This window comes from Pseudophryne corroboree, chromosome 3 (genome assembly GCF_028390025.1).
Source record: "Pseudophryne corroboree isolate aPseCor3 chromosome 3, aPseCor3.hap2, whole genome shotgun sequence".
Taxonomy (NCBI): Eukaryota; Metazoa; Chordata; class Amphibia; order Anura; family Myobatrachidae; genus Pseudophryne; species Pseudophryne corroboree.
In genome coordinates this window covers 265924564-265996652 of record NC_086446.1, presented here as the reverse complement: position 1 = coordinate 265996652, position 72089 = coordinate 265924564, and the positions used below count along the sequence as shown (strand labels likewise).

At 45.4% G+C, this 72089-nt stretch overlaps 1 protein-coding gene across 1 annotated transcript; it reads left to right on the top strand.

The window, feature by feature from the left end:
* The first annotated feature begins 15505 nt into the window (after positions 1-15505).
* Positions 15506-42302, top strand: KCNK1 (potassium two pore domain channel subfamily K member 1). The gene is made up of 3 exons (XM_063959046.1): positions 15506-16231; positions 33853-34248; positions 37838-42302. Exons 1-3 carry the CDS (start codon positions 15877-15879, stop codon positions 38107-38109), a joined length of 1023 nt encoding a protein of 340 aa, XP_063815116.1. The 5' UTR covers positions 15506-15876; the 3' UTR covers positions 38110-42302.
* The last annotated feature ends 29787 nt before the right edge of the window (positions 42303-72089 follow it).

Here is a 72089-nt window from a genome sequence, read left to right as displayed (position 1 = left end):
ACACAGTACAGTGCGGTAGTTCACGGCTGTGGCTACCTCTGTGTCGGCACTCGGCAGCCCGTCCATAATTGTATATACCAGTGACCTAACCGTGGTTTTTTTTTCTTTCTTTATACATACATACTAGTTACGAGTATACTATCTCTTTATCAACCAGTCTATATATTAGCAGCAGACACAGTACAGTGCGGTAGTTCACGGCTGTGGCTACCTCTGTGTCGGCACTCGGCAGCCCGTCCATAATTGTATATACCACCTAACCGTGGTTTTTTTTTCTTTCTTTATACATACATACTAGTTACGAGTATACTATCTCTTTATCAACCAGTCTATATATTAGCAGCAGACACAGTACAGTGCGGTAGTTCACGGCTGTGGCTACCTCTGTGTCGGCACTCGGCAGCCCGTCCATAATTGTATATACCACCTAACCGTGGTTTTTTTTTCTTTCTTTATACATACATACTAGTTACGAGTATACTATCTCTTTATCAACCAGTCTATATATTAGCAGCAGACACAGTACAGTGCGGTAGTTCACGGCTGTGGCTACCTCTGTGTCGGCACTCGGCAGCCCGTCCATAATTGTATATACCACCTAACCGTGGTTTTTTTTTCTTTCTTTATACATACATACTAGTTACGAGTATACTATCTCTTTATCAACCAGTCTATATATTAGCAGCAGACACAGTACAGTGCGGTAGTTCACGGCTGTGGCTACCTCTGTGTCGGCACTCGGCAGCCCGTCCATAATTGTATATACCACCTAACCGTGGTTTTTTTTTCTTTCTTTATACATACATACTAGTTACGAGTATACTATCTCTTTATCAACCAGTCTATATATTAGCAGCAGACACAGTACAGTGCGGTAGTTCACGGCTGTGGCTACCTCTGTGTCGGCACTCGGCAGCCCGTCCATAATTGTATATACCACCTAACCGTGGTTTTTTTTTCTTTCTTTATACATACATACTAGTTACGAGTATACTATCTCTTTATCAACCAGTCTATATATTAGCAGCAGACACAGTACAGTGCGGTAGTTCACGGCTGTGGCTACCTCTGTGTCGGCACTCGGCAGCCCGTCCATAATTGTATATACCACCTAACCGTGGTTTTTTTTTCTTTCTTTATACATACATACTAGTTACGAGTATACTATCTCTTTATCAACCAGTCTATATATTAGCAGCAGACACAGTACAGTGCGGTAGTTCACGGCTGTGGCTACCTCTGTGTCGGCACTCGGCAGCCCGTCCATAATTGTATATACCACCTAACCGTGGTTTTTTTTTCTTTCTTTATACATACATACTAGTTACGAGTATACTATCTCTTTATCAACCAGTCTATATATTAGCAGCAGACACAGTACAGTGCGGTAGTTCACGGCTGTGGCTACCTCTGTGTCGGCACTCGGCAGCCCGTCCATAATTGTATATACCACCTAACCGTGGTTTTTTTTTCTTTCTTTATACATACATACTAGTTACGAGTATACTATCTCTTTATCAACCAGTCTATATATTAGCAGCAGACACAGTACAGTGCGGTAGTTCACGGCTGTGGCTACCTCTGTGTCGGCACTCGGCAGCCCGTCCATAATTGTATATACCACCTAACCGTGGTTTTTTTTTCTTTCTTTATACATACATACTAGTTACGAGTATACTATCTCTTTATCAACCAGTCTATATATTAGCAGCAGACACAGTACAGTGCGGTAGTTCACGGCTGTGGCTACCTCTGTGTCGGCACTCGGCAGCCCGTCCATAATTGTATACTAGTATCCAATCCATCCATCTCCATTGTTTACCTGAGGTGCCTTTTAGTTGTGCCTATTAAAATATGGAGAACAAAAATGTTGAGGTTCCAAAATTAGGGAAAGATCAAGATCCACTTCCACCTCGTGCTGAAGCTGCTGCCACTAGTCATGGCCGAGACGATGAAATGCCAGCAACGTCGTCTGCCAAGGCCGATGCCCAATGGCATAGTACAGAGCATGTCAAAACCAAAACACCAAATATCAGTAAAAAAAGGACTCCAAAACCTAAAATAAAATTGTCGGAGGAGAAGCGTAAACTTGCCAATATGCCATTTACCACACGGAGTGGCAAGGAACGGCTGAGGCCCTGGCCTATGTTCATGGCTAGTGGTTCAGCTTCACATGAGGATGGAAGCACTCAGCCTCTCGCTAGAAAACTGAAAAGACTCAAGCTGGCAAAAGCACCGCAAAGAACTGTGCGTTCTTTGAAATCCCAAATCCACAAGGAGAGTCCAATTGTGTCGGTTGCGATGCCTGACCTTCCCAACACTGGACGTGAAGAGCATGCGCCTTCCACCATTTGCACGCCCCCTGCAAGTGCTGGAAGGAGCACCCGCAGTCCAGTTCCTGATAGTCAGATTGAAGATGTCAGTGTTGAAGTACACCAGGATGAGGAGGATATGGGTGTTGCTGGCGCTGGGGAGGAAATTGACCAGGAGGATTCTGATGGTGAGGTGGTTTGTTTAAGTCAGGCACCCGGGGAGACACCTGTTGTCCGTGGGAGGAATATGGCCGTTGACATGCCAGGTGAAAATACCAAAAAAATCAGCTCTTCGGTGTGGAGGTATTTCACCAGAAATGCGGACAACAGGTGTCAAGCCGTGTGTTCCCTTTGTCAAGCTGTAATAAGTAGGGGTAAGGACGTTAACCACCTCGGAACATCCTCCCTTATACGTCACCTGCAGCGCATTCATAATAAGTCAGTGACAAGTTCAAAAACTTTGGGTGACAGCGGAAGCAGTCCACTGACCAGTAAATCCCTTCCTCTTGTAACCAAGCTCACGCAAACCACCCCACCAACTCCCTCAGTGTCAATTTCCTCCTTCCCCAGGAATGCCAATAGTCCTGCAGGCCATGTCACTGGCAATTCTGACGAGTCCTCTCCTGCCTGGGATTCCTCCGATGCATCCTTGCGTGTAACGCCTACTGCTGCTGGCGCTGCTGTTGTTGCCGCTGGGAGTCGATGGTCATCCCAGAGGGGAAGTCGTAAGCCCACTTGTACTACTTCCAGTAAGCAATTGACTGTTCAACAGTCCTTTGCGAGGAAGATGAAATATCACAGCAGTCATCCTACTGCAAAGCGGATAACTGAGTCCTTGACAACTATGTTGGTGTTAGACGTGCGTCCGGTATCCGCCGTTAGTTCACAGGGAACTAGACAATTTATTGAGGCAGTGTGCCCCCGTTACCAAATACCATCTAGGTTCCACTTCTCTAGGCAGGCGATACCGAGAATGTACACGGACGTCAGAAAAAGACTCACCAGTGTCCTAAAAAATGCAGTTGTACCCAATGTCCACTTAACCACGGACATGTGGACAAGTGGAGCAGGGCAGGGTCAGGACTATATGACTGTGACAGCCCACTGGGTAGATGTATGGACTCCCGCCGCAAGAACAGCAGCGGCGGCACCAGTAGCAGCATCTCGCAAACGCCAACTCTTTCCTAGGCAGGCTACGCTTTGTATCACCGCTTTCCAGAATACGCACACAGCTGAAAACCTCTTACGGCAACTGAGGAAGATCATCGCGGAATGGCTTACCCCAATTGGACTCTCCTGTGGATTTGTGGCATCGGACAACGCCAGCAATATTGTGTGTGCATTAAATATGGGCAAATTCCAGCACGTCCCATGTTTTGCACATACCTTGAATTTGGTGGTGCAGAATTTTTTAAAAAACGACAGGGGCGTGCAAGAGATGCTGTCGGTGGCCAGAAAAATTGCGGGACACTTTCGGCGTACAGGCACCACGTACAGAAGACTGGAGCACCACCAAAAACTACTGAACCTGCCCTGCCATCATCTGAAGCAAGAAGTGGTAACGAGGTGGAATTCAACCCTCTATATGCTTCAGAGGTTGGAGGAGCAGCAAAAGGCCATTCAAGCCTATACAATTGAGCACGATATAGGAGGTGGAATGCACCTGTCTCAAGTGCAGTGGAGAATGATTTTAACGTTGTGCAAGGTTCTGATGCCCTTTGAACTTGCCACACGTGAAGTCAGTTCAGACACTGCCAGCCTGAGTCAGGTCATTCCCCTCATCAGGCTTTTGCAGAAGAAGCTGGAGGCATTGAAGAAGGAGCTAAAAGGGAGCGATTCCGCTAGGCATGTGGGACTTGTGGATGCAGCCCTTAATTCGCTTAACAAGGATTCACGGGTGGTCAATCTGTTGAAATCAGAGCACTACATTTTGGCCACCGTGCTCGATCCTAGATTTAAAGCCTACCTTGGATCTCTCTTTCCGGCAGACACAGGTCTGCTGGGGTTGAAAGACCTGCTGGTGACAAAATTGTCAAGTCAAGCGGAACGCGACCTGTCAACATCTCCTCCTTCACATTCTCCCGCAACTGGGGGTGCGAGGAAAAGGCTCAGAATTCCGAGCCCACCCGCTGGCGGTGATGCAGGGCAGTCTGGAGCGACTGCTGATGCTGACATCTGGTCCGGACTGAAGGACCTGACAACGATTACGGACATGTCGTCTACTGTCACTGCATATGATTCTCTCAACATTGATAGAATGGTGGAGGATTATATGAGTGACCGCATCCAAGTAGGCACGTCACACAGTCCGTACTTATACTGGCAGGAAAAAGAGGCAATTTGGAGGCCCTTGCACAAACTGGCTTTATTCTACCTAAGTTGCCCTCCCACAAGTGTGTACTCCGAAAGAGTGTTTAGTGCCGCCGCTCACCTTGTCAGCAATCGGCGTACGAGGTTACATCCAGAAAATGTGGAGAAGATGATGTTCATTAAAATGAATTATAATCAATTCCTCCGCGGAGACATTGACCAGCAGCAATTGCCTCCACAAAGTACACAGGGAGCTGAGATGGTGGATTCCAGTGGGGACGAATTGATAATCTGTGAGGAGGGGGATGTACACGGTGATATATCGGAGGGTGAAGATGAGGTGGACATCTTGCCTCTGTAGAGCCAGTTTGTGCAAGGAGAGATTAATTGCTTCTTTTTTGGGGGGGGTCCAAACCAACCCGTCATATCAGTCACAGTCGTGTGGCAGACCCTGTCACTGAAATGATGGGTTGGTTAAAGTGTGCATGTCCTGTTTTGTTTATACAACATAAGGGTGGGTGGGAGGGCCCAAGGACAATTCCATCTTGCACCTCTTTTTTCTTTGCATCATGTGCTGATTGGGGAGGGTTTTTTGGAAGGGACATCCTGCGTGACACTGCAGTGCCACTCCTAGATGGGCCCGGTGTTTGTGTCGGCCACTAGGGTCGCTAATCTTACTCACACAGTCAGCTACCTCATTGCGCCTCTTTTTTTCTTTGCGTCATGTGCTGTTTGGGGAGGGTTTTTTGGAAGGGACATCCTGCGTGACACTGCAGTGCCACTCCTAGATGGGCCCGGTGTTTGTGTCGGCCACTAGGGTCGCTAATCTTACTCACACAGTCAGCTACCTCATTGCGCCTCTTTTTTTCTTTGCGTCATGTGCTGTTTGGGGAGGGTTTTTTGGAAGGGACATCCTGCGTGACACTGCAGTGCCACTCCTAGATGGGCCCGGTGTTTGTGTCGGCCACTAGGGTCGCTAATCTTACTCACACAGTCAGCTACCTCATTGCGCCTCTTTTTTTCTTTGCGTCATGTGCTGTTTGGGGAGGGTTTTTTGGAAGGGACATCCTGCGTGACACTGCAGTGCCACTCCTAGATGGGCCCGGTGTTTGTGTCGGCCACTAGGGTCGCTAATCTTACTCACACAGTCAGCTACCTCATTGCGCCTCTTTTTTTCTTTGCGTCATGTGCTGTTTGGGGAGGGTTTTTTGGAAGGGACATCCTGCGTGACACTGCAGTGCCACTCCTAGATGGGCCCGGTGTTTGTGTCGGCCACTAGGGTCGCTTATCTTACTCACACAGCGACCTCGGTGCAAATTTTAGGACTAAAAATAATATTGTGAGGTGTGAGGTATTCAGAATAGACTGAAAATGAGTGTAAATTATGGTTTTTGAGGTTAATAATACTTTGGGATCAAAATGACCCCCAAATTCTATGATTTAAGCTGTTTTTTAGTGTTTTTGGAAAAAAACACCCGAATCCAAAACACACCCGAATCCGACAAAAAAAATTCGGTGAGGTTTTGCCAAAACGCGTTCGAACCCAAAACACGGCCGCGGAACCGAACCCAAAACCAAAACACAAAACCCGAAAAATTTCAGGCGCTCATCTCTACTGATAGCACCCCCCACACCTACAGCTGGAAGATGGGTAGAGGCCCCAGTGCATTGCTTTGCACAGGGGCCTATACTGCTGTTAAGACGGCCCTGGTAAGGGACACTTGGTGCCAGTTGACTCTGGCTGGTTCAAGACAATTTACTGTATATGGCATATCTCAGCAGTTAGACTAGTCAAGGGACCCTCAGTGTCTGCCCAGCCTGCTGCTTCACTCCTGCCACCTGCTAAATTCCACACTTCCCTGCACAGTCCTGTACCCCATCTGCCAGCTCAGTCCCATGCCCCCCATTCATACTATGTTCCTGGTGGCACATTTCTCCATTTCTCCTGGCTCCAGCTAAGTCAAAGTCTGGGAAGTTAATCTAAAAATCATTACATACATCCATGTACACCTAGAGATGGAAAAACAATATTCACAATTGAAAGTAAAATAAATACTGCCATTGATAAAGATGTGCAAAAATAATGTCCGTGCACATATACAGTATTTAGTTACAAGGTGTGCTAGGTTCCTGTGATAATTACATAATATACTGAGAAGTCTTTCAAACACATGTATCGCTGCCAAGTTTGTGCAGTCTTAATTAAAGGTCTTATTTATGTCAATAGACAGAAAGTTTTAATGACTGTGCTAGGGGAAGGAATTTATTGAGTAGACCTGTTTAAAAACACCACGACTGGCTTCTCTTTTAAAACAATGTATATCAAACAACATGCACATTATAAAAGTAGAACTTGTTCTTTTACTGTGAATTAGTGCACAGGACAGGATAGCCGGTTTTCCTCAGTATGACTCCAGTGGCTGTCAGAGGGAATTGGATTAATTCTGTTAAAACTCACAGCAAAGTTATAGGCCCTACACATTAGGCAATACAACTGAACGATATGAACGTTTTCGTTCATTAATGAACGAGAACTCGTTCATATTGTTCAGTGTGTAGGCACCAATTATGAATGATGCGCGGCCCCGCGTTGGTGCCGGGTCGCTTATGCATGCAGGCCAATATGCACTGCTATGGAGCCGGGTGATGGGGGGAGTGAAAAAACGTCACTCTCCCCGTCACTGCCCCCCCCTCACCCCCACCCCCGCACCACTGGGTCGTCTGTCGGCCGTATCCCGTCAGGCAGTTCGGCGGCGGGACGCTGAGTATGTTAGGCCATTTAGTCTCATCAATACATTTCATCCTTGTATAAGGATTTTAGCAAACACATGTATTGCTGCCAAGTTTGTGCAGTCTTAATTATTAGTCTTATTTATGTCAATATGCCAAAGGATGTAAAGAGTGGATGTCTGAGTGCATGCACTGCCTACCTTAGCTAGTAAATTTTGTCCTGCTGCAGTAACACCTAGTTAGATACTGCAGTAGTGGGGGCACCAATATTCCAATATTCTGCTCTTTGCCACTTGATGTGTGCTGTGTGAATGCGATGAGGGGGGGGGGGGGGGAGTGCTGCTTTCCCATTCAGGCACTTCCCACCAATCTTCATCAGTGAGCACTGAAGTGGGACCACTGGTGAAGTATTGCAGCGCTTCTCTTCCCCTTGTAGTTACCACCAACAGAGCTCTTGAGGACAGTGCATATTGCAAGGGTTCCTCTGCAGTTTGGGAGACTTGGAGATGGGTACCACTTCCGGGTTCTGTGTAGGGAGGATAACCAACACGTTTCGCTTGGCCAGTAGCACTGTGCTTCAACAGATGTGTCCTCATACTGTACATCTGGCCTCAATACGCCACACACTGGGAGATGCCTGGCACGAGTGAGCCACCAGGTCCCATGCAGATTTACAATGTGATGCAACTAGAATGCACGTGGATACTGTGCTGATTAATTTGATACGTGACACTTGTATATCTGTGTGTGATTGAGTCTGTATACAAAGCACAAGAGAACTTGGCATGGAAAAAAACAATGTCCGTTGCATCGTAGCACTTCAAATAAAGATGTATGCAGATTCAGAGACTCAGTCGCATGCAAATATGTAAGCGTCACATATCAAATGAATCAGCACAGTCTGCTGGTGCGTTCTAGTCAGATCATGTTTGACTAAAGCGCATTTTCGGCGCAACTTCAGCAAAAATGTATGATGACACATCTGTAGATGACTGTTATTATTAATAGTGACTACGATCTGACCCCTATCTACCACACCTCAAAAAGTTAAGCTTTTTGCAATTTTGGAGTTTGGCCACACTGGTTTACACCATCCTCAGATGGCAAAAACCACTTTAAGCCTATGGAGGCTATCTCACTTCTCCAGCATACTGGAGGAGTCTTCTACGGTTGTGAAAGACTACTCCACAGAATCTGATATTGCACATGCAAACATGTGAAAGACTCCTGCAATATGCCAGGACAATATCACAGGGATAGTGGTTATCAGTACACAGCGGGAATATTTCCATCAAAATTAGAATATCCATAGGGATATAGAACGTTAATAATCATGACAGTGCCGCATTTATTTATATAGATAGGCCCCTTAGACCTTCATAGATCTCCAGAATAAGAGGGACATTTTCATTAATTGTATGTGGTCAGGTCTTTAAAGACTTATGTTTGGAGGATGAGTGATGTCTACAAGATGGAAGATCTCTTGGTCTTCTATGATGCCTAGAAGGGGGATTGTCCAACCTCCATGCAGTCAACTGGTCAATGGATTACCTCACCCATCAGGACTGCCATTAACCGCAAAAAATAAATAAATAAATATTCTAAAAACATTGGATAGTGATAATTGGACCTACTATGTTTAGAGTTCCCTGGAACCTACTCCTCTCTGCAGCCGCCAGGTCGGGGTGCCGCTGAGCTACCCAATCATTGTTGGCCACAGTGATCAGGACAGAGAAAAGCTTCAGCTACTGAGTTGCGGCTGCTTTCTTTAAAGTGCAGTCTCAATGCTCTTCAGCCGCTGAGGGTTGTCACCGGGCTACCCGATCACTGTGGCCAGCAGTGATCGGGACATACTGGGGTGGAGCCATGGGTTGGGATCGGGAGGTTGGCGGCTGCTGGAAGATTATCTTCTAGCAGCTGCCCAGTGGTCGTATCCGACTGTTCGCATCAGATGCAACCATGTCAGGAAAAGTCCAGACTGGCATGGTCGCATTAGATGTAACCATGCAAGGCTAGTGGTTAAATTGTCATGCTCTGAGGAGACTTGAGCTCTCTAGTCCTCATGCCATTGTTTTGGGATTGACCATCAATGCAAGGGCTCGCTCTTGTCATGGAGGGATTTGTGGGGCATGCGATTAACATACTGTCCGGCAGGCGCAATACCGACACCAAAATCCTGACAAGGGTACAATGCCGTCACCGGAATACCGGCGAGGTAGGTGATTCTCCCTCTGTGGGTTTTCACGACACCCATAGAGGGAGAATAGAACCTGTGGCAAGCGAAGTGAGCCACTGTGGCCGCAAGCGCAGCAGGTCTGCAAGGGGCTTCGATACGCTCACCCCACTGCCTGCATTCTGGCAGTCGAGATGCCACTGTCGGAACAGTGACAGCTGGCATCCCGTATGCCGGGATCCCATACCGATTCCATTTGTGAAAGTAGCTCATGTACAGCTTCAGGTCTGCGGCTGTGGCTCTGCAAAGCTTATTAACCCCCATGACAAAAATCTTACACGGATTACCAATGCAGTTATAGAACTGTATAAATACTGTATGCAGTGACTATATAGATCTTTCCCTTGTTTCACAAAGCATCAAACATTTCTTTGTCCACAAAAATGTATTTTAACTTGATCGGCGGTATCTCTTAACACACATGCTTGGAACTTGTATAACCAGACTCCTATGTTCCAACTACTTTATAGCAGTGACATGCGGTGAGGTCAAATTCTGTGGAGCCCCACACCACCCACGGAACCAGGGCCAACTGGCACGCACTGGCTGGCGAATCCTGAATTCCTCTGCTTTATAGAACAGGGAGACCGCTGTCCACAGGACATTCAGCAAGTTGGAGAGGATTTTCAGTGAGTGCCAACATCTGTATTCACAGTACAGGCACCTTTTTTTTTTTTATCAAAAAGCACTGAATGTACATATACAAGTACAGTGATTACAAATACTTTGATTTTACTGTAAATAAAAAAGTGGTCAATTTTTATAGGTCAGTAACTAAAAAAAGTTAAAGATCAATGAAGATATGGACTACTACTTACCACAAATAATGGTTCTGTTGTTGTTTTACCTGCATTTATTTCCAATAACCTTAGTAAATAAAATAAAAAACAATAATTAGTAAATTTATAAAAAATAAATAATTATAAGTAGTAAACCTGCCATTAAATAAAATCTTTTATTGAGGGAAGGGGTTGTGGTGGAGATGGTAGGATTTAAATGTGCCTGATGCAATTCTTTGTGCAGTACTATTACGCATCTGATTTAAATATTAATATTTCTATGTGATCAACCCTCCCAATTGTATCATCATTTGAACATAACACAAGGCACCACTCATACTGATCTTATTACATAGAGTCACAACACTTCTTGATATTCCAGCTGTCTGACGAGGACAATTTCTTGATCTTTACAAAAATAACAGTTACACCCAGACTCACCATACAAATATGACTCACACGTATATAATCCAGACAAAATGCTGTACTCCTTTGCTAGGTTGTAAGGGAACTCAGGGCTGATTATAAGGTGAGCTATTGCAAAATGCACACCTAAATGCCTGCAATTATTAAGTGGTGTAAGAATTAGTTTCTTTTTTTTCTTCATACTTTCTTCATGCAATAACATATATTACAGGCACTTGCAGGGGTGCCTCATATTGGTGGTCCAGGACCAATTCAAAATATTTATTGCCAATATAATAGGCAAAACCAGTACTTGTGGCTGCCAACAGTGGCGGATCCAGAGGGCGGGGGGGGGGGGCACTCGGGCCCGTGCCCCCCCCCCTGTCATTTGTGTCAGTACTCCCTCCGTCCCCCGCACAGGCAGATGACGGGCGCCCGCTGAGATTGTGTTACCAGCTGGCGCCCGTCTCTCCTCACCGAAAGCCGGAGGCAGGAGCTCAGTACTGAGCTCCGGCTTCCGGCGCTGTCACTGTGCGGCGTGCACTACGGGAGAGACGTCAGTCATGACGTCTCTCTCATAGTGCTGAGCAGAGGACGCTAAGAGAGGAGGACTGCAGCGGTCTGGAAGCGGGAACGGGGCTCGGTAAGTGTGATGTTTTGTTTCTTCCTTAGTGCAGCGGGGGCATCTACTGGGGGCAAACTACGGGGGGACATTATTACTGGGGGGGTATCAACAATGGGCATTACTACTGGGGGGGCATTATTACTGGGGGGCATCTGCTGGGGGCATTATTACTGGGGGGCATCTACTGGGGGCATTATTACTGGGGGCATTACTACTGGAGGGTCATCTATTGGGGGCATTACTACAGGGGGCAGCTACTGGGGGACATTTTTACTGGGGGGCATCTACTGGGGGCAAACTACTGGGGGACATTATTACTGGTGGCATCTACTGGGTGTATTACAACTGGGGCATTATTACTGGGGGGCATCTACTGGGGGCATTACTACTGGGAGGTCATCTATTGGGGGCAAACTCCTGGGGGGCATTACTACTGGGGGCAAACTACTGGAGGACATTATTACTGGAGGACATTATTACTGGGGGGCATCTACTGGGGGCAAACTACTGGGGGACATTATTACTGGGGGCAAACTACTGGGGGACATTATTACTGGGGGCATCTACTGGGGGCAAACTACTGGGGGACATTATTACTGGGGGCAAACTACTGGGGGTAAGCTACAAGGGGGCAAACTACAAAGGGGCTAACTACTGGGGGCAAACTACAGGAGGTCATTACTACTGGCGGCGTAACTACAGGAGAATTACTACTGGCGGCATAACTACAGGGCCATTACTACTTGGGGGCTAAACTTCAGAGGGGCCAAACTACTGGGGGCATAACTACAGGGGCCAAACTACTGGGGGATAACTACAGGGGCCAAACTACTGGGGGCATTACTACTGGGGGCTAAACTATAAGGGGGCATAACTACGGGGGCTAAACTACAATGGGGCAAACTACAGGGGGCATTACTACTGGTGGCTAAACTACAAGCAGGCAAACTACTGGGGGCATTACCACTGGGAGGCTAAACTAAAGGGGGGGGGGTAAACTACTGGGGTCATAACTGCAGGGGCATTACCACTGGGGGCATAACTACTAGGGCGCTAAATGACTGGGGGCATTACTACAGGCAACATTACTACTGGGGGCAATACGGGCATTGCATAAGGGGCACCACTACTATGGGGTCTATATAAGGGGCACTACCAGTACAGTGGACATTGCATAATGAGCGCTACAACTGTGGGCATTGTATAAGAAGCGCTACTGTGGTGGGCATTATGTGTATTACAGGGTGCTACTACTGTGGGCATTATTACTATTGTGTGACCATGCCCCATTCTTTTGAAGACCACGCCCCTTTTTTGCGGCGCGCGTGCAATACCTTTATTACTTGGGTGCCGTGGGGAGGGGGGTGAGTTCCACTACCTCTCTAGGACCACTTTAAGCACTGCCGCCCACCCACTATGCAAGTACTCCAGCATCCCACATATGCAGGCTGGCAGCCTCTCACTGCGCTGCTGCGGCTGGAGTATTTGCATAGTGGGCGGCATCCTGCTGGTACTAGTCCAACCTACCACGGAGCGCCTCACATTGAAGACCGGGGCTGCTGCGGAGTGTGGCGGGTATGATGGCTGAGAAACAGCTTCCGACCTCAGCTGCTGAGCCTGGACACTGGTGCCAGGAAGCAGGCTTAGGTAAGCAGGAGGGGGGCTGGCCAGCTTTGCTGCTGAGAGGCAGCCCCTGTGACCAATTCACTACTCACTTCCCTGGCTGCAGCCCACATATGAGAGATCTCTTCAATCCCACACTCACACACTCACACACACAGCCCCCTGCCCCTCACACACTGCACTCTGCCTCTCACACCGTCCCTCACACGCTGCCTCCTGCACCTCACACGCTGCCCCCTGCCCTCACACCCTGCCTCTCACACACTGCCCCCTATACCCTGCCCCTCACACGCTGCCCCCTGCCCCTCACACGCTGCCACCTGCCTCTCACACACTGCCCCCTGTACCCAGCACCTCACACACTGCCCCCTGCACCTTGACCCTCACACGCTGCCCCCTGCCCCTCAAACGCTGCCCCCTGCACACTACACCCTGCACCTCACATGCACCGAAGCCGCACGCAAATGTACTTGCCCCTTCCATGGTGCCCCCCCTATCATTTTCTTCTGGATCTGCCCCTGGCTGCCAATAATAAAATATGTGGACAAACAGAAGCAAATCTTGCTCACCACATATTTGAGCCTAAGGATGACATATAAACATAATTTACTTAATTTTATATATTTTTTTTCTACATTTCTCAATAAGAAACTTTTGGCCTAGGGGTACCGTGAAAAAAATTCTGGTACTCTAGGGCGCCGTGATTCAAAAACGTTTGGGGACCACTGATGCATTACATTAACAAGCTTTAAGCTGTATTATAACATGAAATAACTAAGGTTCAAGATTATTGAAAAAAAGAAATGGAAAAAGCAGAAGCAGACTACTATTACACGTGGATTTCTCAATTTCCCCAATTGCAGCCATGTGTTATTTCGTGTGTGTCTGGTCTTAAATACAGAGCCGGCCTTAGCTATAGGCAGGCTAGGCATTTGCCTAGGGCATTCAAGCATGTCTAGGGGCATCCAAGCATGTCCCTGCAGCATCTCATGCTGAGAGGGACAGTCCGCAAACTAACTGTTACTTTCCAAATGTATTCAATCAGTACTTGTATACACTGCTGTTTACATTTGTCAAAAAAAATGCACACTGTGCCTTAAACTTCCTCTGACATGCTTGAATGCCCCTGACTTGTGAGACCTCAGACAGACAGCAGAAGCCCAGTAAATGCAATTCCTGGACCTGTGACATTTTTACTGACTATATAAGGTTATTACTGGATGGCTTCTTATGATAACACATGTGTATTTTGGAAGACTGCTTCACAGAAACCTGACATCACCTATACTGCTTGTGCACATGGGGGAGGGGGACCCTGCCATCCTGTGTGTATCCCTTATCCCTGTGCAAACCCCAGGTGTCTGCAGGGACATAACATGGGCAGTGTTCTCCCCACACTTTATTTCCTAGTCAGTCCATACCGTAAAATTCCCCTGCCATCTAGCACTGTAACGTGGTCAGTAAGTTGCGTTGTGCTATTTCTATATGAAACATCAGTGCAGCGTGACTTTTGGACACATCAGACTGGAGGGCAGAGCATTTAGCTCCCACAGTATAAAGTAAAGTGCATGCAGTTAACGGGAGTAACAGACACCAGCAAACACACTGAATAGTGAAGAGAATGGACAGTTTCTACATGTTTGATACTGATCTTTTTGTATAACCAGCAAGTGTGGCAGTATCTGTGGCAGTATATGTGTATTATGGGCATTACTAATGTGGGGCATATGTGTAAGGTGCATTACTGTGTGGCATTATGTGTATTATGGGCATTACTAATGTGGGGCATATGTGTAAGGTTCCTTTACTGTGTGGAATTATATGTATTATGGTCATTACTGTGTGGCATTGTGCAGAGTTGAACTGGCCCACAGGGTAACCCCCCGGTGGGCCCCACTACCTGAGCGTTACAGGTACAGATGCAGAACTAGCGGCGGAGCTAGGGGGCACCAGACAAAATTTTGCCTAGGGCATCAAATTGGCTAGGGCCGGCTCTGCTTAAATAGATGACCTAAAAACTTTAGTCCTGTCTAATTGCTTCCTCTTAACCACAACCTGCAGATCGGATATACTGTCGTCACCAACCGCTTTCATGTGTCAGTTATGTAGGGGGCGTGAATAAGCCTTAAAGGGAACCAAGAAGTCACTCTGCACAATGTAAAGAGAAGAGGAGAAAGAAGAGGATCGGTAACCCTCTCTAGCATGCAGTGCTCAGACACGAGGATTGTCCTTTTATACAATTAAAAAATAGTGTATTTACTTCCACTATAAATATGACCTATTGTCATTTCCCCTGGATACTGCCTCTTTAAGAAGTTCCACACAGACTGAGACAGAAGGCAGATAGAGCTGTTGGGAAAGGTACAGTACATATACAGTATTGCATGCTGTCCATCTGCCTGAACAAGTAGAACTGGCTGGGGCAGCAGGAGGAGTGGCATAGTGTGCAGCCATTCATCTGCTCTCTCGTTTTCTTTAAATAGTTCCCCCTGTCCCTCTGCTGATGGGGTGTGTGAGTGCTGCTGCATTAGAGAGCTGTGATCCACGCCCTGCTGTGCTTACTCACACTGTACATGCATGGTGATACACCACATTCTGCTGCACCGAACCTGGAAGGGTAACCTGAGCCCCTGCCTGCATCTCTGTTACCTGAGAGGGTGGTGGGAGGACTACGTCAGCCAGCACTGTCCCTGCCACATCTCCTGCTGTACACTGATACTAGGTCAGCCTGAGACTACTTCCCCATCCCTGACACAGGGCAATGGCTGCTGCAGGCTGGGACACACCTGGTTCTGACCTCACCGGTCCCTGCTGGGCTCAGTGACCGCTGCTGTGTGCTGCATTATCCCGGGGAGCAGCATGCTGCAGGCCATGGCGAGTAGCCGCTGTGTGCGGCTGATGGACAGGAACCGGCCGGCCTGGTACTTCGCCTTCCTCATGCTCAGCTACGTCCTGTACCTGCTGCTCGGGGCGGCGGTGTTCTCCTCCGTGGAGCTGCCCTACGAAGACCTGCTCCGGCGGGACCTGCTGGAGGTGAAGCGCCGCTTCCTCAGTGAGCATGAGTGCCTGTCCGAGCGGCAGCTGGAGGACTTCTTGGAGCGGGTGCTAGAGGCCAACAACTATGGGGTCTCCATACTGAATAACGCGTCCGGGAACTGGAACTGGGACTTCACCTCGTCTCTGTTCTTCGCCAGCACAGTGCTCTCCACCACAGGTAACGCTGCTGGGCGGCAGGACAGGGCCAGTACGCTAATTATTGACCATGTTCTAAGTTCCCCAACCTGAAGTAGAATGGTGTGCAGGGGGCATTGTATAGTGGGGGTTCAGGTGTGTGGGATCTTCCCCACTAAACAGATACTGAGGACTCCCCATTTAATAATGGTACTTATCACCAGTGGCAGACTTTGTTTAGTATAGAATATGCCATTGGTATTTAACATTACTTGGCAGTTTGGCGAGGTTCAGCGACGTCCCCATCCTTGACCTCTGCAGCATCCTCCGCTCTGTTGCTGGCAGCAATGAGCTGACACTTTCATGTGGCGGAGACCCGGCAATGCGAGTGCTAATAGGGTAATGATATGTCTTGTTGTTAAATACTGTCACTAGGGTTCTATTTAGGAATAATCGCAGTATTGGCTCGAATAGTTATGGCTAATATTGACACGATTATTTGCAAATTTTGCTTGGTGTTCCCTGCAAAATCCTTTCCGGTACAGCAGTTATGTAAACCCGTAGTCCCTGTGAAGTTCCCACCAGCATTCTTTACAAAGTGTAGCTGAAAAGTCTGGCCTTATCTTCTATTGCTCATGCTCCGACTTGCATTACACACGGCACCTATGAGCACTTTGATACGGGATCCGGTCTCTAGGTCGACAGTAACTAGGTCGACATGTTCTAGGTTGACAGGTCAAAAGGTCGACATGAGGTTTTCACAATTCTTTTTTTTTTGAACCATTTCATACTTAACGATCCACGTGGACTACAATTGGAACGGTAATCTGTGCCGAGCGAAGTGGTAGCGAAACGAGCCATGCGAGGGGACACGGTACACGAATTGGGGTTCCCGGTCACTCTATGAAGAAAACGACACCAAAAACACATACTCATGTTGACCTAGACCCTGTCGACCTAGTTACTGTTGACCAATAGTGGTCAACCTAGTTACTATCTACCTTCCGTACCACACCCCTTTGATACTGGGCACTCTGCTGAATGAGAGGTGGAGTTGCAGGGACTGATGGGAAAATTATTCAGCTGTTGGTGCAGTTATCATCTGACAGAAGTATTGTCTTCATGTAACGCCACTTTTAGATTGCGGTTTTTAAGGACTTGAGAAAATGCAAGTTGGTGTTTTTTTTTCCCTCAGGGGCCGTTTATTATTAATCGCATTTGCAGTGTGATCTGGATGTGATACCAAGATCACATTGCAATATGATTTTGTACCGGGCCAATGTATCAATGAGCATCCGCAGGGACTCTGGCTCTGAAAGGAGCCCGTTCCTGCGATGCACTCAGTGTGGAAGCGGGACTACTTTGCCGTGGAGGGTTTGTGTTGTGTAGCGCATAGACTGCAGTGATCTTCAGATGGCCGTAGCTGAGGGGGTCAATTCATAAATCTGTCAGCATTGCATACTCAATAGAAACTTATGGGGTATGCTGCTGCCAGCAGGAATGGAGGGATCGCAGCAGGTATTGGATATCTGCTGCAGTCCCTCCTACATACATTCAGGTGATGTCAAATATTTACAGCTAAGCCCTGGACCATGGGATTGCAGGCTGGGTTGAAGCCTGTAACTTAAGGTGTGTACACACGGTAAGATCTTTTCTTCCGATTCTGACTATATAGTCAGAATCGGAAGAAAAGATAGTGCAGATCGCAAGGTGACAGTCACCTTGCAATCCCGATCCGATGCCGATGCGCGGTCGGCATTGGCCGAAAAAATACTCTGTGCAGGCAAGTCAATCCTGACTATCTCTATAGAAGAGATAGTCAGGATTGACACTTAGCCAAAATCGCACAGAACCAGGATCGCAAGCACACTCATTATGTGCTTGCGATACTGGCTAAGTGCCGACCCGCCCTCCGTCGCACAGTGAGAATCGGATAAATCCGAATCTCACCGTGTACACGGCCTTAAACTACTGTAACTTTAAAATCTATGCTCCTCTCCCCTGCATACCTACAATTCCAGTGTTCTTTAGGTGCTACTTGTAGTAAGGCACATTTTGGGAGGCTGCTACGCAGGCTCTCGTGTAAGTAGTTTTATTTTTTGTTTTTATTTGTAACTTTTGTGTTATTTTCTAGTGAGGTGCTGTCACAAAGCAAGTGTTGGAAGCCTGGATATAGTAGCACACTCTTATCCTCCCTTTTTTTTTTTTTTTTTTTTTGAGGTTGCAGGAGTGCAGCATTGTCCCTTATGGCCACAGCCATTACTCAGGTCTAAAGGTGCAAACACACGGTGAGATTCGGGATTGCACCAATTCTCATTGTGCGATAGGGACTAGGTTGGTATCACAAGCGTATAATGACTGCTTGCGATACTGGCTTTGTCCGGTTTTTGGCTAAGGGGTCTAATTATGAAGCAGTGTAAAGAGTGGAGAAGTTGCCCATGGCAACCAATCAGCTGCTCTGTACAATTGTATAATATGCAAATTATAAATGTTACTTCAATGCTGATTGGTTGCTATGGACAACTTCTCCATTGGCTCATTTCTCCACCCTTTTCACTGCTTCATGAATAGACCCCTAAGTGTCAATTTTGACTATCTTTTCTACGAGAGTCAAAATTGACTTGCCTGCACAGCCTATCTAGGCTTGCGATACCGACCGCATATCGGGATCGCAAGGTGACTTTCACCTTGCGATCTGCAGTAACTTTCCTTACGATTTTGACTATATAGTCAACATTGTAAGAAAAAAATCTCACTGTGTGTACACACCTTAAGTATCAGCCTCCCCCTGGGAAGAGCACACACAGGTGGCCCTGCATCTAGTGTTTTCCCCTACACAGGATGGAAGTACACTGGTCACAGGAGAATATCAGCAGTTGTGCTGGGGGGAGGTGACAAGCGTAGGACATACCACTCCCCCCTTCCCCTCCCCCCCCCTGCACTCTTGTCTCTGTGCAGGCCACCAGGACTGATAGATGGTGCGCATTCCCAGTTTTCTAGAGGATACCGGGCGCTGCGCTGCCACAAGTGGCCGCTATCTTACATGCAGGGTGCAGTGTCAAATGCAGGCACTCTGGGAGACTAGGCCGATGGCGACCTCTTGTGCAGTCTGGAACCAGGCTTCTGCAAACACGTCTGTTGTGCAGCCTTCTGGTCCTTTCTCCACATGTGTGTTTGTTTTTTATTGTTTTTTTCCATGACTGCTTCTGGCGCCGCCCACTTTGGGTGTACTTTTTGTGTAAAGATCTTTGGTAAGGCAGCCCGTGCCTTCCCTTCCCGAGGAGCGGCTGTTGAATGGTCCGGTGTTCCCCATCCTTGCTGCAGGAGAAAATAGTAGATTTAGTCACTTACAGTTGTAAGTGAGCAGGTGGGTTGACTGGTAAGTGAACAAAATCCTATTGATAAATGGGAACCTTAGAGAGCAATGACCTGGCAAGAGAAAATAACTGCATACTTTTCTCCGTTAAGCCTTTCCTACATAACGGTGATATTTATAACATGCAGAAACATTTGGTTCCGCACAATTTAAATACATTGGTGTGATAATAAATATTTGAGGTTACCCCGCCCCACCCCCCAGAAAAGGTGTTTTCGGAGGATATCCCACAAATATTATTTTATAAATATGCCCATAAGTCACATTGGATGGTTTACGGTCAGAGACGTGCAGCCATATAACTGGGGATGAGCATTTATCTGGTCACCGGAATGTGTTAGGGTGAGACCGCTTTTGTAGCTCTAATCCCGCTAGTGTTCAGGTTACCAGTGTGATACCATCCTAAAGATTTGTTTCTGCATTCTGAACAGAATGAAACTCCACACTTGATACATTTCTGTTACATTAAAGTAGCTAGCTGTCACAATGCACAGAAAGTATTTTGGGGGTGATTAGACATGTCATGAAACTTCTGTTCTTGTAAGATATGAATCTGTTTGAATCAGATATTAATAAGAGTTGACATGGAAAGTAGATTATATATTCTCTATCTTTGCCACCGAGCTGCCCGACAGCCGATACGGGCGACCCGGGGGGGGGGGACACACCAAGATTCAATATTGACTTTCCCATATGTTCTATTTATGGGGGCGATTTAGACCTGATCGCTGGGCTGCTAACTTTGCTGTCCTGCATTCAGATAGTCGCCGCCCCCATGGGGAGTGTAAATTCGCTGTGCAAGTGTGCGATCCCGTGTACGCAGAGCTGCACAGATCCACTGTGTGCAGTCTGTGCGCAGCACAGGACTTACTCCTACAGTGCGATGAGAACAGGCTGATCGGGGCCGAATCAGACATTGGACACCCTCCCTGAAAACGCTTGGGCATGCCTGCGTTTTTCCCGGACACTCCCAACAAATGGTCAGTTAACACGCACAAATGGCCTCTTCCTGTCAATCACCTTGCGAACACACGTGCGATCGGATTTTTCGCACCATCCCATCACTGACCGGCGATGTTCTTCGTTATCCGGCGCGCATTGCGGTGAATACGCAGTTAGCGAACTAGAGTATTTTGCCAAGCTCTAAAAAAGCTCAGCATGTCAAAGATGGCGTTAGCATGTCTGGCCTATCTGGGAGCATTGATGGAAATGGATCTTCTGACCCCTTCATGCTCCTCTCCTACCTCCGATCACCAGTTTATTTCTGCATGTGTGTGGGCTAATGATCCTACATGTGAAGTGAATAGCCAGGTTAGAGCTCAGCAGTAAAGTGATAACGATCGATAAACGTTTTGCCAAAACAGAGACTCTTATCAGGGACCTCCTGAAACCAAAACAGGTATCGGTGCATCACTGCACGCGAGTCCTGGGAAAGATGGTGGCTTCATACGAAGCCATTCCCTTCGGCAGGTTCCATGCGAGGATCTTTCAGTGGGATCTGTTGGACAAGTGGTCCGGATCGCATCTTCAGATGCATCGGCTGATCACCCTGTTCCCAAGGGCCAGGGTGTCTCTTCTGTGGTGGCTGCAGAGTGCTCACCTTCTCGAGGGCCGCAGGTTCGGCATACAGGACTGGGTCCTGGTGACCACGGATGCAAGCCTCCGAGGATGGGGGGCAGTCACTCAGGGAAGAAACTTCCAAGGGCTGTGGTCAAGTCTGGAGACTTCTCTACACATAAATATACTGGAATTAAGGGCAGTTTACAACGCCCTGAGTCAAGCAGAGCCCCTGCTTCAAAACCGGCCAGTGCTGATTCAGTCAGACAACATTACGTCAGTCGCCCATGTAAACCGCCAGGGCGGCACAAGAAGCAGGATGGCAATGGCGGAAGCCACAAAGATTCTTCGATGGGCGGAGAATCACGTGCAAGCACTGTCAGCAGTGTTCATTCCGGGAGTGGACAACTGGGAAGCAGACTTCCTCAACAGACACGACCTCCACCCGGGAGAGTGGGGACTTCATCAAGAAGTCTTCCAACTGATTGCAAACCGATGGGAACTGCCACAGGTGGACATGATGGCGTCCCGCCTCAACAAAAAGCTAAAAAGATATTGCGCCAGGTCAAGGGACCCTCAGGCGATAGCTGTGGACGCCCTAGTGACACCGTGGGTGTACCAGTCGGTATATGTGTTTCCTCCTCTTCCTCTCATATCCAAGGTACTGAGAATTGTAAGAAAGAGAGGAATAAGAACAATACTCATTGTTCCGGACTGGCCAAGAAGGACTTGGTACCCGGAACTGCAAGAAATGCGCACAGAGGACCCATGGCCTCTGCCTCTCCGACAGGACCTGCTGCAACAAGGGCCCTGTCTGTTCCAAGACTTACCGCGGCTGCGTTTGACGGCATGGCGGTTGAACGCCGGATCCTAGCGGAAAAAGGCATTCCGGATGAAGTTATTCCTACGCTGATAAAGGCTAGGAAAGACGTGACAGCAAAGCATTATCACCATATATGGCGGAAATATGTTGCTTGGTGTGAGGCCAGGAAGGCCCCTACAGAGGAATTCCAACTGGGTCGTTTCCTGCACTTCCTACTGTCAGGGGTGACTATGGGCCTAAAATTGGGGTCCATAAAGGTCCAGATTTCGTCCCTATCCATTTTCTTTCAAAAAGAACTGGCTTCACTGCCTGAGGTTCAGACATTTTGTTAAGGGAGTGCTGCATATTCAGCCCCCTTTTGTGCCACCAGTGGCACCCTGGGATCTTAATTGGTTTGAGCCACTTAAGACCGTGGAACTAAAGTATCTCACGTGGAAAGTGGTCATGCTGTTGGCCTTAGCATCGGCTAGGCATGTGTCAGAATTGGCGGCTTTGTCATGTAAAAGCCCATATCTGATCTTCCATATGGACAGGGCAGAATTGAGGACTCGTCCCCAATTTCTCCCAAAGGTGGTGTCATCGTTTCATTTGAACCAACCTATTGTGGTGCCTGCGGCTACTCGGGACTTGGAGGACTCCAAGTTGCTGGACGTAGTCAGGGCTTTGAAAATATGTTTCCAGAATGGCTGGAGTCAGGAAGACTGACTCGCTGTTTATCTTGCATGCACCCAACAAGCTGGGTGCTCCTGCTTCAAAGCAAACTATTGCTCGATGGATCTGTAGCACGATTCAGCAGGCTCATTCTGCGGCTGGATTGCCGCATCCAAAATCGGTAAAATCCCATTCCACAAGGAAGGTGGGCTCTTCTTGGGCGGCTGCTCGAGGGGTCTCGGCTTTACAGCTTTGCCGAGCGGCTACTTGGTCGGGTTCAAACACATTTGCAAAGTTCTACAAGTTTGATACCCTGGCTGAGGAGGACCTTGTGTTTGCTCATTCGGTGCTGCAGAGTCATCCGCACTCTCCCACCGGTTTGGGAGCTTTGGTATAATCCCCATGGTCCTTACAGAGTTCCCAGCATCCACTAGGACGTCAGAGAAAATAAGAATTTACTCACCGGTAATTCTATTTCTCGTAGTCCGTAGTGGATGCTGGGCGCCCGTCCCAAGTGCGGACTTTCTGCAATACGTGTATATAGTTATTGCTTAACTAAGGGTTATTGTTATGAGCCATCCGTTGAGTGAGGCTTAGTTGTTGTTCATACTGTTAACTGAGTAAGGTTATCACAAGTTGTACGGTGTGATTGGTGTGGCTGGTATGAGTCTTACCCTGGATTCAAAATTTCCTTTCCTTGTAATGTCAGCTCTTCCGGGCACAGTTTCCCTAACTGAGGTCTGGAGGAGGGGCATAGAGGGAGGAGCCAGTGCACACCAGATAGTACCTAATCTTTTCTTTAGAGTGCCCAGTCTCCTGCGGAGCCCGTCTATTCCCCATGGTCCTTACGGAGTTCCCAGCATCCACTACGGACTACGAGAAATAGAATTACCGGTGAGTAAATTCTTATTATTTGCCTTAATCAGGCAAAATGGAAACCTCTGCTTTGTGCAGCTGACAGGTCCACTTTATATTGGGTGTATTGCCTACGCATGTGCTTCCACACCCAAGATAAGAAACATGTGTCAAGATTTTATGGTTCATGTTAAACAGATAATTTGTGCAGACTTTACCCTGAGACACATAAGGAAGTAACACATTAAGCCGGGACTATACTAAAGTTAGTTTCCTGCACGAAGTCTCTGGGACTTGTCTCCCAGTCAGTAACTGGTGGTTGCTATGGAAATGCGTGCACCTGATGCATTATACTCTGTACGTCACAGACTTCATAAACACTAGCATGTTACATGCATTTTTGCTGGCAGTTTTGTCACTAGCAACACATGTAAATAAGATGTCGACCTACCCTCCACTGCAGTTACTAGCTTTATTAACATTGCGATAGTGTACTGTTTCTGGTAAAAGTATGGTCTACAGGGAGTATAAATTGCTAGAAACATGAGTGTCATATTCATCTGCATTAGATATTTGAAGCCAGATTTTTGCAAGTGTTAATGGTAATACAACACTAGTGATGGCACCATTTCACGAGTCCTAAAACATTTATCATTAGTTCTTGGCTGGTTAAGTATGATTTGTCGATATGAGTGTCACATGATACCATACTTGCCTACCCTCCCGGAATGGCCGGGAGGCTCCCGAAAAACGGGTGACCCTCCCGGCCCCCCGGAAGAGCTGGCAAGTCTCCCGATTTACGAGGGTCACCCCCTGCCCGCCGCCCACTTAACGAGTAAAGTGGGCGGTCCGGGCAGGCGATGACGCGATTCTTGTTGAATCGCGTCATCGCAACCACGCCCCCTGCTGTATAATGCCGGTAATCGCGGCATTACACAGCGGGGTCGTGGCTTAAATGACGCGATCCAGAAGCCACGCCCCATTCCGCCTCCACCCCGCCCCCCTTGCGCGTCGCCTGACTGCCAGCCCCCCCCTGCTGAGCCGACGGGCTGCTCTCTCCCGGAGAGAGCAGCCCAGAAGTCGGTAAGTATGCATGATACTCATGAGTGTCACATCTAACAGAGCACTGTTGGTGAGTATACTGGTCCTATTGCTAACCATGGGGTCGATTCAATTCGGCAACTTATGAATAGCGCCGGGAATTAGCTCCCGACGCTATTCAATTCAGCTCCAGTTAAGTCTGCGATGGCCCGTTCTCGCCGACTAAACAGGTTGAATTGTCGGGAGAACGGGCATTCTCCGACTTAACTCCCCGGCGTGAGGCTGATTCCCGACAGAATCAGCCTCGCGCCGGCCGCGAGGCAGCACTTTTGTCGGGTTTTTTCTCTCATCCCCCGGGGATGAGACAAGAATTCCCGACAGTTGCGGGTAACTAGCAGCTGAATTGAATAGCGTCTGGAGCTAATTCCCGGCGCTATTCATAAATTGCCGAATTGAATCGACCCCCATGACTCTTTTCCCCCCACTTGAAGCCTTAAGGGCCCCATACACTTATGCGACCACATGTCGCAGGTGATCACCCCGGCAGCCTCCCGGAGGGCAGGATCGCCTAAGATACTGTACATCGTATGCTGTCCTTTTGCATACAATGTATCTTGGGCGATCCCAGCCATGCCCCCAGGTCGGACCTGATTTGAATGTGCAGCACATTCAATCTGGAGGATCCGATCCGATGCTCACGGGAACGAGCATCGGATCGGAAACGCCTCCCATGGTTGATCCACAGATTGTGCACAAAGACGCAGCCTGCGGGAGTCTCAATACAATACAGTTCCGGTTAGCAGTAACTATAAATCTGCCTGTTCGCAGCAATGTACAGAGGTGTCCACATACATCTATCCTCCTGGCACATTAAACAGCCCTTCTAGTGCGGGACTCTGCAGCGCTGAGCATCTTTTTATGCAACTTTTTCCATTAAAATGAGTCTCATTTGGAAAATTATGCACATAGAACGCACAAGCAGCTTATGCCGTTTAAAATGATATGCAGCATGACTATATTCTGTGTGTGACTGCGACGGTGTACAAAATCCTACTCTACAGTGTTTTCCTAAAAAACATTTGAACATAGTATGTAGTACGCAGACGTGATCGCAGACAGACTATAGGAATGGCGTATATTTCTTGCCGCAGCCTCCTGAGGTGTGAGAAGTGTGTGCAAAGTTCATGATTTCGGCCCAAACGGTAGTTTGGGTGCCATAGCCACAGCTTTAGATGGATTTAGTTGCTATGCGTGGCTAAACCCAGTTCTTTTGTGCACATCAATACTAACGGACACCCAAACAGAACAATTGAATTGCTCCATCTACTCGTATAGATGCCAGACAGGGGGCACGCAGACCATTGAATCGCTCCCTATATTTTAGTCTTTACAAACCAAGCATTAATAAAATAATAAAGTAGACAAAATAAACGTTTACTGCTATGGAAAAAATTTCTTTACCATCAGCACATACCATACAGAATATACTACTTTGAGAGACATCACCAAGTCATTTGTAGTTAACAAGGTCATTTTTACTTTCCACATTACAGTATATTAAAGTCTAAGGAGCCTATTTATTTATTATTTTCTGGGTTTTAAATTCAATCATAATTTCTTATTGCCACGGCAGTAAGAAATTATGGTTCACCCAGTTTTAAGAATAGAAAAAAAACAACAAAAACCCCCGCATATATGGGCAGGGGCTCCAATATGATAATGTGATCATGTTGCTGGTACAGTATGTGAGGTCATATGTCCATACGGGATGTGGTCATGTGACTTGCACTCGGGATCCCGGCGGTCACCATCAAAATGGTGCAAGACAGAACGCCAACCCACAGGGACTATTTCCACCCATAGAGGGGGGTATAGAACGTGTGGCGAGCGTAGCCAGAGCTGATACCACCTCTGAGGGTTAGCCATAGCCACTAGCCCTGAGGGGACGGGGGAGGGTAAAATTACTTACCCCCTCCGATGTCAGGATCTTCAGTGTTGTGATGCCGCTGTCGATTATGTGAACGCCATCATCCTGACCGCTGGTATTTTTGTATGTATGGTAAATCACTAATAGGTAGCTGTTATAAAATTACTGACTACAACGTATACTGCTACTTGTAGTATCCCAGCAGCTGTTTTGCCACATTGTTGCCCATGTCTGAGGTAGATGAACAGAGGGTTCCAAAAGCCTGCTGTGAATCAAATGCCATCAATGTTCCTTTTAGTTCTTTGTTCCCTGTACAGTACATGCTTCTTGCTCTGTGTGTTTCTATTCACCTGTCCAGCGACTGTAATGTACAGCAGTTTATGTTAGCATTGGCAGTTCTCACAGGCAAGTTGCTTTTGCAGAGTATATGACCTTTACCATACAAGCTTCCATAATGCTGAGTCTTTGAATGTTTTGTAGTGTTGGGATATTTGCCTCTGTCCCCTGGGAACGTCCAATCTGTTCAGTCCAGAACAATGCAAACTGTGCACTCTTCCACATAGGGGGGTAATTCAGACCAAATCGTAGCAGAAATTTGTTAGCAGTTGGGCAAAATCATGTGCACTGCAGGGAGGGGGGAGACAGATATAACATGTGCAGAGAGTTAGATTTGGGTGGGGTGTGTTCAAACTGAAATCGAAATTGCAGAGTAAAAATAAAGCAGCCAGTATTTACCCTGCACAGAAACAATATAACCCACCCAAAGCTAACTCTCTCTGCACATGTTATATCTGCCACACCTGCAGTGCACATTGTTTTATCGAACTGCTAACAACAAATTGCTGCTATGATCAGGTCTGAATTACCCCCATAGACCTCTGCAGCATAGGAGGAAAATCTTGACCCTTTCACTTGTTAAAGGTCTCTTACGTTGTGCTCTATGGTGGAAAATCAGTGCGGCCCTCATCCATTATGCCCGTAGTTAATCATAGGTGGGGCAATTTGTATCTATGAATAACTAACAAAACCACTTCTCTTATTTGCATACATATCTCAGGGTCTATACTTATTCTTTATGCTTTTACTAGGTTCTGTAACCAGGGCCGTCTTAACGGCAGTGTAGGCCCCTGGGCACAGCAATGCACTGGGCCCCCTACCCATCCTCCAGTGGTAGGGCTGGGAGGTGCTATCAGTGGCAGCTTTGATGTCCCGCAGGCGGTAGGGGGTGTTCAATCTTCCGCTCAGCATGTAGGACATGGAGCAGTAATTTCTGCTAATTACTTCTTTACTGCACAAATGAGGCAGGACACTAAACTGTAGAAGGGGGCATTGGGCTTAACGAAGGGGCCATGGTACATGACTTCCAGGGTGGTAGGGGGTGTTTAATACATAGTTCCTGAAAATAGATTTCTTAGCGTTCAATGGGATAAAAACTTTCAGGAGGTACTAGGGACTTGGGTATCAGAGTTCAGGAGCCACAGCAATCTACCAACGAAAATATAAAATTGTATATTAGGCGCGTGGAGCTGGACTAGGACGAGCTTCTTGAAGGCTGATATCTCTGGTCGTGGGCATAGTAGAGACAAGCTGCCAATGTCCACCAAAAGGGGAGAGTCACAGCTTTTGGAGTATATCCTCAGAAAAACTCTATGTCCGACAGAACCCAAGATATCTAGCTGGGAAGAGCAATTAACCGACTTAGATGGGGACCACTGCTTTCAAGTCGGATATTTCAGGTTCCCCAGGGCCGATTTTCAGAAATCTGGTACCCCTGGAAAGAGGGGACCCTCAGCTATCAGCCTAGGGTCCCCTTGGGCAAGTGCCAATTGAGCCCATACGAAAAGACTGCCCTGTCTGTAACTGGCAGCAACAAATGATGTACATTGCATGGCCTGTAATGAATAAAGTCTGCCATGCATTCTAATAAGGATACAAGGAACAAGGTGCATGGGATATTTGGTAAATGTGCTGTATTTCAACCATAAGGGTAGTTTTGGGGTTGGGATTGATATGCCGGTGGTCAGAATACTGACCACAGGATCCCGACGGTTAAAATCCCGACGGGGGCAAGGTAAGTGTACTTACCTTACCACAGCGCTCCCCTAACCCTCCCTCCTACAGCCTAAACCAGGCTTTCCCAACCACGGTCCTCAAGGCACACTAACAGTGCAGGTTTTGGTGATATCCAGGCTTCAGCACAGGTGACATAATTAGTAGCTCAGTTATTTTGATTTAACAATCTATGCCAGGCTTTTTCAACCAGTGTGCCGTGGCACACTAGTGTGCCGCGGAGCCAGAGCAGCTTCTAGCACCTTCAGAGGGAACTGTTGGCCCGGGCTCTTCTTATAGAGGATCAGTTGTGCTCCAGCTGTGACGCGGCGGTGTGATATCATAGGTCACGGCTGCCGCGTCTCACCACCCAGCCAACCCACCCGCCTGCATACACATCTTCCAGTTCCTGCCTCCATACACTGCTTTCCTTGCCCACCCACATCCACACCTGCATGACCGCCCACTGCTCAGTATTTGCAGCACTCCATTATGAACCCCCGCCACTGAGGTACAGGGAGGAGGAAAGCTGACAGGAAGGGGCTAATATTTGTTATTTTTCTCCTGTGGGGAACAATAGGATTTATGTGGGGAGAAATGTGATTGGTTTATGTGTGAGCAACATGATTTATGTGGGGAGCAATAGGATTTATGTGGCGAGCAATAGGATTTATGTGGCGAGCATTATGATTGTTTTTTCTGTGTAGGCCAATGTATGTGTGGATTTTTTTTTTTTACTGTGAGGGCCAATGTGTGTTTTTTGGGTTTTTTAGTTGGGGGGAACTGATGGTGTGCCTTAGCAATTTAAAAATATTGTTCGGTGTGCCGCGAGTAAAAAAAGGTTGAAAATCACTGATCTATGCTGCAGCCTGGATATCGCTAAAACCTGCACTGTTGGTGTGCCTTGAGGACCGCGGTTGGGAAAGCCTGGCCTAAACCTATCCTGAATTATGACCAATGCATTGAATGCAACCTTTTGTAAGTGCTGCATTTCAACCATAACCTGAATTATCTGGTTTTATTGTTAATAATCGTGATGACGAATTTGCCATGAGCCCTTTCACACTGCACAGCGACCCATGTCGTCCCGGCAATATACTGGGTCGGTACCGGGTTATTTGTGCGCAGGGTCGGACTGACCCACATGGGTACAGGGGAAACCACCGCTGGGCCCCGCTGCCTGGGGGCCCTTCTCCTCTAGGCTCAGCAGGTTCCAGACTGTGTTCTTGAATTATACATATGTTACATTATAATGCACAGGACTATGATGTGTTTTCTACAGTGCATTGCCAATATTTATCTGGTACATTATCATGCACACACTAGCAGTATTTATATATTTGTCAAGGGGTCCAGCCCATGCACTCATTAATGGTTAGGCAAACCATTGTAGCGGCTGACCACACCCCTAAACATGGGCCCCTACCACTGTATTCCCCGATGGGTCCTTTATTCCCCAGTCCGACATGGTTTGTGCGGTGTGAAAGGGGTATTACTGTTGGGTCTCCTCTCCAGTGCCGGCTTCTTCACCTCTAGCTGCCGATAATAGCTTCTCCTCACTGAGCTCTGTCACTTTGACCAGTTGCCAATAACAATAAATAAATAAAATTCTCTCTGCTGCACAGGATGGGACTCGGGAGAGAGGTGAATGCACAGTGAGTGCTGGCACCGCCCAGGTGGACTGTTTTTGTTAACTGTTGGCAGGGATATTTTAAGTAACTGTGGCAGTGTAGCCACTTCCTGCTTCACACCGATAACAGGTGCAGCAGGAGTGGGGTTTTTTTTTTTTTTCCCCTGTGCGATAACTCTCTATTTTAAGTACATTGACCCATAGAAATGCTGGTGGTAAAGGTAGTGCAAAGGGAACAACAAGGGAATAGGGGCCCTGAGCAAGAGCTTCCATTCTAAAATGAGGGAGTAAACAATTGGTGGGTGGACTAGGAAAGTAAGGGAGGCATTCTGTATATGGGCTGTCTGGATCCCGACCGCCGGGATACCAACAACTATTCTCCCTCTTGGGGTGTCCACGACACTGCTGGAGGGTGAATAAATAGTGTAGCGCACCACCATACCCGCAAGGGGCACTTATTGCGTTCGCCTCGCTGCCGGCATTCCGGCGGTCAGGATCTCTGCACCAATTTGCTGGACGCTGGGATCCCGAGCAACTGTATAAGGTAGGACACCCGGAAAGTAATAGGCTGTGGAGTAAGAGGGAATGACAGAGAAATTAAAAGGGGGTGGTAGGCCTTAGTATAAAGGGCTCTTATAGGGAACATTTTAAAGCTTGGGAGACTGGTAGCAAGTCAGATTTACCTTGGGAGTGACTACAGCAAAGGTGAAGCGGTGGTCAGAGACCGAGAGGATGGGAGAGGAACTTGGGGAAAGATAGTGAGTGAGTTTGGCTGGATTCTCAGAGGTAGGGAGCAAGTATAGGAGAAAGCAGAGAGGAGAGGCAGACGCTGTATGGATAGAGAGGAAAATATACGATGGAAGTGGGGAGAGGCAACATTGAGGGAGGTCAGAAAGGAGCCATAGTAAGCAAGGAGGGAGATGGGTGAGGAATGGCTAAATCATGGAGTTGTTACAGAGGTGGAAGCAGCAGGACTGAGATGGCCTATATATGGAGAGTGTAGAAGAGCGTGGAATCAATGATAACACTTAAGTAGTCAACCAAAGAGAGGGGTGTGATCTTAATGTTGAGATTGTGGGGTGGGAGATCGAGGAACCTTGGACTGGGGGGGGGGGGGGGGGGGGGGACAGACTAGGAGTTCTAGCCAACGTTAAATTTTAGGAAGGGCTGGGACATCCAGGAGGATGGATTTGAGTATCAACAGTAAAATATATACATTCATTCATTCATTCATTCATTCATTCATTCATTCATTCATTTTTATTTTTGGAGACCGAAATAGCTAATGAGATTTCTGTGGGAGAAGCAAAAGGACCAAGAACTGAAAATGAGTTGCTTTCATAATCTGTACAATACAATGGCGCTCATTAAATACACTGTACAGCTAGGAGGCTTTGTGTACATGCTTCTAATGCTTTGTTAAAAGACGGTTTTGTGTTTACCAGCATTCTTTTCCGACAGCTATATTAGCCCTAATACTTGTCAGACCGGTTGTAAAAGGATAGGTTGATTGTAATATATTTAATCTAGGGGATTATTTTGTGTAACAAGACACTTAATATTTAGTAACATTGTTCTGTTTATCCAGTGGATTTTTCTTATTCAAGTTTAAATTATTTATTTCAGGTTTTTGGTATCTTGAGCGGGATGTACTAAGCGGAAAATGCGGTAAACCCCCTGTTTACCGCATTTTCCTGATGTACTATCCCCCGGCCACCAGGTCAGCGCCGCGGCGGGGTTCGCCAGCTTTAGCTGGCGATAGTCCATAGAAGCCTATGGGCTTCTCTCCGCGGCGCTGTGAGGGATCCGATCGGATCCCTCCCAGCATGCCCTGCGGCCGCCCCCGTCACCCCGCGCATGCGCAGACTGACTTCTGGGGCCGAATCCCGGAAGTCAGGCTGCCGCTGTGCATCGCGGAGGACAGCTCTTATCGGAAGAGCTGTCCTCCGCAATGCTGATCGCATATGTTAGTACATATGCGATCAGCATCGTGACGCAGGGCGGCTATGTACATTAGTACATCCCGCCCCTTGTGAGTTAAGTTGGAAGTGACACTATATTTATCCTGTAACTAATATATCTTGGGGGAAATTGTTGAAATGATCATTTATTTTATTTTTAGATTGATTTTTGCAATCTACATTCTTAAACTTGCTTAAATGTAAAAAATAAATAAAACTCGTCCTTTTCAGCATGTGAAGTCTCCCTGGCCGGTTATCACTGCTAATACTAATATTATTGTAGTTGATAAACGTTTGATATGTATATCCATAACTACCCCGATCAGCAGCAAGAGCACCTGTGGCTCATCCATAGAACCTTGCACAACCCTGTGGCCCCTATGTAGTACTCTTTACCCACTTGTGTTCCATTTGTAGCACTCTTCTGAGCAGGGGCATTTTTAAGAGAGGAGGGGGTCCGTGTGCAGACTCCGGGTGGGCCCCCTCCTCTCCACGGCGCCGTAGGCTCCAGCATTGTGCCGGAGTCTACTGCGCATGTGCAGGTCTCCGGAAGCATGGCGCCCGCCATGGTCCAGAGAAATCTCGTACTGTCCAATCACAGTGGACATTTTGGGTGTGATTTTTGCGGGTTCGGCGCCCATGTTGGGACCCCGGAGAGGTAAGTATTAAAAAAAATTGTGTGTGGTGTGGGCCCCCCTGGACCCAGGGGCCCGTGTGCACCACACACATTGCACCCATGATAGAAATGGCAATTCTTCAGAGGCTTGTTCAGCCGCTTCCATGGGCAGTGCAACAGTCTCTAGCCCCTTCTAAATAGCACAATGTACTGAACACCTAAATAGAATAGTGCAACAGCCTCTAGTCCTGTTTATATATCATAGTGCGTAAGCCTCTAGCCCCCTCTATATAACACAGTGCACCAGCCTCTGTCCCACTATATAGAACGTTGCCCTGGCCCCATAGGGTCCTGTGGGACCCTGTATCACACTATACCAGTCTGTGTTCCCCATAGCACAGTGTTCCCACTTGTGCCCCTCCCTCCACCTGCACCAGATTGTGGCTCTCCATACAAGACTGCACCTAACAGTGGCACTGCAGATCACACTGCACTAACTTGTGTGACCTCAGTCTTTCTCTCCTCCTACAATAGATTTGCTGAGAACAATTCCAAAAAGCAGCACATGTTCAGATTCCCAGGCATGTTATGGTCATGTTATCCAATTACAGTGGTCAGCACAGCTATCTGATATAGTGAATCCTGGTCCTGATGCTACAAGGGTGTCTGGCAAACCTAAGACCGCTGCTTAGACTTGGTTTCACACTAGCTTACCCCTGAATGTCTTCTTTCCAATCCCCTTTGTTCTATATTTTGGTGATTGTACCATGATTTGCCACATGTTCATAGTATATAGACAGTTTACGTAGGCAAGAATGTGGTGTTAAACTGTGTTAATAAGGTTATCAACTTTCCAACTTTTTACTATCTAGGCCTATTTTTTGCAGCCCTAATCACTATGGACGTTGCCAACCACGTTTAATATGCCAAATCAGACCAAACTAACCTTTCCTCTGACCACGGGAAACCCCACTCAGATTCTTATACACGCACTTCATGTGCCATGCCTATATTCTGGTAGACCATGCCCCTTGGTCTATACGTGACTATCCAGTTTGTCTTTTTTGCATAGAAAATACACTGAAATTCTCAGCTATTACAGCCTTTTAAATCATTACAATTTATTTGATGTAAAATTAGATTTATCCATTAATCCATTTCATTTTATCTGATTTCAGGGTATGGACACACTGTTCCCTTGTCTGACGGAGGCAAGGTGTTTTGTATTGTGTTTTCCGTCATTGGGATCCCTTTCACGCTGCTTCTGTTTACAGCACTAGTACAAAGGATCATCACTTATGTCACCCGACAGCCTGTACTCTACATTCACCTTCACTGGGGCTTCCCCCAGCACATTGTCGCTGTAGTTCACGCATTGCTTTTGGGATTCGTTATGGTTATGTGCTTCTTTTTCATCCCTGCGGCTGTATTTACTGTCCTGGAAGAAGACTGGAATTTCCTGGAGTCCTTTTATTTTTGTTTCATTTCCCTGAGTACCATTGGCCTGGGTGATTACGTTCCTGGAGAAGGGTACAACCAGAAATTCCGCCAACTGTACAAGCTGGCAATAACCTGTAAGTATATTGGTAAAGAATAGTTCTTTGAATATAATAGTTTTTTTTTTTTTTTTATTGTAGATGCAGATTAAGTGGAATGCACAGAGGGCTTAATCCAGAGATGTATGTAAACTCAGTGTTTTTAGACATAGGCAGGAGCCGCACAGATATGGGACTGCAATGACATTCGCAGTGCCCCAAATTCCGCAGTATGATTAATATGCTGCTGGAGTTTGCGGGTGGCGAGAAGAAATTTCAGAAAATGAGGGCATGTCTGCGCAGCTTCACTGACCCCGGCTATCTGATTTAACCAGACATTGTGAATAGCTAAGGGTTACTTAGATTTTAGCGCTGCTGCGTACAGAGACACAGCGGCTGTACTAACTGTGTCCATCTCTGAATCGGTCCCAAAGAGCACATTGGGGAGATCACATTGCACACAGCCTGTCGCTAGCCACATGACTGCACAGAGTCTCTATTGCCAACAACACTTACCTGCTGAGATCTGAGCTGCTGTGCGTTTTCGCTCAGCGGATGATCGGGTCTGAACTGCGTACGCACCGCAATGCGCAGGCACGTTGGTCCACAGCGACGGGGAGTGGGGGCAGCGACGGGATGGTGCAAACAAAGCGATTGCATGGGCGATCGCAAGGTGACTGACAGGAAGAGGCAGTTTGTGGGTGGCAACTGACCGCTTTAGAGGACTATCCGGAAAAACGCAGGAGGATCCAGGCATTTGGAAGGAAGGTTTCTGACATTAGCTCTGGCCCCGATCGCAACGGCTAAATAAGTCCTGGGCTGTGCAGAGACTGCACAAACTGTTTGTGCGGCTCTCTGCACATGCGATCGGACCCCTGTACAGCAAATTCCCCCTCTCCCTGTAGGCGGCAACTACCTGATCGCAGGGATGCAAAAAAAGCACCCTAGTGATCAGGTCTGAATTAGGCCCCAAGTTACATCCTGTTAGGGTAGAATATATTATGCATATTCCCCCTACCACTTTACCTTGTTTTATATATTTTACTTTTATGTAAACAGAGCATGCTAGGACTTGTGGTTCCTCAATATTTGGAAAGCTACAGATTTCCTGTCCCTGACCATTTATAGCACCTCATCATACTTGCTAAAATAGTCTTCATTACCTGTTACTGTGTTTTCATTGATTTAAAGACAAAACTGTTTTGGTTCCAGTGTCTAAAGTGCTATATAAATAGCTGACAGTAGAGCTGCTTGTTGAGTAAACAATTTGCAGCTGATGGTTTTCACTAAAGAGGCCACATTCTTCCCTGCCATACTGGATTGCACAGGTCACAGCTTCTCCATCTATGTTAACCCTGCAGACTTGTTTAGGCCATTTTTAATCCTAATTTGATATAAATTAGGTTTTCTACAAATATTCAGTAGGGTATTTGGTAATATGTATTATGTTTTAGTAAGTATTGATGTTCTGTAATACAAACTATATTTGTTACCGATCTACATTTTCATATTTCCTTTGTATTATATAAATATATAAAGATATCTATTTGTCTCTCAAAAAAACTAAGTCCCTGAGTGCCGCAGTTTTTATTTGATAGATAGATAGAAAGATATCTATCTATCTATGACATCTCCAACTCCGCTTGTTAAAAGCACTACACGACGCTGAAACGTTGCCCACAGACAGCCGACTTGTGTCATTCTTTATGAAAAAGCTTCCGAGTGCCGCCAGTGGAGGAGTATGTATGTATGTATGTATGTATGTATGTATATATGTATATGTGTGTGTATGTATATATAGTACATGTACTGTGCAACAGTTTTAGGCAGGTGTAGGAAAAATGCTGCAAAGTAAGAATGCTTTCAAAACTAGAAGTGTTGCTAGTTTATTGTTATCAATTAGCAAAATGTAAAGTGAGAGAACAGAAGAGAAAACCAAATCAGATATTTGGTGTGACCACCCTTTTGCCTTCAAATGCTGAGAAATAAAGACACATGCTTATCCATCATGCAATATCATTAGGGAGGCAACTGATTGGCTCTGAATTTATTCTGCAGCAGGACAATGACCCAAACATACAGCCAATGCCATTAAGAACCATCTTCAGCGTAAAAAAGAGCAAGGAGTCCTGAAAGTGATAAAATGGCCCTCACAGAGCCCTGTTCTCAACATTGGGGTAAATTTACTAAGATGGGAGTTCTATTTAAGATGGGATGTTGCCCATAGCAACCAATCAATCAGATTCCAGGTATTATCTTCTAGAAGGTGCTAGATAAATGAGAAGTAGAATCTGATTGGTTGCTATGGGCAACATCCCATCTTAAATAGAACTCCCATCTTAGTAAATTTACCCCATTGAGTCTTTCTGGCATTAAATGAAGGGACAGAAGGAGGTGAGAGCCTACATCCACAGAAGACATGTGGCTAGTTGTCCAAGATGTTTAGAACAACCTCCCTGCCAAGTTACTTGAAAAACTGCAAGTGTACCTAGAATAATTGATGCAGTTTGAATGGCAAAGGGTAGTCACACCAAATATTTATTTAATTTCGATCTCTCTTCTGTTCATTCACTTTGCATTTTGTTAATTGATAAAAATAAACTGACTACTATTTTTTTTTTTTTTTAGAGCATTCTTACTTTGCAGCATCTTTTCCACACCTGCCTAAAACTTTTGCACAGTACTCTGTAAAATATATATTCCACTCCAATATAAATAAGATAAAGATGGGAGCATTTACCAGTCTACATATTCAGAAAATGTATTGAGCAGACCATAAAGGTAACTACTAAATATATATTATATATATATCTTCAATAGCAATGAAGCCAATGATAGATAACCAGCACATCCTTTTAATTCAAAGTGCAAAAAAAGTTTCATATTCCAAAATAAAGTGCTCAAAACAAAAAGCAGCATACATTACATCAGGCACCAGCTTCTTGCAGCATGGGAAATACTCCTCCAAACAACCCTGACAGCTGTTTCGGTGCCAGCGCACCTTTCTTAAAGGGTCACCCTTTGTGTCTAAACACATGTAAGGGTGTAAATATATCTGCACATTTCTAAGCTGTCCTCATCTGCAGTGCATCATGACTTTACCAAGGTGCAAAGTTACTTGTTCTTTTTTTGTTTTTCTCTCAAATCGGTCCCTATGTGGCATTTTCTGAGCTGAGTTAATATTGACTGCTTTTCACCACATATTATCACCACATGAGAAATTGACCGCACAGTATTCAGAAACAGCCTTTTGGCAGATATTTTAATTTGATCAAATGGAATTCCATGTTTTCCGTGTGATCGCCTCGATTACTGTAATGTTCTGTAATTGTACCATGCACTGGACTGTCCTATCATAAAATTGTAATCCAGGAGCACAGAGAAGATACAACCCAACATTTCTGTCAAATATCAGCATTATATGGCCACTAGCAGGCAAATGGGGCAGTCTTTAATGCCCCCAGTATTTGTAGTCCAGGTTGATAGAAGGTGAAACTGGCAAGTATTTTCAGGCTCCATTTTTACAGATGGCAATAGAATATAGAAAGTACAGTTTTAATTTGAATTCTAAGTTTTATTTGAAAAATAAAAACTTGACCATTTTCATATGCACTTTCCTTCTCAACAGGTTACTTGATACTTGGTCTCATTGCGATGCTTGTTGTCCTGGAAACATTTTGTGAACTGCAGCAATTAAAAACTTTCCGTAAACTCTTCTACGTGAAGAAAAACAAAGACGAAGATCAACAAAACATAGTTGAACATGATGAGTTGGCGTTCTCTTCCATTTCAGACCAGGCTGCATCTTTAAAAGATGAACAGAAGCTAAGCGAACCCTTTGTGTCTCTTCAACCAGTGGTTAATTACACCAGTGAAAGTTCTTTAAACACTGAACAGTAGAAAAGAAATGTTTGAAGTACAAAGTTTTGTTTCTTAGAGTATACCTCTGTTTTAAATGCTTTCACAAACATTGCACTTATGGGTCTGTTTATCAAAGTCCTGATATTTGGGAAAATATGTATAGGAACTCTGCATCCATTGGAGCAGCATTGCCACCTATTAGATAAATGTTACTAACCTGCTCTATTCTTTCCTCATGGATTTTCTCCAGAGGTGACCTTCTAGAGGGTGATACCAAGACAGCGGCTCCTCAGCAGTGATTGGGAACCGGTGCTGCGGTGTGACAGTATCTTGAGGTGCCCGGCTCCTGTCACTATAAAGGAGCCGGCAGTGCAGCCAGACTTGCAGTACAGGTGCAAATAGCTTGTGTTAGTGTCTTACAGTGGTATATGAGGTTGTGAGTTTGAGTCTCGGGTGTGGTGTGCTGAACACTATATGCGTTTAAATTACAGGGACATTTAACTTGATGACCAGGTGCACAAAAATTACTCTGTAACTGATAGTTCACAAGTGTATGAATATTGAATAAGAGGTTTGGTGGTAAATTTAATAGCCTGCAAATAGCAGGCATCAGCGAGTTTGGTTGATGTCTTACAGGGGCAGTCATTTACAAGAGCCAACCTTGTTTTATGTATCATTAGCCAGGAATCCAACTATTATACCTCTCTCTTCCCACTATCCCATCTATCTTCCATTCTTTTTATTCCTGCTCTTTTTCTCCCCCTCTTAATCCGGTCTCTTTCCTCCCCCTCTGCTGTCAGGAAAAGAGAGGCTGCGTCCGTTAAGCAACAAATTAGATCTAAGGGGGCATCAGTACATTAGGATTCCAGTAAAGAGTTAAGTCAGTGGTGACTATCCATTAACATTTTAGAAAGTGACACAACCATTTTATCATGCTTTCATGCAAACTACTAGTGATGCATTGTATTGTGAAACTACATGAATAGCACAGTGAAACTACATTACATGAAAAGCACCGTGAAGCTACATTAAGGCCGCAGTGTACTAAAGGAAAAAAAAGGTAAAAACCCAATGGTTTTTAGTTTACCACATTTTCAAATGTACTAATCCCCGGCCATCTGCTTACCGATGCGGAGGAAATCGCCAGCTTATTCTGGCGTTACCCTATAAAAGTCTATGGGATTCTTTTTGCATACCACCGCCCAGCATCGCTCATTCTGGCTCCCCCCCCCCCCCCCCCCCCCTCACCAGTGTGCTGCAGATGTGCTCCCGGAACCTCCAACCTCCTCCTCCACAACACAGTCAGCTGTCCTTCCAGCTACAGGGAGGAGAAGCCCGGGACTCCCTGCGGACATCACCTCCAGGGGGTAGGAGGTGCAGGACACCCCTGCACACCCTCTCACCTGGTGGTGCAGGCTTCGCAAGGGGCAGCTTTTAATGTATTACGATACTAGTTGCATGTGTTAGTACATATGCGATTAGTATCAATGCAATATTTGGCAGAGTGTATTCCGCCTTCTTAGTACATCCCGGCCTAAATATGTTAGTTTTCACGTGTTTTGACCATTTTATCTGGAACAATTCTGCACCTTTAAAGTTTAATACCCCACCCTTTATTGCTTACAAATTTAACAGTGACTTTAATAAAATGACCCCTTAGAAGAATGTTTAAAATGCAATACTTCAATAAATGCCATTTTAGACACTGCAGATAAAGAGGGAAATTATTTTAAATATAAAGATTGATTATGACAGATATACAGGGTGATTCAAAAGTTGCAGTAAACCCTTTATTTCAGAAACTGTGCAGGAAATGAAAAAACTGACTACTCCCAGTAAGGTATGTGTGAGGTGGGCTATCTTTTTGGGTATGTACCAGACATGGGCCCCATTTTGAATCAAAGTCAGTTCTCCCATTTTCTGCACAGTTTTTGAAACAAAAGGAGAAGGGTGTACTGCAACTTTTGAATCACCCTGTAGTTTGTAAGTCAAAATTCTGCATTGTCCATTGTGTGTCAGCTTGGCATACAGAGTGACTTGTGTGAATGAAGCCTTGCATCTTTGTAATAGAATTTATTTTTTAATGCATGTAATTAAATATTTTTGTAGATCTAAAGACAGAACAAAGATTTTATTGTATATGTGAGTATGTTTAGCAATATACTGTATATTAATGAGAGGCATAAGTAAAAAGTTTTCTGGTGCATTAGCGCAAGTCTTTTCCTTCAATGGAGACAGCCGAGCAATAATAAGACTTCTCAAGAGAAGATTGCTGAAACTCTGCTAAATACAATGTGTAGTGAGGACCTCCGACCTAAGTAATATTACAGGGAAGGCAGGGCATTTACTACAAATACTTATTTAAAGTGAAAAAAGCCTTGAATATAAAGTGAACTATCTTTGTGCAAAAGGGTGGATTTAAAATATATTCTATAAAAATATTATACAAGCAAGTTTACCATGCAGCAGAAAGGTGACGACTATTTACCTACTTTTGGAGACTACTTTAGTTAAGTATTTCCATTGTACCTCACAATAATGTGCACTATAGTCTAAACCACAGGTTCTCAAACTCGGTCCTCAAGACCCCACACAGTGCATGTTTTGCAGGTCTCCTCACAGAATCGCAAGTTAAATAATTAGCTCCACCTGTGGACCTTTTAAAATGTGTCAGTGAGTAATTAATACACCTGTGCACCTGCTGGGTTACCTGCAAAACATGCACTGTGTGGGGTCCTGAGGACTGAGTTTGAGAACCACTGTTCTAGGATATACGAGTAATGTATTCGTATGCATTGTGACACTCTGTCTTGTCTCAGAAACTTGAATGATAAATAAATTATTTTGATGGTGTTATGTAGACAATATATTCTATGTTAATGAGCCAGGAGAGTTTGAGAACCCTACAATGTAATGCACTACTGTCTGGAACTGCCACAACATGTTCCACCTTCTAGAAAGGGATCATATGGCTTCCAGCTTTTTACTATGGTTAATGTAGGCCACCTATGAGGCCCATTAGGGGGGGCTTGCATGTGGAAGCTTTTATTAGCTATATAGCAACAAGTAGGCAACTGCTTTTAAGCAAGTGAATGTCACTGCAGAAGAAAACCTAAGCTGGTCAGACAAATCCGTATACAGCATAAAGCTAGGGGTAAGTGCAGTGCCACATGCCTTTTTTTTTTTTTTTTTTGTTATTTCAGCAGAGGAGAAACTGCTTTATCAATCATTCGCACTTTAAACGTTAAGTTGTCAATGGCTCCCTAAGACTCATTTAATATGCACCATGTATGCAGTTTTGCTATATACTAATAAAAGTCTAGGAAAATGTGTTTATGAATGTACAGGGTGAAAAAAAAATGTTTTATTACACAATTTATCATTGAAGAATTCACTGTAGCATTTAAATGTGTAGGAAATCCTAGCATGCATCACATTTTTCCCAGAGATGGATGTGCGCATCATTTGCTGAGGTGGACCATTAACTGACCCCAGCTGCATCGGGATAAATGTTGCTATACAGCAGTCATTTCCAGCCCCTGTAAATTTGCCATGTCTATTAATGTATTAGGGGGAGACTTGAGTCTTAAAGTGATAAAGTACCAGACAATCAGCTCCTAACTCCCATGGTACAGGCTGGGTTTGAAAAATTACAGTTAGGAGCTGATTGGTTGGTACTTTATCACAGTGAAACGTATAACTTTTCAAGTCTTAGTACATCTCTAGCCTTCAAAGTGATGTTTTATTTATAAACCCTTGGTTCTCCAGCGCTGCACTTATTGTTGCAGGGCTTTCATATGCTGGAATAAGATTTAAGTCAGGCATGAAAAATGGGCATTGTGCATAGACAATGTTTTTATATTTTTATTTGCTTTATAATTGAAACTTTATATGAAATTCCCTTTTTTTTTTTTATTTTTTTTATTATGATATACTTGGAATTAAGTTGAGTGTTTATGAACCTTTTCACCAAGGTGCAAAATATGCGCTAATGTCATAACAATTGTCAGTTGTCTACTGCAAGAAGCATCTGATTGGTTTATATTTCTGTAGAGGAGATTTGCACCTTTGAATAATGTTATTAAATGACTCTCTAGCTTTTGTTTTCACTTGTTCCTTGCTAATCAATGTGTTGAACTGATGTAATTGAAGGGAATTAAATTAGATTTACAATTAGGATGAAACGGTTTAGAATTTAAATATATTAAACATATTTGGATATGTATATGAGATATCTGTGTGTGGATAAAATGTTGTTTTTGTGTCTGTTTTTAAAGCTAAGCCACATTTTTCTGTATTTTAATTATGTAATTATGTAATCATGTACTCCTTACACAATTTGTGTCTTCTTAGTTCACTAGTGTCCTCCTGTTTTTTAATAGTCCTTCTTCTTCTTTTTATTTTTTTAGGGCGAATGGGGATTCACCCTATTCAGTCGCAGGGCCGTTTGTTTGCCGAAGCGAAAAATGTGTGGATCGGCGAATCCACGTGTTTTCTCACCTGCGATGGCGAAAACGCGGGCCGTTTTCACAGATTTTAAGGGATTTTCGCCTATGCCTTTTCACAAAAAAAGGCATTGGTGAAAATGCCTTAAAAACGTGCGAAAATGGCCTGCAATTGAATACGAATCAGAGTCAATTTAATAGCTCATGGAGCTAATGGATTACCCCCTTATACTGTGTAAAACAGTAATGATATTAAAAATTATACTATGTGCGGACTGCATAAGTGCCGTATAGTAGCTGTTGTTGTGCAGGTTCAGCACACACTAGTTCTCCACCTAAGTACATAAGTCAAAACTAAGGTGACCATGTTCTGTGATACTTATGGTAGATAGTGTTCCTATTTGTAAACATAAACGTCTCGTGTTGCATAGTATTGTAGTCAAATGCTGTATGCTTGGGTGACATTACTTTCAGGCCACAATGTTTTCTTGGCCAAAGGAGTTAGGATGAAAGTTAGTCATGAGATCCTACAAGTGACTCTGAGCAGACATCAGGGGACTAAAGGGTGGAGCCGTCACAATAGTTGTTTGACTATTCCGCATCTATACCCAGATTCATTAACCACATGGCAATCCCAAACCATGTTAAAATAAACCTGAACGCCCACCAGTCATGGTGCCTAGTTCAGACCTGATCGTTGTTGTGTGAAATTGCAGAGCGGGCGATTACCGAATGACGGCTCATGCATATACGCCGCAATGTACACGTGTGTTGCCAAACAACGACAGGATGGTGTGAAAATTTAGTTTGCAAGGTGATTAATAGGATGAGGATATTTGTGGGTGGTACTGTAACGAGACATTTTCTGGGAGTGTCAGGAAAGACTTGGGCATTTCAGGGCGGGTGTGTGACGTCCGCTCCAGTCCCGATCAGCCTGTTTGTATCGCACTGTAGGAGTCCTGGGCTTGGCTCAGACTGGAAAAATCATTTGATGGTGAGTGAGTTGCGAATGGATTTGCAGCTGTGTGGCGGAATTTTCGCACAGCATACACATGCGTTCACACACTTGCACAGGGCAGGTGCTCACTCTCCCTGGGGCGGTGACTATCTGATAGCAGACTGCTGCAAAATTGCAGCACAGCAATTGGGTCTGAATTAGGCCCATAGTAACTACATCTACATGTGGTAGCTGTGAGACACTCTGTGGAAAATATATAAGGGAATTTACTGAATTTGCAGGCAACATCAAGTTCCAGTTATCTATGGAGATATCCCCTTTTCTCTGACGTCCTAGTGGATGCTGGGAACTCCGTAAGGACCATGGGGAATAGCGGCTCCGCAGGAGACTGGGCACTCTAAGAAAGAATTAGGACTACCTGGTGTGCACTGGCTCCTCCCTCTATGACCCTCCTCCAGACCTCAGTTAAAATTTTGTGCCCGGATGAGCTGGATGCACACTAGGGGCTCTCCTGAGCTCTTAGAAAAAGAAAGTTTATTTTAGTTTTTTTATTTTCAGTGAGATCTGCTGGCAACAGACTCACTGCTACGAGGGACTAAGGGGAGAGAAGCGAACCTACCTGCTTGCAGCTAGCTTGGGCTTCTAGGCTACTGGACACCATTAGCTCCAGAGGGATCGAACACTGGCCCAGCCTCGGTCGTCCGGTCCCGGAGCCGCGCCGCCGTCCCCCTTACAGAGCCAGAAGCAAGAAGAGGGTCCTGGAAATCGGCGGCAGAAGACTTCGGTCTTCATCAAGGTAGCGCACAGCACTGCAGCTGTGCGCCATTGCTTCCCATACACACCTCACACTCCGGTCACTGATGGGTGCAGGGCGCTGGGGGGGCGCGGCGCCCTGGGCTGCAATATTGAGTAACTTGGCTGGCAAATAACACATAATATAGTCATAGAGACTATATATGTGTAAAATACCCCTGCCAGATATACATAGAAAAAAGCGGGAGAAGTCCGCCAAAAAAGGGGCGGGGCTATCTCCCTCAGCACACTGGCGCCATTTTCCCTCACAGCTCCGCTGGAAGGATCGCTCCCAGGCTCTCCCCTGCAGTTTTCAGACTACATAGGGTAAAAAAGAAAGGGGGGGCACTAAATATAGGCGCAATATTGTGTATACAAGCAGCTATTGGGAAAAATCACTCAGTTATAGTGTTAATCCCTGTGTGTTATAGCGCTGTTGGTGTGTGCTGGCATATTCTCTCTCTCTGTCTCCCCCTCTCTGTCTCCCCAAAGGGCTTTGTGGGGTCCTGTCCTCAGTCAGAGCATTCCCTGTGTGTGTGCGGTGTGTCGGTATGGCTGTGTCGACATGTTTGATGAGGAGGCTTATGTGGAGGCGGAGCAGGTGCCGATAAATGTGATGTCACCCCCTGCGGGGTCGACACCTGAGTGGATGGTTATGTGGAAGGAATTACGCGACAGTGTCGACTCCTTACATAAAAGGTTTGACGACATAGCAGATGTGGGACAGCCGGCTTCTCAGCCTGTGCCTGCCCAGACGTCTCTAAAGCCATCAGGGGCTCTAAAACGCCCGCTACCTCAGATGGCAGACACAGATGTCGACACGGATACTGACTCCAGTGTCGACGATGATGAGACTAGTGTACATTCCAATAGAGCCACCCGTTACATGATTACGGCAATGAAAAATGTGTTGCATATTTCTGATATTACCCCAGGTACCACAAAAAAGGGTATTATGTTTGGGGAGAAAAACCTACCAGTGGTTTTTCCCCCATCTGATGAATTAAATGAAGTGTGTGAAGAAGCGTGGGCTTCCCCCGATAAGAAACTGGTAATTTCTAAAAAGTTACTAATGGCGTACCCTTTCCTGCCAGAGGACAGGTCACGTTGGGAGACATCCCCTAGGGTGGATAAAGCGCTCACACTTCTGTCAAAAAAGGTGGCACTACCGTCTCCGGACACGGCCGCCCTAAAGGAGCCTGCAGATAGAAAACAGGAGGCTATCCTGAAGTCTGTATATACACACTCAGGTATTTATACTGAGACCGGCTATTGCTTCAGCATGGATGTGCAGTGCTGCAGCTGCGTGGTCAGATTCCCTGTCGGAAAACATTGATACCCTAGACAGGGACACTATATTGCTAACCGTAGAGCATATTAAAGACGCTGTCTTGTACATGAGAGATGCACAGAGGGATATTTGCCGGCTGGCATCTAAAATAAACGCAATGTCCATTTCTGCCAGGAGAGGATTGTGGACTCGGCAGTGGACAGGAGATGCAGATTCTAAAAGGCACATGGAAGTATTGCCTTACAAGGGTGAGGAGTTGTTTGTGGATGGTCTCTCGGACCTCGTTTCCACAGCGACAGCTGGGAAGTCAGCATTTTTACCCCATGTTCGCTCACAGCCAAAGAAAGCACCGTATTATCAGGTACAGTCCTTTCGGCCCCAGAAAGGCAAGCGAGTTAGAGGCGCGTCCTTTCTGCCCAGAGGCAGAGGCAGAGGTAGAGGGAAAAAGCTGCAACATACAGCCAGTTCCCAGGAACAAAAGTCCTCCCCCGCTTCCTTAAGTCCACCGCATGACGCTGGGGCTCCACAGGCGGAGCCAGGTACGAAGGGGGCCCATCTCAAGAACTTCAGCGACCAGTGGGCTCGCTCACGGGTGGATCCCTGGATTCTACAAGTAGTATCTCAGGGGTACAAGCTGGAATTCGAGACGTCTCCCCCTCGCCGTTTCCTCAAATCTGCCTTGCCGACAGATCCCCCGGACAGGGAGGCAGTGCTGGAGGCGATTCACAAGCTGTATTCTCAGCAGGTGATAATCAAGGTACCCCTCCTTCAACAAGGACGGGGTTACTATTCCACAATGTTTGTGGTACCGAAACCGGACGGTTCGGTGAGACCCATTTTAAATTTAAAATCCTTGAACACTTATATAAGAAGGTTCAAGTTCAAGATGGAATCGCTCAGGGCGGTGATTGCAAGCCTGGACGAGGGGGATTCCATGGTATCACTGGACATCAAGGATGCTTACCTGCATGTCCCCATTTACCCTCCTCACCAGGAGTACCTCAGATTTGTGGTACAGGACTGTCATTACCAATTCCAGACGTTGCCGTTTGGTCTGTCCACGGCACCGAGGGTATTTACCAAGGTAATGGCCGAAATGATGATACTCCTTCGAAAAAAGGGAGTTTTAATTATCCCGTACTTGGACGATCTCCTTATAAAGGCGAGGTCCAGGGAACAGTTGTTGATCGGTGTAGCACTAGCTCGGGAAGTGCTACAACAGCACGGCTGGATCCTGAATATTCCAAAGTCGCAGCTGGTTCCTACAACGCGTCTACTGTTCCTGGGGATGGTTCTGGACACAGAACAGAAAAAAGTATTTCTCCTGGAGGAGAAGGCCAAGGAGTTGTCATCTCTAGTCAGAGACCTCCTAAAACCAAAACAGGTGTCGGTGCACCACTGCACGCGAGTCCTGGGAAAGATGGTGGCTTCTTACGAAGCAATTCCATTCGGAAGGTTCCATGCAAGGATCTTTCAGTGGGATCTGTTGGACAAGTGGTCCGGATCGCATCTTCAGATGCATCGGCTGATAACCCTGTCTCCAAGGACCAGGGTGTCGCTGTTGTGGTGGCTGCAGAGTGCTCATCTTCTAGAGGGCCGCAGATTCGGCATACAGGACTGGGTCCTGGTGACCACGGATGCCAGCCTTCGAGGTTGGGGGGGCAGTCACACAGGGAAGAAACTTCCAGGGACTATGGACAAGTCAGAAGACTTCCCTACACATAAATATTCTGGAACTAAGGGCCATTTACAATGCCCTAAGTCAGGCAAGACCCCTGCTTCAACACCAGCCAGTGCTGATCCAGTCAGACAACATCACGGCGGTCGCCCATGTAAACCGACAGGGCGGCACAAGAAGCAGGATGGCAATGGCAGAAGCCACAAGGATTCTCCGATGGGCGGAAAATCATGTGTTAGCACTGTCATCAGTGTTCATTCCCGGAGTGGACAACTGGGAAGCAGACTTTCTCAGCAGACACGACCTCCACCCGGGAGAGTGGGGACTTCATCCAGAAGTCTTCCAAATGATTGTACACCGGTGGGAAAGGCCACAGGTGGACATGATGGCGTCCCGCCTCAACAAAAAGCTAAAAAGATATTGCGCCAGGTCAAGGGACCCCCAGGCGATAGCTGTGGACGCTCTGGTAACACCGTGGGTGTACCGGTCGGTGTATGTGTTCCCTCCTCTGCCTCTCATACCCAAGGTACTGAGACTAATAAGAAGGAGAGGAGTAAGAACTATACTCATTGTTCCGGATTGGCCAAGAAGAGCTTGGTACCCAGAACTTCAAGAAATGATCTCAGAGGACCCATGGCCTCTGCCGCTCAGACAGGACCTGCTGCAGCAGGGGCCCTGTCTGTTCCAAGACTTACCGCGGCTGCGTTTGACGGCATGGCGGTTGAACGCCGGATCCTGAAGGAAAAGGGCATTCCGGAGGAAGTTATCCCTACGCTTATTAAAGCTAGGAAAGAAGTGACCGCAAACCATTATCACCGCATATGGCGGAAATATGTTGCGTGGTGTGAGGCCAGGAAGGCCCCAACGGAGGAATTTCAGCTAGGTCGATTTCTGCACTTCCTACAGTCAGGGGTGACTATGGGCCTAAAATTGGGTTCCATTAAGGTCCAGATTTCGGCTCTATCGATTTTCTTCCAAAAAGAACTGGCTTCACTACCTGAAGTTCAGACATTTGTTAAGGGAGTGCTGCATATTCAGCCCCCTTTTGTGCCCCCAGTGGCACCTTGGGATCTCAACGTGGTGTTGGATTTCCTAGAGTCGCATTGGTTTGAACCACTTAAAACCGTGGAACTAAAATATCTCACGTGGAAAGTGGTCATGCTGTTGGCCTTGGCTTCGGCCAGGCGTGTGTCAGAATTGGCGGCTTTGTCTTGTAAAAGCCCTTATCTGATTTTCCATATGGATAGGGCGGAATTGAGGACTCGTCCCCAATTTCTCCCAAAGGTGGTTTCAGCGTTTCATTTGAACCAGCCTATTGTGGTGCCTGCGGCTACTCGTGACTTGGAGGACTCCAAGTTGCTGGACGTAGTCAGGGCCCTAAAAATCTATGTTTCCAGGACAGCTGGAGTCGGAAAGACTGACTCGCTATTTATCCTGCATGCGCCCAACAAGTTGGGTGTGCCTGCTTCAAAGCAGACTATTGCTCGCTGGATCTGTAGCACGATTCAACTTGCACATTCTGCGGCTGGACTGCCGCATCCTAAATCTGTAAAAGCCCATTCCACGAGGAAGGTGGGCTCTTCTTGGGCGGCTGCCCGAGGGGTCTCGGCTTTACAACTTTGCCGAGCAGCTACTTGGTCGGGGTCAAACACATTTGCTAAATTCTACAAGTTTGATACCCTGGCTGAGGAGGACCTAGAGTTCGCTCATTCGGTGCTGCAGAGTCATCCACACTCTCCCGCCCGTTTGGGAGCTTTGGTATAATCCCCATGGTCCTTACGGAGTTCCCAGCATCCACTAGGACGTCAGAGAAAATAAGATTTTACTCACCGGTAAATCTATTTCTCGTAGTCCGTAGTGGATGCTGGGCGCCCGTCCCAAGTGCGGATTGTCTGCAATACTTGTATATAGTTATTGTTTAACTAAAGGGTTATTGTTGAGCCATCTGTTGAGAAGCTCAGTTATATTTCATACTGTTAACTGGGTATAGTATCACGAGTTATACGGTGTGGCTGGTATGAGTCTTACCCGGGATTCCAAATCCTTTCCTTATTGTGTCAGCTCTTCCGGGCACAGTATCCTAACTGAGGTCTGGAGGAGGGTCATAGAGGGAGGAGCCAGTGCACACCAGGTAGTCCTAAAGCTTTCTTTAGTTGTGCCCAGTCTCCTGCGGAGCCGCTATTCCCCATGGTCCTTACGGAGTTCCCAGCATCCACTACGGACTACGAGAAATAGATTTACCGGTGAGTAAAATCTTATTTTTCCTCATCCTATTTAGTTTTAAGCTCAGTAAGATACTCCAGCAAAACATATGGGAATAGCAGTGCATAGTAAATTACAAGAACCCACCAGCTGAAAAACACAATAAAGTTTGAAGTCACTGAGTCAACGTCTGCTGTTTTTGTAAATTGAACCATAAGAGCATGCCCCAATTGAAAATATCTATAAAGAGAAGTGTTAGGAAGGGCAAACTCAATCAACACTGGCCCGCTGAAAGAGCACCAGCCCAACGTTTGATCCCATTCAGTTTATTCTATTATTTATGAGTTTGTTCTCAAGCTAAATATAGTCCGTGATGTATGCAGTCAGTCCTAAGACAATTCCATGGGCATGGCCTGGCTGCTGAACAAAGAGATTAAAAACTTGGCCATTCTCCATCTGGAGCCATTGTCGGCCAGAGGGGAGAGCCATATCCTGGAGAGAATCCTTTTGAATAAGATTAAGGTGGAGTTTTACCAAGCCTTCAAAAGAGGACAAGTGGAGATGTTATCCATAGTGACCAATCGGATTGTAGCTATAATTTTGTATGATGTACTAGAGTAGACAAGTGATGGCTAGAATCTGACTGACTGCTATTGACAACACCTCTGCTTGTCCTCTTTAGAATGTTTAATAAATATCGCCCTAAGGAGCTATTCATTATACCTTAAATGTTACTTAATTTCTACAAAAGTAGGTGAAAATTATCAGGGCAAATCATTACGATGGTTATGCAGGAGATCTCATAGATGATCTGGCCTGCTGTTTCCATATGGGAGGTATTCAATTTGCCGGCTGTCAAGATACCGACGCTGGAATCCCAACACCCGGTGAAATACAGTCAGTCGGAATCCCAACTGCCTGCTGAAATCCCCACTTGGGTGGTGGTCCATGCCACCACCTGGGGGGAAATATAACACCGGGCCTGAAGCTTGGCGAGCGGATACGTTGTGCTTACCACTGGTATCTCGGCTGTCGGGATCCCAGCATTAGTCTCCTGAATCTCCCCAAACAATAGTATGGGTACCTAAGTTCATCTTTTTATGGAAGGGAGGTCCTGGTTGAGAAAAGGGATCCATTCTGATCCTTCTGCAGGGCAGTTGATATCTTTGTATGCATGTGTGATATCTGTTAATGTTTGTGCACTAGTCAGTGCAGAGTTTCACTATTACCAAAGTAACAGTGTTGGAGATCGCAGGGACAGCCCATTTTTGGATTTGCTGTCTGTGCACCGTAACAAAATAGAATTACTTAATTGGAGTTTAATCCACACTGCAACTTGCACTGATTTGGATACTAAATTAGCACTGCCGCGCTGCTGATAATGAATAATAGACCCCTATATACCTATACCTGGCAGTATCCCCTGCCCCTCCACTTCTTACATTGCTAAATCAATGCAAGTCTCCAGTCTAAAGGTGCATACACACGGTGCGATTTAACCTTGCGATTTTGACTATACAGTCAAAATCGCAAGGAGAGTTAGTGCATATTGCACCGTGTATACACAGCTTGTGATACCCATGCGCGGAGTCAATTTCGCAAGAAAAGATGTGCAGGCAAGTACATTTTGACTATCTAGTACTAAAGTATAGTCAAAATCGGCCATAGCCAAAATTGCACATAGCCAAAATCGAACCGTGTGTATGCACCTTATGTCATGTGCAAACTGCATTCCTCAAATGGAGTGTGTTAAGAGAACAGAATTATTATTAGCAGTTTCTTATATAGCGCAGCATATTCCATTGCGCTTTACAATTAGAACAGTTATAGAACAAAACTGGGCAAAGACAGACAGACATAAAGGTAGGAAGGCCCTGCTCGCAAGCTTACAATCTATAGGGAAATAGGCAATGATACACAAGGATAGATGCAACCTATTGCATAATGGTCCACCAGATTGCTAGGTTCTTAATTGGTTGTATGATATGATCAGCCAGCAATGTTGGAAGACAAAATATGTGAGGTTATGTGGACTGTACAGAAGGTGGAGTTATATATGTTTCTGAACTGTACTTAAAGAACTATTTTAACACCTATAAAGTGTTTGTCATCTTGAACATTTTTTATGTGTATCATCCTGACTTAATTTATAAAGACCATCTGTATTTCGTGTGTGTTCTTAGTACCTTCAAATGTGAGCACTGCCCTTTTATGACATCTTATTGGAGCTGCAAGGATATGCTTGCATTGTTTCCTTTGACCATCAGCATGAATACTTATCTGTTTTCCTATGTCCTAAAATAACTTCATTCATCCATCCTAGCCTAGGTGGCAGTGACGGATCCAGGTGCTGCCAGTGAATCTCATACAGCATAGCTGGTGGACCCTGTAGCAGGTGGGTGGTTACTGATAACCAGGAACCTCTATACCCCACTGTTTGTAAACAGAGTGGTGGAGTAAGCCCATCTAGTCACAATGGTGAAGCCTATTCAATAAGTATAAAGGCACTGTAAGTATTGCTAACTTTCCCCTATCAGATTTAGTATTGAAATATTAAAGCTATTTTTTTGTTTTGTTTTTTTGCTCCTAGAAACAAATTATCATTATTCTTTTTCCTTTCTATTTCTTTTCCTATATTTTATTTTTAATGAAAGTGCAACCGGAATCCAAAGTCTGAGCTTTCAGTACACTGCACATTTTACAACTGGCAAAGCTGCGTCCCACGTGCACAGAGGAGACCAGGACTGTCCGGCAAAGCAGTACGTCTTCTTACCTCTTCCAGCCAGTGTAGCCAGAGAGCTAGGTATATTCAGCCGGCCCAGAAATATTGATAACTCAAATGAAAGACGTTTCCTATGTCTGTGATAATCAGCAATAAAAAGTGATAATGTCGATATTATCTTAAACCATAAAGCTATACCTTTAAACACACTTTACCATGGAGCCGCTGCGGCCGCTAAACTTAATATGCACTCTACGTACCTTTTTACGCTATTTGCGTAATGAGTCCCGTACCATGTACAGACTCTGCGTACAAACGCCGCACTGGGGGTACAAAGTACACGCAGCGCGTACACACTCAATTTAATACACTTTTAAACCTTATACAGTTAGGCAATGTAATACACTTTAAACCCTAGCAGGGAAAAGAGGACACAACACTGATTTGTAGTTAATCACTGGGTTCCGACACCAGAGTAATATTTCTGAAAGGGGGTTTAACAATACAAATTATGCACTACAATACAACAGAGTAAATGGCTACAGTCAATGTACATACGTGAGAATATTCGCTTGCGCAACCCGGCCCGGAACTCCGCTATCAGGTTGATTGCATTGAGAGTCTTGTGTCTGGTCGGGCTGCAGCAGGCTTTATTTATACAAGTCTTCCAAAAGCAATACAATGGATACTGTAATCCCTTTGTCCATTGGACACAGGGATGCATCTTTACATTACAGGAGAGGTCATAGGTTGATTTGAAAAGGTGGGCGATGTCTTTCTCAACTGCTCTTGTGGGTGGTCTCCTCTGGATTCCCGCCGCATACATAATACAGTAAATACAGTTTATATCTATATTCTGCTTCTGCACATAACTATACGCAGGAACATGCGATCTTCCTCAAACCAACACCAGAATGTTACCCTTAAAATACCCTACAGCTGGATACCAGACACCACCTTATAACCTTAGTCTGTCCCCTCCTATCATGCAAAGGTTAATCTCCTTGTCCTGGAATCATTTAAACTGTTAATACTAACTGATGTGGTGCAGGGGGACTATGTGTACAATGTGCACTATTTGGATTAAATATGTAATGTTTTGATAGCCCTCCATGTGTTCACAATCTCCGCCGTAAATACCCACACCACGCGCAGGACCGCGGGAGCGACCATACGCAAATTGCGGATATGTGCACGCACGGCGGAACAAGTGCACGCGCAGTAGGCATGTGTGTGTATTTTAATGTACTGCGTGTTCTGTAATATTTTTCGACTTCGACAGTCCACCCTTTGGCAGTCAACAATAACTGCCACTATCTAATCACTAAACAGAAAAATATCAATACAATATCTACAGACGATTGGATGGTAGGAGGAGAGTTGTAGGCGGGAAATGTATGACCTAGTGGGATAGTAAAAAGCATGTATGTATGAATCCATGTCTGAGGGGCATGTATCATCGTGCCGTATATGTTCTAGATAAGCTTCGAGGTATTGCGAAGTATGCATTAAATCCTTCTTATCCCGTATTAAGGGTCTGTAAGTGGGCCAACAAACACTACCGAGCTCTTTTCGGCTTCTTGTTCCAACAAATGGGGTGCACATTTAGTTGATGATACATGGAGGGGGAACATATGTGAGTGCTAGTATATGTGGATATCACATGTGTGTTACTAACTGGAGGTTGTAGAGATGAAGATAAGACATATATCTAAAATACATTCACATAACATTTTCATAATCATTCTTGGGTAGGATCGATGTCTTTTCCGGATCGGTGTATCTTTGCTCGAGTGATGTGTTGCTCTTGAGATTCTACAAATCCATCCTCGCCATCAGAACCGATTCCAGATCCTTTTTTGACCTCTCTGGGACCCTCACCGAAACAGACTGTCCTGGCCAACAACAGGATTAACAGGAAAACCCGGAACGCAGTCTCTTGGGGTAAGTCCATCTTGTTAAAGGAAGAGAAGGGAAACAAGAAGGGGGAGGAAGGGAAGGAGAGAAGGAGGGTAGTGGGAGATGGAGAAAATAATTAAAAAAAAAAAAGAAAAACTGGTGCGACAACCGCCTCTGGTCTTGTTGTTCTCCGCGCTCAGGTGCCGTGACAACAGTCCTGCCTCTCAACCTTCCTGGAACAGACACTCCAGTGATACGATGTTCTCTACACTCTGCTCTTTGTCACGTGTTCTCTCTGGGTCAGCGACCTTCTTACAGTGGGACGAGTGGACCCAAGTCTCTCTTTCGGCAACCTTTAATGCTGTCGTGCTGGTTAGTAAGACTTGGTACGGTCCTTCCCACCTGTCAATGAGGCAACCTGAGCGTAGAAAATTTCGAATCATTACATAATCCCCAGGTTCAATGTCATGACAATTACTGTTCGGTAGGTCAGGAATCACCAGCTTTAGATTTCTGTTTTGATTCCTCAGCTGCTGGCTCATCTTAACCAAATATTTTACAGTCACTTCGTTATTGCATTTCAAATCATCCTGGGGGTCTATCATTACATGAGGTTGTCGACCAAAAAGAATCTCAAAGGGTGATAGGTTAAGGGGGGACCTGGGAGTGGTTCTGATGCTGTACAATACTAGTGGCAAAGCTTCTGGCCACAACAATCCAGTTTCAGCCATCACTTTGCTCAGCTTGTTCTTAATAGTGCTGTTCATTCTTTCCACCTTCGCACTCGCCTGTGGGCGGTACGGAGTATGCAGCTTACTATTAATTCCCATCAGTTTGCACATAACCTGAAAGACTTCACCTGTAAAATGGGTACCCCTATCGCTTTCAATTATTCTAGGGATACCATATCTACACACAAATTCCTGCACAATTTTCTTTGCAGTGAACGTAGCAGTATTTGTGGCAGCAGGGAACGCTTCTACCCAATTGGAAAACACATCAATACAAACTAACACATATTTTAAATTCCTACAGGGTGGTAATTGTAGGAAATCAATTTGTATTACCTGAAAAGGGCCATCTGTCGGAGGGATATGGGATGGTTCTGTTGGTATTGACTTTCCAATATTCTTCCTCAAGCAAGTAAGACATGTCATTGCTCTCTTACCCGCATGAGAAGAGAATCCTGGCGCACACCAGTAGTCTCTTACCAGCTTACACATACCCTCTTTACCCAGATGAGTCAGACCGTGTGCCGCCTCAGCTAAGGTTGGAAGATATGCTCTGGGGGCCACTGGCTTACCCTGTCCACCTGTCCAGAGTCCTGAGGACTCCTGGCCATATCCCTTTGACCTCCAGACCGCCTTTTCCTGTGGAGAACACAAATTTTGCATTTCAATTAATTTTTGTGTGTTGAATGTCATCAGTGATGTGATATCTGTTTGTATGGGGTGCTGGCTTCTGATTTAGCAGCTTCGTCTACCCGGCTGTTACCAAGTGAGATTGGATCTTGGTTGTAAGTGTGTGCTTTGCACTTGATAACAGCCACTCTGTCTGGTTCTTGTATCGCTGTTAGAAGCCTTTTTATGTGGGATGCATGTGCTACAGGTGTGCCAGCTGCCGTCATGAAATTTTTGAGGCGCCGTAGGGCCCCGAAATCATGCACTATTCCAAAGGCATACCTAGAATCTGTATATATATTGGCTGACTTACCCTTGGCCAATTCACACGCTCTGCTGAGTGCAGTGGGCCCAGGGGTTCAGCTTCTATGATACCTCTGTCATCTACAACTGCGTATCCAGTACACAGGTCTCCCGAGTCCGTCTGTCTGTGGCAACTACCGTCAGTGTAAAAAGTAAAATCTACGCCTTCCAGTGGGTTGTCACTAATGTCAGGTCTTGCAGTGAAAGTCTGGTTCAGGTATTCCATACAATCATTCGTGTCAGTGTCTGCACTAAATCCTCCTTCACCATTATTCTCATCCTCCACCCTTTGTGCCTGTCCAGGCACACCCGGCAGATAAGTTGCAGGATTTAGTGCGTTGCATCTCTTTATGGTGATGTTTACAGGGGCCATTAGTGCTAATTCCCACTTTGTAAACCGTGCCGATGAGACATGTCTGGTTTGGGCGGAGTTCAGTAAGGCTGACAATGCATGAGGTGTATGGATTGTCAGGTTGTGTCCTAACACTACGTCTTCGCTTTTACTTGCTAGCAAAGCTATCGCTGCAACACTTCGCAAACATGTGGGGAGAGACCGCGCTACGGTGTCCAACTGTGCACTGTAGTAAGCTACCGGCCTGCTGGCATCACATCGTCTCTGGGTTAGGACACCTGCCGCACACCCAGCACTTTCCGTACCGTACAATTCAAAGGGTTTCCCATAATCTGGCATGCCTAATGCAGGTGCCTGTGATAGGCACTGTTTGAGTCTCTCAAATGCCAATTCGGACTCATCTGTGTGCGAGATCCGATCTGGTTTGTTCGAAGAAACCATTTCTTGCAAAGGTTAAGCCAGTATGGAGAACCCTGGGATCCAGTTTCGGCAGTACCCACACATTCCAAGAAAAGTGCGGATCTGTTGCTGGGTTTGTGGCAGAGTCATGTCGCGAATCGCCTGTAATCTATCAGCGGTGAGGTGTCTAAGTCCTTGCGTCAAGCAATGTCCCAAATATTTTACCCTGGTCTGGCACAGCTGCATCTTATCCTTTGAAACCTTGTGTCCCGTATTAGAAAGGTGAAACAGAAGCTGTTTCGTGTCTTTCAAGGACGATTCGAGTGAATCGGAACACAGCAGTAAGTCGTCTACATACTGTATTAATACTGATCCGCTCTCAGGTTGAAAGGATTGTAAACAGTCATGCAAAGCCTGGGAGAAAATACTTGGGCTGTCAATGAAACCTTGGGGTAGGTGAGTCCAGGTGTACTGTACTCCCCTGTATGTAAATACAAAGAGGTATTGGCTGTCAGGGTGCAGAGGGACCGAAAAGAAAGCAGAACAGAGGTCAATGACAGTGAAAAATTTCGCAGTAGGGGGAATTTGCATGAGGATGACAGCTGGATTTGGCACTACGGGGAATTGGCTCTCAACTATCTTGTTTATCCCCCTTAGATCCTGCACTAGCCTGTAACCCCTCCCCCTACTCTTTTTCACAGGGAAGATGGGACTATTGGCAGTGCTGGACGTCCTGACTATGATGCCCTGTTGTAGCAAGCGCTCTATGACTGGGTACACTCCTAATTCCACCTCTGGCTTCAGAGGATACTGAGGAATTTTTGGAGCTATCCTACCATCTTTTAATTGCACTACTACGGGAGCTACATTCGCCATCAATCCAGTGTGTTGTCCATCTTTGGTCCAGAGGGATCCCGGTATTCGTGAGATCATTTCCTCTACCTTTGTTGGACACCTGTCTATAACAGCAGAGTGTGACATTAGCCTTTGTGGGGTGTCTAACATATCCTGCACTTCCTGAACGTGATTCTCGGGTATATCCAAGAAGACACCCTCAGGAGTACGATATATATGACACACCTCATTTTACACAATAAATCTCTCCCAAGTAGATTAGTCGGAGCCGATGCAGCTAGCAAAAAGGAATGCTTGGTCTGCAAAGGCCCTATCGTAATCTCCGCAGGTCTACTCAAAGGGTAGTGTTGCACTACTCCTGTTACTCCCATTGCCGAAATTGTTTTACCCGTGGTTTTCATACCTACCGTCGAATTTAACACTGACCTGGCTGCCCCTGTATCTACAAGAAAAGGTAATGATCTACCAGCTACATCAACTGTGACCTCAGGTTCACTACCAAGGCTAGCAATCAACTTCGCTGGCTGCAGACTACAGGTGTGGCCCAACCTCTATTGTATATTGTGACCCTCCCACAGCGCGCTGGCAGCTACAATATGTGAGGGGGGTAACTGAGAATTTTCGGAGGTCTGCCAGTCCCTCCTAGGTGGGTACCTCCTTGTTTCCCCTGCATATGGCTCATAACTTCTCCTATGCGATCCCTGATCCCAATTATGTGTATTATAGTGTGGTTCATATCCTGGTCTAGGGGGTCGGTATACCTTATGTGTGTTTGTATACTTACAATTCCGTGCAAAATGTCCTTCCTTCTGACAGTTATAGCATACTACTACACGTGACTTACCATCAGGGGTCTGGGGTTTTTGCTGATGCGGTTTTGTTGTAAGAGCATTTATACTTACCTTCATCAGCTTATCCCCCTGTGACTCCCTGTGCTTAATGACGTTCCGATCGTGCTCGATAGCGGACTCTCTTAATGCAGCCACCGAGATACCTCTCCAGTTAGGTAGAGTGGTTTGTACCCTTGTTCTTAATGTCTCTTTTAACCCGTCCATTAATACTGACACAGCTACCTCCCTGTGATGTACATTGTCCTTAATGTCCTCGATCCCAGTGTATCTAGCCATTTCCTGCAGTGCTCGGTGGAAATATTCAGATGCCATTTCACCTTCTTTTTGTCTTATGGAAAAGATTTTATTCCATTTGACAACAGTAGGGAAATATACTCCTAATTGCAGATTGATTTGTCGTACATTCTCCTGAGTGTACTCATCAGTGAGAGGTACTTCTGCATCTAATTTACAATCAGTAATGAATTTCGCGGGGTCAATATTGGAAGGTAAACATACTCGTAGCACTGTTCGCCAATCTTTGTTTGTGGGTTCGGTGGCGTTACCTAACTCTTTAATGAACCTCTGGCATGCGACTAGATCCTTTCTGGGATCGGGAAATTCTGACATAATTGCCCTCAATTCTGTCCGGGACCAGGGACAATGCATAGCAATGTTCCTGATGGGAGTGACTCCCTGAGCGTCAGTCTTCCCATTGGGGACTGCGATCACCCTGACAGGATTTAATTCAATTACGTCATTTTGAGTTGACTCCACAATCTGAGGTGCTATTGTTTCTGCATAATGTATGGTACCGTACTTACCTGTGGACACAACCTCACTTATCCCTCCGCTAGGGGGCCTTACTACTGCTCTTACTGGTTGGGCCGTGCCCACCTGAGTATTCTGTATGGTGGCTGCTAGAGAGAGTGCCGATATCGTGCTGGGCTCATCTTCTTGCTCACAGTCCTGAGGAAAGTTTAAAATGGGATACAACTTGCAAGGGTTAGCGTTGGTACATTTATCATCTATACTCTTATCGGATACCAATATGCCATTGTCTGTAGCCATTTTCTCCCCCACAATATACGGTGGTGGTGGTGCGGTTGCCATCATTTTCCTGCTAGGTTTGGAACCTACTGCGTGAGCTAATTCTCTTTGCATATCGCCCTCTTGCTGCCATAAGTTTAAACAATTTGTGTGTCTGACCCTTTGTTTTCGGGATTTTATCAGACATATCCTAATCCTTAAGTTCTGCAATACCTCTGGTTCAAAACTGCCACGTTGCGCTAAATATTGCACCCACGAACGCGCGGTCCAGTCGCACAGCGTATAGGTACTTGTTACTTATCCGCCGTACGACCACTGGAATCGAATCACAAGCAGCGAAACCTCAGCCGGAGCGTATCAAAAAAACTAAATGGGTAAACCTCGCTGACCCCCTGGGCCGCGGTACTCTAAACCTCGCTGACCTCCTGGGCCATGGTACTCTGCTACCTTGCTCCTTTGTACTTCAATCTATATTAACGTGAGTCAGCTGTCTCACGCCACCAAGTCTCCACTCACTTGATGTACCACTCGACGGGATCCCGAATTCCCTGGGTCCACTAAACCTTTATTACGTTTGCTCACTCACGTTCGTTCACTCAAATACACTTTGGTTTTTCTGTACAGAAAATTATCTTTCATTCAGATAAACAGCCTTAGTACCAGAGGCAATACAGTATAAAAAAGGTTTTATTTAAACTAAATCTTGGAAACCGAGCATTTTGTGCTGATGTAGCGTGGCTACTGTCCCGCCCCTAAACTAAACAATGCTATTGTGTAATTTGTACTTAGCGGTCATACCCTTACGCACGTTGCGTAAACACGCGACCGTGTGTATGTCTTTACGTTGCGTACGCAGTCCCGTCCTTTGTCTGAGACACGTGTACACAAAAAAAACGTACGTCCGCAATAGCACAAATCCCACACTTCTATAAATGTAAGCGATATTACCTATAATCGCTTACTTAACACAACACCGTTTCTTTCTGTATAAACCGGTTTAACTAGGCCAGACTGTGTTTGTTTGTGTTTTACGTTTACTTCCTTAATATTTATTCTATATTTTAACTAAATAGCAACAAATTTCTCCGCACAGGTCTAAATGAATCTAGTAATCAGTACTTATGGCAACAATGTGAGCAGGTATACAGAGTACAGGTGTACGCTTGTGTAGTGTGCGCATTTGGCGCCAAACAGAAATTCACAGACTTTTTTAAATAGCTTTGCGTATTTACTTTACGGGTCCCACTAGCATCCCTACAAACCATGCAGAGCAGACGCCATCTAATCAGCAATAAAATAGGGTTTGCCAGTGTATCCTGCGGCCAGAAAAAGGTTTACGTAGGATACCTGTCCGCCCTTTGCTGATAAAATCTGCTTTAACCTGGTAGGCTGCGGGTATGTGGAAAAACCAGATGATGCCCCCAATTGATAATGTCGATATTATCTTAAACCATAAAGCTATACCTTTAAACACACTTTACCATAGAGCCGCTGTGGCCGCTAAACTTAATATGCACTCTACGTACCTTTTACGCTATTTGCGTAATGAGTCCCGTACCATGTACGGACTCTGTGTACAAACGCCGCGCTGGGGGTACAAAGTACACGCAGCGCGTACACACTCAATTAATACACTTTTAAACCTTATACAGTTAGGCAATGTAATACACTTTAAACCCTAGCAGGGAAAAGAGGACACAACACTGATTTGTAGTTAATCACTGGGTTCCGACACCACAGAGTAATATTTCTGAAAGGGGGTTTAACAATACAAATTATGCACTACAATACAACAGAGTAAATGGCTACAGTCAATGTACATACATGAGAATATTCGCTTGCGCAACCCGGCCCGGTCCTCCGCTATCAGGTTGATTGCGTTGAGAGTCTTGTGTCTGGCCGGGCTGCAGCAGGCTTTATTTATACAAGTCTTCCATAAGCAATACAATGGATACTGTAATCCCTTTGTCCATTGGACACAGGGATGCATCTTTACATTACAGGAGAGGTCATAGGTTGATTTGAAAAGGTGGGCGATGTCTTTCTCAACTGCTCTTGTGGGTGGTCTCCTCTGGATTCCCGCCGCATACATAATATACAGTAAATTCAGTTTATATCTATATTCTGCTTCTGCACATAACTATACGCAGGAACATGCGATCTTCCTCAAACCAACACCGGAATGTTACCCTTAAAATACCCTACAGCTGGATACCAGACACCACCTTATAACCTTAGTCTGTCCCCTCCTATCATGCAAAGGTGAATCCCCTTGTCCTGGAATCATTTAAACTGTTGATACTAACTGATGTGGTGCAGGGGGACTATGTGTACAATGTGCACTATTTGGATTAAATATGTAATGTTTTGATAGCCCTCCATGTGTTCACAAACTCCGGCGTAAATACCCACACCACGCGCAGGACCGCGGGAGCGACCATACGCAAATTGCGGGTATGTGCACGCACGGCGGAACAAGTGCACGCGCAGTGGGCATGTGTGTGTATTTTATACGTGCTGCGTGTTCTGTAATATTTTTCGACTTCGACAAAAGTCTTTCTAATTGCCCAGTCTTGATAAATAGACCTCGTAGACCCACCATATAGTGACCATGGTTGGCATAAAAAGAATAGCATTGACACGGTTTTTGTTTTGACTTTCATATGACAAAACTTATACAATATACACAGGAAGGTATTTAATACCAACAAGATTCCACCAAATATTCGTCTAAACCTAGCTTGTTTTTGGAAACAGAGTCATTATTGCATACTTGTTAGTCCTATCCAAAACTTTGTGTTTGGGAATGAACCCCTGCCTCTGATTAATAGGCTCCTTGGAGTCTGTATTCAGCCGTCTCTGTGGTCGGCACTGCTTTGCCTGCCTATTTCTAAACTCAGTAGTGATTTGGACAAACTGTCTATTCATAATTCTTACTAAAAATATTTCTTAATGCAGCTAAATCTACTGTAGCTAGACATTTATAGGACTCGGCACCACAGCCCCCACCATCACACACTCACCAAAATGCTCTAGTTACAATTCCAGTTATTAATGTTATTAGTGATATTTCTGTTGGGACTTGATAGTTCTCAAGCTTTATTTGTCTGTTATACCAAAGATAAGCAGTGGCTATAATCAGTATTATAATTAACATTCCTTGGAATATATTGACTTTAAAAGCCCTAAACAACTAAGGAGTTTCTGATTCCTTGCTGTCCCACTCACTGTGATCTATTGATGAAGAATTAACAGTACCTAGAATCTCCCTGAATTGGGGTCAAGTTTTTAGTTTTGCGGCTCCAACTCTACGGAACTGTCTTCCTCACACAGGGGGTAATTCAGACCTGATCGTAGCAGCAAAGTTGTTAGCAGCTGGGCAAAACCATGTGCAGTGCAGGTGGGGCAGATATAACATGTGCAGAGAGAGTTAGATTTGGGTGAGGTGTGTTCAAACTGATATATAAATTGCAGCATAAAAATAAAGCAGCCAGTATTTACCCTGCACAGAAACCATATAACCCACCCAAATCTAACTCTCTCTGCAAATGTTATATCTGCCTGGAAGGGCCGGGGGCTGTAGTCTGTGCTGCAGTGAGTAGTAGAAGCCAGCCAAGCAACAGAGAGGCGACCTGTTGTGGTGAGGTCTGGTGGCTGGTGTGTGACGTGTGTGTATATGACATGTTTGAGTGTGACGTGTATGTGTGTAAGATATGTATGAATGTGATGTGTGTGTGTGTGTGTGTGTGTGTGTATATATATGTCATGTGACATGAGAGTAGCCTGGTCTGCCCTGGCTTATAGAATGCAAGCGCAGACCAGGCTTAAGTCTGAAAGGGGTCGACCCGGGAATTTCCCAGGTCTCAGGTATAGTGTGAAAGGGGGTCTTAAGTAAAAACCCGGGATTTATCAGAGTAATGTAGCGTATGGCAGCACCCACAAACTTTGAAAATGAATTGTGGCTTGAATAGGATACTTTTTCCTTAAGACTTAAATCACATATTAATTGGGATCTGGTTTTGCAACAACCATACCTACACAATTTCCAATGCATATGGCCAACCTCCTCCTATTCCCTCTTATCTAAAAGGTTAAAAACAACCTAGTGCCCACAAGTGTAAGTGATTTTGACTTGCTTCACTTGCTCAACTGTCCTGATTCATGAACCCCGAAGGAAGTGGGATTTATGGAAAAGTGAGTGAGGTTGGGTGGACTGTGATGTGTTTTTGGTGAATTGGCAGTGTGGTTAGCACAAATCATGGTCTGGGGATATTATGCGTAGAGTTTGGGAGGTGATCAACTATATAAATACATTTTTGGAGCAGCTGTCCCTGTAACAAAGCAATCCTTAATTGTTCTGCTCAGCCTTTTGTCTCTCTCTCGCTCTCTATTCATACCTCTGTCCCTGTATTCCCTCACCTCTCTCTCTACTCAGGCTTCATCTCTCTCATCCACTACTTTTTAACCATCTTATCTGTCTTCCCTATCTTCTTTTTTTTTTCTGTCATCTTTGCTACTCTTTCCCTCTCCCCATCTTTTCTTCTCTTATATCTCTCTCCCCTACTTTTTCTCCTCACCCTTTTATTTTTTATTCTACTGTATCTCCCTCTTCTCTCTCTCTCTCTCTCTCTCTCTTTATACTCGCATGGCTAATAATACAAAGACAATACTACACGAGTGTCTCAGCAAAAAAGCTATTTGCCTGTTTGGTAAATCATACCCTGTGTTCTATACTTTTTGAGGATGGGCCGCTACTCAATGGCCATTGTTGTGTTTCTTACCCTCCATGCCAAAATTTGCCAGCCAGTCACTGCTCATAATTATCATAATCATATAACATTTAGTGAATTGTTGCAATTGGAGACAAGACAGTTTTGTTTTTCCTTAGAACAATGGCAATGTGAAATGTATGTTTACAAATATTAATGTGTTTAATCCATCACCATACATAGAGATAATGATGTTGGACTTAAATGGAGATACATGGGTGGAATGTGTTTTCTCTATTGCTGATATTTTTCTCTAATAATATGGAACCCTTCAGGAGTCACCTATGCAAGCAGCTTTTCAAAGTGTCTTGTTTGTATCAAGGTCATTCATATGTTATGTAAATCTATGAGTGATAAAGAAGTGCCATGGAACAAATGTAATTCGTATGGTTACCATTTAAACTCTGGGCTGATCTCAAGGTACTGCTAGTGGAAGCCCAGACACATAGGCCCTCATTCCGAGTTGATCGCACCAAGCAACTTTTTGCTGCTGGTGCGATCAACTAATCTCCACCTATGGGGGAGTGTATTTTAGCATAGGATCACAGCCCTGCTATACTAAAAAAGTTTCACACAAAACAAGACCAGCCCTGGACATACCCTGTGCGACAGGTCCAGTGATGATGGTCACAGCTTTGACGTCAGACATCCGCCCTCCGTTCGCCTGGACACGCATGCGTTTTTCTTACCACTCGCCGAAACGGTCAGTTGACGCCCCAGAACGCTTTCCTGCTGTCAATCTTCTTGCGGTCGCCGCTGCGACCACTTTCTTCGCTGTCACTGTCGTTCCCAGGCAACGGATGTCGCTGGGCAACGACGCGCGTGCGCATTCCAGACCCGATCGCACCGCTGCAAAGAAGTGCAGCGTGTGATCGGATCGGAATGAGGGCTGTAGATAGGTTTTCTAGCACAAGAAAAAAAAGTTTTACAAACTTCCTCCTTGAGCATCATGGCTATTTTGTTGGACTCTGAAAGCAGACAAAATCATTGCTGCAGCTCAGTCACCCACATCATTCTCACCTGTTTTCCCACGTAGAACATGGAGGGTTGGGCAGACTCCTCATTACCTAAGAGCTGGAACTGTATTCCATTGTGAAATTGTAGAGAGGTAAGACAACAATCCATCTAATTCTCTTACAGTAGGAGCTCTGCTGTATATTCTCATCTTCCATCACCTGCCACCTTCAATTAACAGTGAGGAAACCTTTCCTATTTGCTATGGGCAATGCTTAAAGAGGTCCTAGAGAGGTGGCCTCCCCCTGGCATCTATGTAATAAAGGGACTGCGATGCACGCCATAAAAAGGGGCTTTGCCATACAATAGTATCAGTGGCGTCACAAGGCGGGTGCGGGGGGTGCGGCCCGCACCCGGGTGTGACACCTGGAGGGGGTGACACCAAATGTCAGCTCCTCCGTAGTGACAGGAGCCAGGTGCTGCAGTGTGAAATTCCGCTACAGCACCCGGCTCCTGTCATAGCAGAGGAGCCGACAGCACACTGAGACCGTCTCTGGGGGAAGCCCAGCATCTCCGGAGATGCTGGGCACGCCCCCAGAGTGACGATACCAGTATCCCCGTGAAGCCACGCCCCCTAGATGTACGGCCACGCCCCTTTTTTGCCGCGATCGCGGCAGTACATCAGGGGCGCGCACCGGGTGTCACCACACCTGGTGACGCCTCTGAATAGTATCCCTAATTCAAATTAAGCCGCACAGTAGCACAATCTTATTCTCATTACACCATATAATAGTGTCCCTTACACACATTAGTGCCCCTTATACACAAACCTAACAGTAGTAGCACCCCTAATACACAATGCACACAGCAGTAGTGCCACTTATACAATGCCCACAGTAGTAGTATGCCCACTGTAGTGGTAGTGCCCCATATGCAGAGCCCATAGTAGTGCTGCCCTGCCCCTTATGAAGGTGCCCCCTATGCAATGCCCTCAGTAGTAGGGCAGTCCGTGGTAATGCCTCATTTAATATTGTCCCCAGCAGTATTGCCCCAGTGTAGTAATGCCCCCAGTAGTTACACACACAAAAGAAAAAACAAAACACAACCGCTCCTGCATCCAACCGCTGCTGTCTGTCTGGCTCTCACTCCTCAGAATTATGGGAGAGACACCCTGTTCAGGCTCACTTTAACTCCTGGCTATGGGTATTCTGAAAGGAAGGGGTAGTGAGCTGAAAAAGGGAGGACTGTCCAAAATCTAGACAACTACTTCAGTCTCTAACAGCCATAATGCCGTTTATTTCATTTGTCGTAGAAAATATGGCATAAGGTAGAGTGATAGAAAAACATGTAAATCTATATATATATAAATGTGAAAACCATCACTGACTGACTGAATCATCACTAATTCTCTTACTTCTCGATATGTTAGGAAGCTGAAATGTAACATATGTATACTTCAGGAGTGAAATAAAAAAATTACGTAATTAGAATTTTAATAAACTTCCCCTAAGGGGATGGAAAGGGGGTTGACATAATGACGTCATTGTTGATGTGTGACTTGCGTTGCATGAATAATAACGCCCAAATGGACAATCGGATCAAAATTTGGATTGCACCTCCAGTGGGTAGAATTTAATAAACTACAAAAATGGTCCTGTCACTTTTTACTGTATCTGCTACGGGTGCTCCTCGGGTAATGCCAAGAACCATGTTTATGCACATTAAGATGTCTCAAATTTACATCTCTATAGATTTACCAAATTTGTAACCCTCATTTATATGTACAACTGTGAAAATCAGAAACTCCCGTGTGAAGAACGTGTAGAACAGCCAGTATACTAGAAAGCAAAATAAAAAAAAAACATGCAATTGACAAGTACATTAAGGTAACAAAGGACAATTTCATATCAATCCAGTTTGTGTCTCTTTAAAATTGTATCATTCTGCTGACTATCAACCAACGCTGCTTCGCTTCCACTCTACAGCTGTGATGTCGCATTTGAGACCATAGGCTGGTTATTATGAGACTCTGTTCCACTTGGAAGTCGGAACCCCAAAGTTCGGGTGTGTTCAGTTTTCTGCAAAACCGAACCGCTCATCCCTACTAAATGCAGAGGACAATGTGTTTACATGCTCAGGAAATTATCCGCAATACAACGCATATGCCTATCAATCAACACTGCCTCTCTGCCACTATGCAGCTGTTTGTGATGTCATAATTAGAGACCTTAGGCTGGTTATTATGAGCCACTGGGGCCTGTGTTCTAGAGCTGTTTGAGGCAAGATGAGTACAGGGTGGTGTTTTTTAAACAGTCTTTACTTTCTGTAAAGTTTACCTCTATTCATAGAGATTACTTATTTTAATATATATTATAACATCTGACATAGATTTACCTCAGTGAGAAGAGTATGGTGTGGGTTATTACCCTGTTTGAGTTGGCAAATTTGGCCATCAAAAAGCCTGAAATTGGGGTAATGTCAGGGCTCTGCATACGCTACTTTACGCCTCACTCCAGAAATATACAATTAACAAATCAGACATGTGAAGACTGAGATTCCAGAGGAGGACAGGAGCTTGTACAAGCCATCGGAGTAACCGACTAAGGTGGAGGATGGAGAAGAGAAGCCCAATATCGGGACAACACACTCTCAGTGTATAAGGTAAGAAAAACAGTGATGTACTTCAGATATGTCTGGATGCTTATATAAAATGGGTAAATAACAGTTGTTAGTCAATCCAAATGCTCAGAAAAAATGCAGAATAAATTGATTAAATTGATAAATAAAATCATTAAATGAATTAAATTGATGAGACTTGGTTCCCAGGCAGTCCTTTACAACAGGTATCCATTTTATGTAAGCACCCATACATACTGTCTTGTTAATATTGCCACTATTTTTGTTGGTTTACAATTTTAATTTAAAGTATTATCTTTTATTCCTTGTCAACATACTTTTAAGTGCATGTTTTTAGCATGATAAATGTTTCAAAATATTCCAAGTCCATTGCAGCACTACTACAGTACATACTGTATACTTAGGGTATTTTAGAGGATTGCGCCATAGACATTGGCGTTTCTATAATGAGTTCAATGTGTGCGGTGCACACGGGCCTCTGGGTTCAGGTGGACCCAAACACTGCACACATTGCATCCTTGTTCTATTACTTAACATTCCGGAGTCCTATGTCGGAGCTCCAGCCAGGGGGGGAAAAATCGCCGGCAAAATGTCATTCGCACATATTCCATTTTTCAGGGGACCTGCACATGCGCAGTATCTATAGCACCATGAAATAGAGTGGGCCAATCCGGAGTCTGCACATGGGCCCCCTCCTCTGTAAAAACACTCCTGGCAATAAAGTATACAAGGTATACATATTCAACTGACCTGTTTGATTGTGGAATCTACTGATATATGTGGAGTGCAAAGGAGACTTTAGCATCTGGGGAATGTGAAGAAGACTTTATATATAATCTCATGTCTGTATTGTTGAATGATCAGCTATTTTGCAATGCCTCAATAAAATACAGCCTTGAGGAAGGGATAAGTCATCATGAAACACGTCGGCCATACCTGCCAGTGCCTTTTTCCTGTATCACCACCAGTGCATCACTTGCCGCATTGGGTATAAGTCTGAGGAGCCCTGCAGGGTACACCTGGGTACCCTGCAACACTTACCAGCTGCTAGCTCCTCCACCTTTATGCAGTATGAGACTTCATTTTAAAACTTAAAAAAATCTATGCACAATGTATTGATCGACATTGCTCAAAGGACGAATACTTATTAAATACTGCCATTGTCCTCACTTGCTATATATTTTACATGTGATATTTTATCTACAAAGTTATACATTATATTGATTTTATGGTCCACTGGTCCAAAGCTAGAAAATAAAGTGTAATATATTTCGTATCTCAGTGCATATGTGACCAGCGCCAGAAAGAGTGAACACCGTTTCTCTGTACAAATATTACTCTGGCTCTTTTAGGGTAGCCAGTTTGATCACTCATTCGCAGATCCTGGAGTCACCACGCGCAAGACCAGTACACCTAACCACATTGCATACCTCGATAAAAAACGTTTATAAAAAAAAATACAATCACATGACTCAGGTACAGGTAGCGCTGTAGCACATTCTGACCTGATCGCATGCTGCCGTTCATCGCAGCGCAGCAATCAGGTCAGAAGTGCGCATGCGCCAGCGCCGCAGTGCACCGGCGCGTGGCTGACAACTGACGGCTGTCGTTGCCTAGCAATTGACAGGCAGAGGCGTTCACTGGACGGGAGGGGGTGGCACGGTGGCCTTTGGCAGCCGTTTTGTGGGCGCAGTCCGCCAGACGCAGACATGGCCAGACCGTGCAGGGGGCAGGCCGCAGTGGCTGCGTAATGACACATGCAGCCCCTGCGACTTGGGCAGCAACGAGTAGCTTCTGGCCACCACGCAAAAGCTGCGCTGGCCGGGAGCTACTCCTATAGTGCAAAAGCATCGCTGCTGTGCGATGCTTTTGCACTTCTGCGGGGGGGCCAGACATGCGGGGCGGACTAGCCCTGTACTGGGCGTTTTCACGCATGTCAGTGTACCTGACCGTAGCCCTGCAAAATTTTGCAGTGTTACGATCAGGTCTGAATTAGGCCCATTGTAAGCTTGCGAGCAGGGCCTTCCTATCTCTATGACTGTTATCACCCAGTTTGTTATATCATTGTTATTTCCAATTGTAAAGCGCAACGGAATTTGCTGCGCTATATAAGAAACTGTTAATAAATAAATAAATAATATAAAGATTTTAGCAGTGATACCGTCATTGGCACAGCCATCTTGTGGTCAGTTTGAGAACTGCGTGTCTTTCCAATCAACGTCTCTTACTGCTGGAAAGCATACAAGCTGTGTAGCAGCCAGCAGAAGAAGTTAATTATGCTCCATAGAAAACCCGCCAGCATGGAATGAATTAGGTCTTCTTTTTATTCCCAACCTCACTGGCGCCCCTTCCAAGTCACCCTAGGCTGCAGCACTATACCCCTTTCACATCGCAAAGGTGGGTCGCACCCGGGAATTGTACACGGATCCTTCCTGGGTGCGACCCGCCATTAGACCCCTTTCAGGCTGGCAACCCAATCCGGCAATATGCCGGGTTGAGTTGCCATCGGGGGTGGAGGGGGTGCTGATGTCATCGGGAGATCATCTCCACGCCGCCTCCTCCATATTGTGAAAGTGTACCAGATCGCATTTCACCAGGTAAACCGATCACAGCGCACCTGACACGAGTATAACCCATGTAAAACCCTGCTTTTTTACTGGGTTGAAATGCCAGGTTGCTCAACCCGGGATATTTAAACCTGGCCCTATCACATCACATCTATACCCGGGTCGACCCAGCAATTTACCAGGTTATTTTGGCGATGAGAAAGGGGTATAAGTAGCCTAATGGAATGGATGATCAGGCACTAGGGTCCCTTTAACTACATGTTGAAGTGAAATAAAATTACTAATGTACCAATTCATGAACTTTCCAATTCTACTAGATATAATCCAAGACGGCACTCTCCTTCACGTATCTCAATCAATTCCTTATACACACCCAACATTAGATGTCTTGAAAGCAGGATAAGGACATGTTCTGCAGAAATACATCATGCCAAGGGGTCATGTTGGTAATGATGTTCTATCCTTCACTAGGCATAAAAAAAAACTTTAAATTTTCCTAAAACTGTGTTTACTCCTGCAAGTGTCACCATTGCCTTTGCAGTATGTGAAATAGATTATACAGTGCATCCGGAAAGTATTCACAGCGCTTCACTTTTTCCACATTTTGTTATGATACACCCTTATTACAAACTGGAATAAATTAATTTTTTCCTTTAAAATTTTGCACACAATACCCCATAATGAGTATGTGAAAAAAAGTGTTTTTGAGATTGTTGCAAATTTATTAAAAATAAAAAACTAAGAAATCACATGTACATAAGTATTCGCAGCCTTCCTGCTTGTCTGCTGAAGGAAGCATGAAGTGCTCTAAAATGTCCTGGTAGACAGCTGCGTTAACTCTGGACTTAATAAAGCACACTGGACCAACACCAGCAGATGACATGGCTCCCCAAATCAACACAGACTGTGGAAACTTCACACTGGACTTCAAGCATTTTGGATTGTGTGCCTCTCCATTCTTCCTCCATACACTGGGACCTTGGTTTCCAAATGAGATGCAAAATTTGCTCTCATCAGAAAAGAGTACTTTGGACCACTGAGCAACGGACCAGTTCTTTTTTTTCTAGTCACGAAAAGGCCATTCAAAAGTCTGGGGGAATTTCACAAAGAGTGGACTGATGCTGTAGTTATTGCATCAAGAGCCACTACACACAGACGGATCCTGGACATGGGCTTCAAATGTCATATTCCTTTTGTCAAGCTGCTCCTGAACAACAAACAACGTCAGAAGCGTCTTACCCGGGCTAAAAAAAAAAAAAAAAAAAAAGAGACTCTATGGAGCATTGCCAAGAGAAAGATGAGACCTGAGACTGAACAATGCAGAAAATCTGAAGGCCGCTATTGAAGCATCCTGGTCTTCCATAACACCTCAGCAGTGCCACAGGCTGATAGAGTCCATGCAAACCAAGTACTGAGTACATATGCATGATTATACTTTTCAGAGGGCTGACATTTCTGTATTTAAAATCCTTTTTTTATTGATTTTATGTAACATTCTAAATTTCTGAAATTTTGGATTTGGGGTTATCTTAAGATGTAAACACCAATCATCAAAATTATAACAAATAAAGGCTTGAAATATATTAGTTTCACCTTTTAAGTTGAATTACTGAACTAAATGAACTTTTGCACGATATTCTAATTTTCTGAGTTTCACCTGTAGTTAAGAATGCTAATTTGGGGTTGCATTTTTATGACAAAATAAAATGTAATGAAAATATTTAAATGTACATATGTGACCAATGCAAAAAGTCTATTCATAAGTGAAATCTTTGTGCATCAGCTTTTTCTGTGGTTCACAAACACACTAACAGACTAGAGAACCAAAGTATTTTTGGCAACAGCATCCCATGCTTTCACACATTATATTAGTTACATTGTTATTGTAGGGGGCGTCAATGCTGAGCTGCTGGCAT

Coding starts and splice junctions, on each gene's coding strand:
- KCNK1 (XM_063959046.1), top strand. CDS start 15,877: ATGCTGCAGGCCATGGCGAGTAGCCGCTGTGTGCGGCTGATGGACAGG. Junction 16,232..33,852: donor CACAGTGCTCTCCACCACAG/GTAACGCTGCTG, acceptor ATCTGATTTCAG/GGTATGGACACACTGTTCCC. Junction 34,249..37,837: donor GTACAAGCTGGCAATAACCT/GTAAGTATATTG, acceptor CCTTCTCAACAG/GTTACTTGATACTTGGTCTC.